The 72089-nt window shown below is 46.9% G+C and overlaps 1 long non-coding RNA gene across 1 annotated transcript; it reads left to right on the top strand.

Moving 5' to 3' along the window:
- The first annotated feature begins 12679 nt into the window (after positions 1 to 12679).
- Positions 12680 to 65519, top strand: LOC144805456 (uncharacterized). Its single transcript, XR_013605522.1, has 3 exons — positions 12680 to 12769; positions 47100 to 47278; positions 64802 to 65519. It is a non-coding gene; the product is annotated as an uncharacterized LOC144805456 (long non-coding RNA).
- Positions 65520 to 72089: the final 6570 nt, after the last annotated feature.

The following is a 72089-nucleotide window of genomic DNA, read 5'->3' as shown; positions in this document are numbered from 1 at the left end:
AATGTCTCTTCCCACAGTTGGCCCGCCCCACCCCCCTCCCCGTGTGACGTCCTGATGAAGACCCCGTGAAAGGACTACATTCAGCCTGTTAATAGGGGTCGAAACGTCGACTGTTCTATTTCTGATATACCGGACATTATCCTTATCAATCTGATTTATCAGACATGCCGGATATATTTTGGATTATTTGTTAATTGGTTGTAATTGGTCGTAGCTAGGCCTTTATATTGTTAATTTTTTGTATTGTGTCACGCAACCTTGTAATAATCAGGTCATTTATACTGTGTCTATTATCTTTACTACCTTCCTCCCTAGTACTTTCTTCCTTCCCTTCCCCCCTCGGGGCTTTGACAATATTGAATTTTGTAGTATTATTGAATTTGTGTTTTGCTTTTTTGGTAATAAAACTTTATTACCATTTGAAATGTCACTGTTTATTGTTTGAATATTCAGTTATTGTATTTTAGTGTGGTCCTGTGGCACACACTCTCTTCACGGGGACACTCCCCTTTATATGTGTCGTATCTGGATAGACAGAGGATACAGATCGCATTACTTCAGGAGACTCACTTAACTAAATACACTGACTCCAAGGTTGCAAGCAGGTGGTCGGGGTTCAGATTGGCCTCTTCCTACTCGTCCTACGCACGTGGTGTGCTCATCCTGGTTCAGAAGGGTGTTAACTTCCGCCCCACGCGTATGCATACAGATGCTGAGGGGCGATGTGCGATGGTGCAGCGCAAACTGGGGATGACGGACCTCACCATTATTAATATGTACAGTCCGGTAGTGGATGATCCTACTCCCTTTATTCAGATGCTTACTGTTCTGCGCTCGTGGCCTGAGACAGCGGTGGTCTGGGGAGGGGACCTAAACACACACCTCAACCCATTGGTAGACAAGTCGAACCCGGCAGGGGCCTGCACACTTAAGGTCGCCCAATGTATACGTGACGCCATGTCAGAAATGGGGCTGGTTGATGTCTGGAGACTGCGAAATGAGTATGCTTTGGAGGGTACGCATATCACACCTGCCCACAATAGTTGGTCCAGATTGGACTATTGGCTACTAGATGAAGGTGCACACAACTGGGTCATGCACATACATATACTGCCCCGCACGCTGTCGGATCACAACCCTGTAATGGTACGGCTGCGCATTCCCACTAACCCCCCCGTCCATTCACGTGGCGCTTCCGGGCAGAGGCACTTCTGGATCCCATCTTTGCAGACACAATTAGGACTGCCATTGTGTGTTATTTTGCTGAGAACACTGGGTCAGTTGATAGTCATCACTATGGGATGCATTTAAAGTGCCAATCAGGGGGGTCTGCATGGGCACCTCAGCGGGCATACTGAAGGACATAAGGGGGCAAATTGACAAAAAGAAAGCAGAACTAGGGAAGCTTGAAAAAGAGTATTGTGCAGCGCCATCTAACACGCTTCTGGCCAGCATCAGGGAAGGGCTCAAGGAATACGATGAATTAGCGGAGACGGAGGCATGCTACAGGGGTGGGAGGCATGTGGCTAGGGCATATGGGGAGGATTGCAGACCAGGGAAAGTCCATGCTACCAAGCTGCTGTTTCGGGAGCGACACCAGCATGTAGAAAAAATTGTAGATAGCGGCGGCACGGAGCACTTCTCCCCACAGGCAATGACTGAGTAGTTCAGGAAATACTATGAGGCATTATACACCACGCGGGGTGGCACAGAGGAAGATGTCATGACGGAGTATCTGTCGGACATTGCTTGTGCGTGGCTGTCAGATGTACACAGAAAGTACCTGTCCCTTCCCATTGATGAAACCGATGTTAAAGATGCCATTCTTTCTCTCCCAAACAGTAAGGCCCCTGGACCGGATGGTCTAACAGCAGAATTTTACAAGGCATACGCGGACATTCTGGTGCCCCATCTTCTAGAAATGAATGCTGAAGCACACAACACTGGGTGCTTCCCCCCTCCTTGAGGCAGGCTCTTATCGTCACACTCCTCAAAAAGGACAAACCTTCCGCCTCAGTCGACTCGTATCGCCCCCTCTCGCTAATTAATATAGATGCAAAAATACTGCCGAAAATATTAGCTACCAAAATACAGCCTCTGATGCCCGTCCTTGTGCTCCCGGATCAGTCCGGTTTTATACCAGATAGATCTACCCCCCACAATCTGCACACCATCTTCTCCATGTTCCATGTCCTCAATCCTGACTTGCCGGCCGCCGCTGTCCTCTTGGACGCGGCCAAGTCTTTCGACTCCATAGAGTGGTGATATATGTTCCACGTACTCCGAAGGATGGGGTTTCCCAGTGTCATCCTGCAGTGGATTAAGATTATATATACGGACACAACTGCTAGGGTGCGTGTCGGCGGCCACACCTCTGAGCCACTACAGATCCAAAGGGGCACTCGGCAGGGCTTTCCCCTTTCCCCCCTTCTCTTTGCTCTCGTCCTCGAACCGTTAGCATGTAAAATCTGCCAGACCCATAGAGCAGCAGCACTTAATTTGAAACATCGGCTGGTTGGCATATCGATGTACGCCGACGACATGGTCCCGTTTGTAAGAGAACCCCAACAATACTTGTCCCCTGTCCTTTGTGAATATGTAAAGTTTGGCCTATTCTCCAGCCTCACGATTAACTGGGATAAGTCGGTTATCATACCGCTTACGGTGGTCACGTCCCGTCCATCCTTGGAGTAACCGCTAGAGTGGACGACTGAGCCGGTCAAGTATTTGGGGGTGTGGGTACTCCAGGACCCTGAGATTGTGGTCAGGGAAAACTACGGCCGCGCACACGATACTTTGGAACAACAAGTGGATAGGTGGACACGCCTGCCCCTCTCCCTGACTGATCGGGTCGCCTTGATCAAGATGGTGGTGCTCCCCCGCTTCCTCTATTTTGTTTGCCAATATACCCATCAAACTGACTCAACAATACTTCAAAACACTGAGATCGTTGCTGTTGCGTCTGGTCTGGGGCCGAGGGTTAGCTGGCTAACAATGACTCTGCCATATGATAAGGGTGGTTTCGCGGCACCAGATTTCTATGTATACTACCTCTGTGCCCAAGAGCAGTATGCGTATTACAGGGTCAGACTGCACGCCTTTACACCTCATGTAGCAGTGGAAGACGAGAGATGCCTATCCCACCCCCCCTAGGGAGCGTACTAACATATGCAAACAGGCACACTCCCAAAGCAGAAATTAACACGATCGACACCACAATAGCAGCGTGGCAGGCGATTGGCCCAATGGCTTCTCATGCAGCATTGTCAGTTACGCAGGAGGCGGGTCCTTTACGGTCCCTCTGGGAAGTAGGCATCACTCATATGGGGGATCTATATCCGGAAGGCCACTACATGGCTGATAGCGACTTATATTACATACAGAACCCATCTCCTCTCTTTCAATTCACTTGTTTCCGCCTTAAGCGGGCCATACGAGACCACTACCCTGATTTCCCTGTGGAGCCACCGGCACTAAAGGCCCTGCAGCTGATCCTAGTACTACCTACGAGAAAGAAATTAGTAACTAAACTCTACAGGGCGGTGCAGGAGGAGACGTGCAGGGGGGCGGACAAAAGCGTACACAAATGGAATACGGTCCTGGATTCTCATATCTCTGGGAAGGAGTGGGAGAAAATATGCCAACTGAAGGGCCGACTTACCCCCAACGGTAACTTGCGGATCATCCACTTTAAATTTATACACCAGACATACCACACTCCCGCAAAGTTATATAAAATCGGCCTCAGGGACACAGATGGCTGCAAGCGCTGTAAACTTCCTGGTGCAGATTTCATGCATTTGGCCTAGAGTTGCAATCTGGTCAATCAATACTGGCAGGACGTGCTGAGTCATTTGCGCACCATGATGGGTCTGCGGTTACCTTGCACACCCCTGCTCTGTCTGTTGCACTACATTCCTCACATCAGGGGGGTTTGTAGGCAGATTTGTCAGAATTGCTCTATTGTTGGCAAAACGCTGTGTGCTTTTCACGTGGGACAGAGGGGCTCCACCGAAAATAGACTGCTGGGTGAAATACTTAGCTTACTGTAAAGAAACCTTGGCAATGTATGCTGAAGAATTGCCTGTAATGTCTAAACCCAGGGACATTTGGGGTCCACTCGTGCGATTTCTTGCTCTCCCACCACCTGAAAGTGATCTTGAACATTCTTCTGTGAGTGAGTAACTCGTATCTGCTAATGTATGGTCGTCCCTGACGCGACACCTCTGTCAAATTATTAGATAAAATGTGTGGTATAGCCTGTTCATTATACATGTATGTGTTGTAATTCCTGCTGAAGTCTCTGGTACTCTGGGTGTACTGCTGTTGTTCACAGTATTGCTGTGTTATGTTCTTTACAATAAAAAGAATTTTTAAAAAAAACAGAGAACATACGGTGCTAAAATTCGAGCAAAATCAATCTATGGAGCCCTCCGCTGGAGTTACTGAGCAGCACCTGCTTGAGCTGTTGTCGTAAGTAACTTGTAAAAGAAAATTCTGTTGGTTCCTCTGGGGAATAATAATTCCATAGTCCTATGGAAGCTTAACTTTAAATGTATAATTGACTGGAATGGAACTTAAATCCCTCGTGGACTGAGCCAAGATAGGGATAAGTAATTAGTCTGTGCTGACGATTGTCTTTGTTACCAGATGACCTCGAGTGTGGATGATTGGCCCAAGGATCACTGTCATCACACAGTTAACCAGCTCAAATCTGTGTATGGAATTGTGTTAAAATGTCCTCATTTTGGGCACATATTCACTCCAGTACTTCTAAAGCCAGGACACCATATCTAAAAATTCATACAATTGAATATAATTACTAGAGTGAGGCCGAGTCATTTGGAAATTTTAGAGAACCAAAGCATTTTACACAGAGAATTGTGATATGAAAATGATTGTATTTGGTTCTTTTGATTGCGTAAACCTTTTTCTGCCCATGGTTCTCTTTAAAACAGGTGCTAGCTGATATACCTATAAAGCTAACACACTAGGTCAATGTCCGGTAGACTAGGACGAGGTCACTTTCAGAACTTGGAAATGAAACCTTTAGTTACAGTAAAATGCCTGAAAGAGAATAGCACATCCACAGAGCCAGAGTTCCGTCCACCATGGCTCTTTTGGTATGGAAGGCTTTGTGAACCAGTGATATTCAAGTAAAGAAAGATGACTCCCTATCGACTTGGCTACCTGTCCTGTATGACATGGTGGGTGTTCACCGAGAACTGGTTTCTCAAACTAGGCGGAGGGCACTGGGGATGCTCAAACTAATTTAAAAGGTAGTTTGGTTGATGAACAAGACAGCTGTCCCTAGCTTTCACTGCAGTGTACAGAATAAAAAGGTCATACATTTCTGAAACACCTAGTTACTGACTCCAGAGGGGTGGATAAAATTATAGCAAAGCGGCAATTTGCCAACAGTTATGTATTGAGATACATGTTCACTGTATTAAAGCCCTTAAATGGCTTGTAATGGCTGGTATAAGTCCGGAGCTCCAACATTCCAATGTTTGTCTTCATGTTTTTTCTCTTTTTAATTTAGAATATTCTACACTTAGTGGGTGGAATCTTCTAATTGCCTTATAGCCCTTCTGCCTCTGGATATACCGGTCGTTAAAGGCCCTGAACTCGTTACAGGCCCAAGACGCAGGCCCTCGTCAGCGGGCCATAAGGCTATATTAAAGCCTGCCTGACCAGAATAGTATGTTTGCCAATCACGTATTTGATTGCATTCTTAAAACAGTACTTAACTGCAATGTTTAAATAAGTCTACACATATTTAAACATTGTCAATTGAATAGAATAATTGTGAAAAATTCTGAGGGGTGCCCGACGATCGCTGTGGGGTTGGGGGCGTGGCATTAAAAGGTTTTAAGACCACTGGTCTAGGGTGTTCCTCATCGGAGAGGTGTGAGGGGCCTGATGTAACACTGTTGATTAGTGAAATCTTAAAGGGAAGGACACAGAGACTCAAAGCCGATGGATTTCAATGTCGAACCTGTTTATCACCACTTAATCATCCTCACAATCGAAATAAGTGACTGGATCAGGCCCCCTCCAACCATGTCCAGATGGGCTGCTGGCTGAGTATATTCAGCACAGGTTTGGAAATCAAGGTTTGAGATGTACAACATGAAAGTAATAGATACATGTACGCTTTACAAAGGAACGATGATGGTGATGCCAAGCCCTGTGTGCCACTGTTAGTACTGCCAGCAAGAGTGTGTACATTTATCTGCTAACAGCGCCGCTCCATGGGAAAGGTCAGCGGTCCCTCATCATACCTGCAAACCCAACCTATTCTAGACCCTCTCCAGCAGCACCTGTAGGCGGCTGGCCAGTGAACAGTAAACTCTCTCTCATAAACCCACCTTTAGCAGACATGGGGTGAGCACTTCAGGCAAAAACAACAAAACTAGGGCTGCTGATCGACCCAATCACAGGACCAGAGTGTTAGGTCCTAGAGATCCACGAAGACTAGTTTGGTCCTGTGTGGGGCTGAAACGTAACTGGTTCCTTACAGAAATGCTGAGTGTTGACAGGGGACAGACAGCCCTTGTTCTGGAGGAGCATGGGTATTCACTGCTTATGACCAGGGGTTGCTTAGCCCCTTAAAATAATTAGACAGTACATAAACCACTAGGACAGCGGCTGATGTCAAACTCTTGAAGGGGGAAGAGTTGCGTTCCCTAAACCGCTGCAGTTTGAGCTGACCCTAGGAAACCACCCAAACTTCACGCAACTTGGCCTCCACTGGTTCTTTCGGTATGGCACCGCCAGAACCTCCTTTAGGCTTACTTCAGGAAGTAGTGGGTTTGAAACTCTGTGACTTGGATTACAGTCCGTCTTTGTGTAAGTAGCCCTAAAGTTGTAGGGTGCTTCATAGGGTTAGCATTAGAGTCGGAATAGGAATGTCCGCTGCATTTTTTTCGGAGTTTCATTAAGCTCGCACTTGACCCAGAGGTATCGGGGATCATAGTGCTTTATATGAGCCCCAGTTGCTTTACAGATGGACACATTCATTTTTGTTAGGCACGGAGATATTGAATGATTTGCCCAGAATCACAGGATGACTCACGTGACGGATCTGAGTGCCATGCATGAAAGTATAGAACTGGGAATTTTCAAGATTATTATGTCACCAACAGATAGTTGGAACAGTGCACCAATATACCGTCCCCCAGGAACTAAGACCAATTTCACGGACCAACTGATAGATCTAATTGCTATGCATGTTCTCTCCTCAAATAAATTTCTTTTGTTGGGGATTTTAATTTTCATGGTGAAAATGATACGAACCCTGAGGTTAATAAACTCCTCTCTACTCTTGACATGATTGTACTCACCCAAAGAGTTACAGGGCCAACTCATCCAGCTGGCCACTCGCGAGACCTAATCTTTTCTAATATTGATCATCTAACCTGTAACCTCCCAGACTCTCTCACTTGGACAGATCATTCAATGATTAAGTTCTCTATCCAACAGTCATGCCCTAAGAGCTCAGACTTAAGTGCAGGGAAAAAACAAGTGGCGCAAGACCGTGGCGAAATCTTTCTGTAGAAGCCTTTAATGAGGATTTTTACCTGGAATCATTAAAGAAGGCGAAGGATGCTCCTACGACGTTGGAAGAATTTAATACCGCCTTTGTGACAGTTTTGGATTCTCCCCAATGTCCACCATCAGCCCCCTGGTGCACTTCAGAGCTAAAGATTGAAAATTCCAAATGCAAGAGATTGGAGAGACTTTGGCGAGTTAGTAAAGACCCGCAGAAACAAACTACGGTTTAAACAATCCTTTTCTAGCTGTAATCTGAATTTAAAATCAGCCAGACGTTTATTTATTATTAACCAAATTGAACGTGCCACTAACGTCCCAAAGGCCCTTTTTAATATAGTAAAAGACTTTGTATCTCTTCATGTCTGTTGACAATTGCCTATGGAAACACAAGATTTTTGTAATTAGTTAGCAATCTATTTTCAAGAAAAGATAATTGATATTTATGCTAACTTTTCATCGATCACCTCTCAAGACCTTGAAGCCACTACTAGAACAGAGGGCTTATAAAAAATGGCAGCTAGCACCTTAGATTGTTTCGAGTTAACCACGCTTGAGGAAGTTTCCAATGCTCTCTCCTTCTCAAAATCTGGCTCACCCCAAGATCTTTGTCCTCCAAAGACAGTGGCCCTATTAGCCACTCGCTGCGTGTCAGCAATTCTAAATATCAATAATTATTCAATACAATCAGGTACCATTCCAATAACATGGAAGGAAGCATTCGTACGTCCAATATTGAAGAAACCAACTGCGGATCCCCGAGAACTAAGCAACTACCGCCCTATTCCTTTGGTACCCTTATTGGGCAAGCTGCTGGAAAGTATAATTAACAAGCAACTAAGTCTATGCCTGGAGTCCAAGGAAATTCTGGATCAATCACAATCCGGGTTTCAACCGGGCTTCAGTACCGAGACTGCCATGCTCGCTGTAACTGACTCGCTCAGACAGAAAATAGACATTGGAGGATCGGTAGTACTGATCCTTCTAGATCTCTCGGCGGCTTTTGATACCATCTCACATTTAGTGCTCGCGGAGAGACTAGCTTCCTGTGGCATTCAAGGGGCAGCCTTAAAGTGGTTGCAGAACTTTGTCAGACAGAACACAAACTATCATGCTAGGGCCATATCTGTTAGACAAATTTGTAGAACAGCTAGGTTTTGAGATAATTTCATATGCTGATGATACTCAGCTTATATTTACTATTGGCCCAAAGATAGAAGCAGAGAAATTGCGGTTCTCCAGCTGAATGCTTGTAATCTCTAGCTGGATGACACAGAACTGGCTCCAGTTAAATACTGGAAAAACCGAGGTCATGCTAACGGGGAAAGCCTCAGCTAGCTGGTCTGATGAATGGTGGCCCTCACAATTGGGACCAGCTCCTGTTCCTAAAATATGCGTTAAAAATCTAGGCCTAAAATTAGATCAGTCATTAAATTAACCATGAAAGACCCCATTGCTGCCACTACTAGCTCCTGCTACTATAGTATGCGTTTACTCTGCAAAATTCTTCCCTACTTGCCTACTAATCACCGCAGAACCTTAGTTCAAGCCGTGGTCATCAGCCAATTAGACTATGGTAATGCTCTGTTGGCGGAAGTGGGAGAGACCCTGCTTACTAAATTACAAGTGATTCAGAACACGGCGGCCAGAATGTTACTGAACGCCCCTGCTGGCTCCCCTTCTGCTCCCTTGCTGAGAGAGCTGCATTGGTTACCTGTAAGGAAGAGATCCTTTTTCAAAATCTGTTGTCTCACTTACAATGCGCTGAATGGAAGAGGCCCTTACTATCTACAAAAGAAACTCACCTTTCATACACCGAACAGAAATCTCAGATCCAGTACTCTAGGCCTTCTACAGGTTCCTCGTATACGTTTGAGTCAGACTGGTGGAAATCTTTTTCGTATCTGGCCCCAAGATACTGGAATAAACTACTGCTGTCCCTAAACAAAATTTCCCTATACAGCACCTTTAGGAAACAACTAAAAGCATTCCTGTTCTAACTCTGTTCTGACCTTCAGTCCTCGGGCCAAATTTCTAGGTGAGCGCTGAGGTGTCCCCGGGTGAGTCATGCGCTATAGAAATTAACTTAACATAATAACATACATAACATGCCTCAATGTAGCTAAACCAGAACCCCTAAATGTGCGCTGCCAGCTTTGCTCAGTTTGACTTCTAATTATTAGAGCAGCGCTCCAGCACTTGACAGCTCAGAAAGCCATAAAAATGTGTGTCTTTGCATTTCAATACGGTGATGCGGACCACCACATTGAAATGTGTTAGTCTAACCCCTGATGCGTGGTTCTTGTCAGGCCTGCTCCCCTCAACGCAGGCCCCCTTGCAGTATGGTGCAAGGCTGCCTACATTGGCGCTAGGCAGCTAAATTCAGCACCAGCACAGGGAGAAATGCAAGGCTGCACTGTATTCTTGTAAATACGGTGTAGTCCTGCATTTCAGAAGTGGAGAGTGTGGCGTTAAGCCAAGGAGGCCAACGCCGTGCTCCAACTCTTCCTGGTAAATATGCCCCTTAATGACAACAGCCTGACCTATTTTATTTTATGGGAGCCTATGTTCCTACCTCATCTTAATCGGGCCCGAGGTGGGAATGATTTCCTAATCGCATCGTAATAGGGCCCTCAATTGGTAAGACACGTTCCCGATCCGATTTGGACATAGCAAATGCCGTTATGAGGCCTTCCTAACCACATCAGAATCAGGCCCTAAGGAGGGATTGTATGTTACAGCTGTGGACAGCCTTTTTTAAAGCACTGCTGCCTACAATATATGCTGTTTGCTGGAGCAGAGGGTGGGCCTCTCACTCTCTGAGCAGGACTCCCATGACCTTTGGAAAGATCATGGCAGTATACCTCAGGAGGTCAGGTTGAAATCAGTTATTTCAAGTTCCTACACCACTGGCACTGGACGCTGGAGTGGATCTATAAAGCACATATGGCAGACAATTCCAAGTGCTGGAGGTGCTGATGGTGTAGCGCACTCGCCTGTGACATTTTGCATTTCCTGTGGACTGTACAGTACTTTGTGCTACGGGGCTCCGTTTGGGATAACTTAATGACCAACCAAGGGGTGGCACCGCAATTCATGGCCCCTCAGACCTTGCTTCACAAAATGTCAATATTCCTGGATTTAACACCCCATGGTAAGAGTAAGCTGGCTACGGCCTTCATATTGTGAGTTGGTTTTTTGGGGGGCGACCATGGGGCCTGGCACCCTGACTTTTCTCTCCTGTTTCCATGTCCCTTCCCCTCCTGTTCCCCCTCGTCCTCCTTCCCTGATCTTCTGCGGGATCTTCTAGGACACATCACCTCTATCTGGAGATGGTATTTCATTTATCGTTTTTCCTGTTATCAATGTCGTCTCACCAGTTCTAGTTTACACAGTATCTTGGACTCTGCTGAAATGATAAACTTCAATCCCTGTTATATGCTCATTGTTTATGAAAAGTCAATAAAAAAATTAGATATTTAAAAAAGACACAGGGAGTGGTGTCACTTAACATTTGACTTTGACAATTCCAAAGGAAGAGACATTACTGAATTTATAGACATGATCAGAACAAATGTAAAGTGATAAAATTAACAACCAAGTCTCACTAAAATTGACATTCAATTTAACATTCCACTGAACTGTGTGCAATACTCATGGTGAAATATAAGAAAAGTTTTGCCACTAAAATGTGGGACAGAGAGTCTGCTCTGTGCCGAATAGTCACTTGTGAAGTTCTAGTTAATCCCCATATTTTTGAAGAATGAGCCAGGTTTGAGGGACACTTCAGACCGACCTCCAAATGTTTGAGTCACTCGTGATGAGTGAGGTTTGAGGGCTCTGATGTATGCACGTCCGAACTAATGTTGCTGTCGAGGCATTCAAGACTGCTTGCATGACAATGCTACAAAGAGTTGACACACTCACTAATCAACGGTGTACTGATGACGAGTGTACTATGATATAGGGGCCTATGGGAAGGAGTAGAATATTTTAGAGTCGTGAAATGCCCCTCCCCTGTTCCTCAGACCAGTAACACCCACTCATTGTTATGATACAATGCAAACTGTGTGAGACATTTCTGGTTCATACTTGATATCTCTATCTTAGGAATTAGTTGTTTCAAAGATAAATAGTTTTTTTTTTGTCAGTGAATCTTTGTTTAAAGACTGTAAACAAAACGACAAAGCCTGGAAGAGACCGCTATCTTAATATTTTAGGAGACAGTTGTGCTCTTAAACCAGAAACTCAAAACCTAATTAGAACCTACAATTTAGTCTTGTTTGAGGATATAAAACCGTATCAAATATAAGGAATAAGCCACAGACACAGGAAAATTAGAAATAAGCTGTTCCTTCAATTGTCGCTTTGACACATGACCTATTGATTTGATCTGGTGTTTAAAACTCCATGGTATTTACCTCTGTTTTCTTTGCTATCTAGCACGTTGTGGATTTGATAAACTGCAAATAAATGCATAGGCTGCCCAGTTTAATTGCAAAACTGACTGAAATACTCATATATTCTTTAAAATACCGATATATTCATTGAAATGCAGATATATATTCATTAAAATACAGACATATATTCATTAAAATACCGATATATTCATTGAAATACAGATATATATTCATTGAAATACAGACTTTCGCTTCCAGTTGTCACCTTTCTGTAAATACTGTTAAGTCCTTTACATCAGTGATTGGAAGATGCTCATCTGAAGTGAAGCTATAAATACTTTTTTACAGCAGCAACCAAGTGTGAGGCCCTGTACTTGAACTGTCTGACCCTTAAAAACATTCACGTCTGTGACATCTGAAATCCCAGGTCTTTACTGGTATAAATGCTTGTTTGTGTGAAATGTAGTCACTCTTAAAGACTGGAGGCGGCGGTTCCGTCAGCGGTCACCAGAGGGCGCTCCACGCCTGCTGATGAAACCCACTGATTTGCACACCTTATGAAAGGGAGAAGGGTTTCCTCTTCCGGGTCAGTGGTGGCAGAGACAGCACCAGCAGCAGCGGTGACATCACTTCCTGCCTCCCCTGGCGTGTCCAGCCTGCTGCAGAGGAGGAAGGAGCCCTGTCTATCTGTGCAGTTACCTCCATCTACAGACCCCCCCTCAGACCCCAGGTCTGCCCCCCTCAGACCCAGACCTGCCCCTCCCCCCCCTCAGGCCCCCAGGAGGAGGAGAGAGCCTGGACAGTTTTCTGCTCAGGTAGGAGAGCTGCCAACTCACTTGGCTGCAATTTATGAATCCAAGGATCAGACACCAGCCCCCCCCCCCCGCTGGCATTCATGGTGAGGTCAGGAGAGCTCAGCACCCCTGAGTGGGGTGCAGAGGAGGCGAGGCCTGTTCAAGGGAGAGGCAGAAGAGGTGAGGCCTGTCCAGGGGTGCAGAGGAGGAGAGGCCTGTCCAGGGGTGCAGAGGAGGAGAGGCCTGTCCAGGGGTGCAGAGGAGGAGAGGCCTGTCCAAGGGAGAGGCAGAAGAAGTGAGGCCTGTCCAGGGGTGCAGAGCAGGAGAGGCCTGTCCAGGGGCAGAAGAGGTGAGGCCTGTCCAGGGGTGCAGAGGAGGAGAGGCCTGTCCAGGGGTCCGAGGAGGTGAGGCCTGTCCAAGGGAGAGGCAGAAGAGGTGAGGCCTGTCCAGGGGTGCAGAGGAGGAGAGGCCTGTCCAGGGGTCCGAGGAGGTGAGGCCTGTCCAAGGGAGAGGCAGAAGAGGTGAGGCCTGTCCAGGGGTGCAGAAGAGGAGAGGCCTGTCCAGGGGTGCAGAGGAGGTGAGGCCTGTCCAAAGGAGAGGCAGAGGAGGAGAGGCCTGTCCAGGGGTGCAGAGGAGGAGAGGCCTGTCCAGGGGTGCAGAGGAGGAGAGGTCTGTCCAGGGGTGCAGAGGAGGTGAGGCCTGTCCAGGGGTGCAGAGGAGGAGAGGCCTGTCCAGGGGTGCAGAGGAGGTGAGACCTGTCCAGGGGTATAGAGGAGGGGAGGCCTGACCAGGGGTGCAGAGGAGGAGAGGTCTGTCCAGGGATGCAGAGGAGGTGAGACCTGTCCAGGGGTATAGAGGAGGTGAGGCCTGACCAGGGGTGCAGAGGAGGAGAGGTCTGTCCAGGGGTGCAGAGGAGGAGAGGCCTGTCCAGGGGTGCAGAGGAGGTGAGGCCTGTCCAGGGGTGCAGAGGAGAAGAGGCCTGTCCAGGGGTGCAGAGGAGGTGAGGCCTGTCCAGAGGTGCAGAGGAGGAGAGACCTGTCCAGGGGTGCAGAGGAGGTGAGGCCCGTCCAGTGGTGCAGAGGAGGAGAGGCCTGTCCAGGGGTGCAGAGGAGGAGAGGTCTTTCCAGGGGTGCAGGGGAAGTGAAGCCTGTCCAGGGGTGCAGAGGAGGTGAGGCCCGTCCTGAGGGGTGCAGGGGAGATGTCTGTCCAGAGGGAGCAGAGGAGGCTAGGCCTGTCCGGGGTGCAGAGGAAGTGAAGCATGGCCTGTCCATGAGGTTAAGTGCAGGTGAGGCCTGTCCAGGAGTGCAGAGGAGGTGGTACCTGTCCTGAGCTGGGGGTGCAGAGGAGGTGAGGCGTATCCGGGAGGGGTGCAGAGTGGTTGAGGCGTGTCCAGGAGGATGCAGAGGAGTGGAGGCGTGTCGTATGCTGGGATGAAACCTGCCCTGTAGGGGTAGGAGGTGAGGCCAGTCCTGTTCTCTTGGTATGAAGAATGTGGACCGCCTCAGCCACTGCTCTCACCGCCCAGAGATGCTCCTTTCCAGACATATCATTTTATTTTAAGAGCTCATAATTCGAGTTTTCGAAAAGTATCTGGAGTTACCATTGAGCCGCAGATGGCTCCTGACAAAGGCATACATCTCCTCCAAGCATGGAGTTTATTTTTAGGTTTCGATTGGCTGAAAGCTGCGCACTGCGCAGCTTTTCGGTGCACTGCGCAGCTTTTCGGCGCAGCCGAAATCTTATGTCTACAGTATGTGGCTTGGGAATCCGCCCTCTGTTCCATTGGCTAGCTCCATAAAAGGAGGCTAGCCATTGGAACAGAGATCTGTCCATCAATTGCGGAGCAGATTCGGGGGCGTTCCCGAGAATTTTAGGCTTTTGCCACGTCATGCGCCTGTGAGCGGGTTTATTTTTTTTTTTTGTCGAGGTTTTTTTTGCTCATTCCGCCAGGCCGACCGCCGCCGGAGGAAGTCCAGGTGAGTTGCTTTGATTTTTCTTCCCTTCTGCCTTTTGATGATTGTGCCCTTTCCTGCCCCCCCTCCCGCTGTCCGTGTGCCTGTTCCCGCACCCCCCTCCCGCTGTCCGTGCCTCCGGCCCCTGCTGCCTCACGAGCGCTTGTTTTTTATTAATGCACACGCTGTCCGTGTCTCCAGCCCCTGCTGCCTCACGAGCGCTTGTTTTTTATTAATGCACACGTTTTTTATTAATGCACACAGCTGCGTGGCAGTAAAGCCGTGCAGCCAATGCTTGTTTATTATATATTTTTCTCTTTTTAACCCATCAGTCGACTCCATTTACACACTTGGGGGACAAATGTGATTCATGTTTCTCACGCAGTCAAACTTTGCACACTTGGGGAGAGTTATTCGTGGGCAGACAGTTTCTACACTTGGGGAGAGCTGTGCTTCACATTTCTCTAAGAGACACAATTTCTACACTTGGGGAGATAGGAGCTTCATATTTCAAAAGCAGACACGGTTTCCACACTTGTGGGAGAGCTGTGTTTCACGTTCCACTATCAGACACAATTTCCGCACATGGGGAGAATTGTGCTTCATGTTTGACATGCAGACACAATCTCCACACTCAGGAAGAGATAAGGTTTATGCTTCTCAGGCAAACACAATTTCCACACCGGGGAAGGGCTGTGGTTCACACTTCTCCACCAAGTACAACTGTCTCAATTGGGAAGAGTCTAACCTAATTCTTCGCCAGCAGGCACTTTTCACACTTGGGAGAGTTGGACGTCATACTTCAAGTGACACACTTTCCACACTTGGGGAGAGCTGAGCATTAACCATATTCAAGGTGCAAGCACAATCTGTGCAAAGAGATAGATACAATCTGTGCATGTTAGCGATCACCTTCACAACTGACCAGCAGGTTTAACTCATGTGTTTGGGTTACACTCCTGTTTCCTAACTCACCTCCCTCCCCAGCCTGTTTGAATACAGTTTGCATTTGCTGTGGCATCTGCTTCCACACACTTTGTATACACAGCGAGGGTTTCCGTTCTCACAGACTGGCTGCACGTTCAGCGTTCATCGTTCACGCGCATGACCGCTCCCTCCGTCATACAGCGGCGCGTGCAGCCTGACCACCAGGCCCATGCTCACGTCCTGCTCCTCACAAGGCCCAGCTCACATCCTGGTCCACCAGGCCCCAGCTCACCTCCTGGTCCACCAGGCCTCGGCTCACGTCCTGGTCCTCAAAAGGCCCTGGCTCACATCCCGGTCCACCAGGCCCCAGCTCACGTCCTGGTTTACCAGGCTGTCTTGCCACTGGCCTGACAAGTAACACAAGAGCTCAGAAACTCTTTTACTTTTTGATTCATCTGGGGCCAGTAGAAATGACTAACTAGCCTTTCCCAAATTTTGGTCTGCCCCAGATGTCCAGCTAGGGGGATGTCATGAGCTAAAGTTAGGAGTAACTCCCTGAACTTCTGTGGCACTACCACCCTCCTGGTAGCTCCAGGCTTGGGGTCTCTTGCCTCATCATACAGTATTCCCTCCTCCCAATAGGCTCTGTGGGTACCACTGACATCTCCCTTGGCTTCTGAACAGCTTGCTCTCAAGAGTAGGGAATTCTCGTGGCCCTGGCACAGCTCTTCCCTAGTGGGTCCCCCTGGGCCCAGGAGTCCAGCCTGGTAAGGATCAAGGCTCAGGTCCCTCTAGGGTTTTCAAGTCCTCTCCCTGAGAGGAGAGGGGTCTTGAGAGGTTTGCTGTGTAGAAGCTGGCTCCCCAGTCTTCTTGTCTTTTCTCTTGGTTGGTTGGGCCATAGTTTCAGGCTCCAAACCTAGTTGTTCACTGTGCTTTTTGCTCTGTGCTCTGGTTTGCACACACACACCAGTCTAGGAATACCCAGCATGGCTGCATGGGTTACTCACTCCACCTCAGGCCAGACTGAGGTTTCTAGATCATTTCCAAGCAGTGGAGAGACCACTACTAGTTTTAGGCCAGAAACCTCCCCCCAATTCAATGTCACCATAGCCATAGGGCGTTGAGTGCTAATGCTGTCAGCATTGGTGACTGGGTAGGTTTTCCCAATCCGGTATTGATCTGGGGAAACCAGCATTTCGTTCACCATCGTGATGCTGGCACCTGTATCCCTCAGGGCTTCTATTTTTGTTCCATTAATGGAGGGGTATTGTAAATACATTTTACAAGTGGGTGGCCACCCAGCTACACTGGCAAACTCCATATCCCCCAAGGAGACTAGACTAGCTTGAGTGTACTCCCAGATTTACTCTGGACACTCCTCTGATCCCATCCGTAGATTCACTGTCCCTGGAGTAGCTCGAATGGGTACCTTAGGGGTTTTGTTGTAGAGGCAGTTCTTATCTACAGTTAAATGTCCCAACTTCTTACAGTTGTTACAATAGGCCTTGTTAGGATCAAAGTTACTTCCCCTACAGGGGTGAGGCACATAGTGAGTAGTTTGGGACCCACCCACCTGCACAGGTGTTTGGGGCCTTTTAGAAGACTCAGACTTTTTATCTGGGGGATTCTCACCACCTTTCCCCTGGGGAGGTTTTGTGACCACTTTCTTTTGGTCACCCCCAGTGGCTGTCCTTGTCACTCTAGTCTTGACCCAGTGGTCTGCCTTCTTTCCGAATTCTGTTTATTTTTTTATTTAGCAACACTTGAAAATTGTACAAAAGAGAGAGCATATTACAAATATCACATGAATCAGCATAAATATTTCATAAAATAATTACAAATCGGATGGATAATACCTCACATTATTAGGGAATATAAAAGTACATCGAATAAAGATTTTTAACAGTGCTAATAATTTTAAAATCTTTAAGATCTTTAAAGTTTTAGACACATTATAAGATACAGGTATTAAAAGGCTAAACAAAGAAATGGTAGTTCATTATGCAGATCTATTACCATTATTCCAAGCATAAATGGGCTCCCAAATTTTATATCCTTGCACTCTAGCGTTTTTCCCTCTACACGCGTATATTGCCTTTTCTTGATTGAAGATCCCCAGAAACCGTGCCAACCATATTTGAAAATTAAGGGGATCTGCCTCCTTCCATCGAGCTGCAAGGATTATTCTGTATAATGCAGTACCCATGAAGAGGCATGTTTCCTCTTCCTTAGTGTGCCTTAGAGTATTATCATATCCCAGAAGATATAGAGTGGATGATTCAGCTACTGTGTGACCGAACACTTCTTGCCAAAAACCAGCTAACATTTTTCTAAAAGATGTTAGTTTATCACATTCATAAAACATGTGAATCAAATGTGCAGGGCTTATTCCACATCTAGGACATTCTGCATTCGCTCTTTTCCCCGAAGAGTGCAGGTTGGCTGGTGTATAATACAAGTTATATATCGTTTTATACAACTGTGCTTTTAAGTTGGAGGAAACAAATAGCTTAGATAAGAGCCGCAATGACATATCGATGTCGACATTGGGATTATTGAGTTTACTTGCCCAGACAGCTTCAACATTCTCCAAGTCATCCTTCTGGCTTTCTATTAATATGTCATAGAGGGTACCTATCCTAGTTGAGGATTTTGCTCTACAATCCATTAAGGGAATGTTAGCGAGGGAAATATTTGGAGTTTTCAAGTTAAGGATCGTATTGACTTGGATACATTTAAAAACATCTGTATTCGGGATTGAGATATTGTTTTGAAGATACAGAAACCTAGTAGCTGGAACTGGATAAAGGAAGTCCCCTACAGTTAGAACCCCCAGATTTTCCCATCTACTCGAAATGTTATCATTGACTTGTACTGGCAACAAGGAAGAATGCCATAATGGTGTATATTTATTACATTTTAAAATATTGAGATGTCTCGCAGTTTTTTTCCAGATTCTCCAGGCACTATTTATAATCTTAAACTTGACCTTCTTAAAGTATAATGGTTCTACCTGTTTTACCAAGAGGCCTTTTGCCTTATTACCTAACGCTAGATTGACGGTATGGGATTCACTTCTATGGTTGACTCTGTTGTTTTTATATTAAATAGCGGTGACATTTGCTGGAGTAAAGTAGCCCACAGGTAGAGCATTATATTAGGGATGGCTAAGCCCCCTCTGTGTCAGGGAAGGGACAGATAGTTCAGAGCTCTCCTTACTTTCCCATAGTTCCAAATAAACTTACTCATTTGGGATTCAAATGTTTTGATGACTTTGTCTTCCACTATTAATGGGATAGCACGAAACAAATACAACACCCTAGGAAGAATGTTCATTTTGAGAAAGTTACCTCTCCCAATTATTGAGAGGTGCAGACTGTCAACCCTCTTTAGGTCTTTCTTAATGGTTTTGAGGAGGGACTCATAGTTTAATTCAATGATCTTCCCTATCTTAGGGGATATACATATTCCTAGATACACTGCGTTATCTACCTTCTTAGGGTCTTCGAACCGTATATTTTCAGTACAAATAACCGCTGTTTTATCACGGTTGAGAGAGTACCCAGAGATCTGACCAAAAGCTTGAGTGATTAGCTCTATTTCCGGTATTGCCTCGGTGGGGTTAGGTGTTACTACCGCCACGTCATCGGCGTACGCCAGTATCTTAGTATAATGGGGGCCAACCGTGATTGGTTTAATTACATAACTTGCGATTAGTTTCAAGATCAAGGGATTTATATAAATGGCAAATAAAATCGGGGAACAGGGACATCCCTGCCTTGTTCCTCTTAATATATCAAATAGCCTACATTCCTGGCCCATCACTAGTACCCTGGCCTTTGGATAATGGTACATTGCCCTAATTGACTTCATAAGACATGGCCCAAAGTTATTTTTATCAAGCACTGCCCATAGGAATTCCCAAGAAACTCGGTCGAAAGCCTTCTCGTCATCAACAAGAATCATCGACATCTGGCCCCCCGTCGCATTCATGATATTAAATAGCGTTATGGCCCTACGTGTATGATCTGTGGTAGACTTGGCGGGGATAAAGCCATGTTGCCATGGGGAGACCAGATGTTCGACGATCCTCCTGAGCCGATTAGCCAAGATCTTTGAGTATAGCTTCGAGTCTGAGTTTATTAAAGAAATTGGGCGGTATGATGAAGGTAGTTTAGGGGGCTTTCCCTTTTTTGGGAAAATGACTATATTCGTCTCCTTCCCTGAATCCGGAATGATGCTGCTCCCTTGAATCCCTACAAATAGATCTAACAGATAGGGTGTTATAAATCTCCCAAAACTTTATACAATTCTAGAGGCAGTTCGTCACGGCCCGCGGCTTTACCCGAGGCCAATTCTGATAGGGCGAGTTGTACTTCAATATGCGTAATATTCTTTTCCAGGTCTTCCCTAGTAATATCGTCTATGACCTTATTTGATCCAGACTCGGTTAGCCATCTAGTCAGGGCCTCTTTGATTACTTCATAATCGAGCGTAGTCTCATTTTGATATGGTTTTTGGTAGTATTTTCTAAAAGTTTCTAATATATCTTCCGGCGATGTATATTCCTGACCCTCTACCTCAAAGATGGTGATTGTATTAAGAGGCTGCTTCTGGCGGGTATGTAAAGCAAGCTGCTTCCCAACTTTCTCCCCATCTTCGTAGAACTTATTACGATTTGACTGGAAGGTCTCAGCCGCCTTCTTGGTGAGCCTACTATTTAGCTCAGTTTTAAGAATAAGCATTTTTCTTAGAGTCGATCCCCCATCCTCGCCTCGCATTATTAGAGTGGTGTGCTTTTCCTCTATTTTAGCTAACACTTACATCTGTAGCTTATTAGCCTTATCTGCATCTTTCCTGCGCTTAGCTACAAAACTAATTGTCTCCCCCTAAGTGCGGCCTTGAAGCAATCCCAGACTGTGCCCCGGGATGCACTATATCAGTTACAGTCAAAGAAACCCTGAGTCCATATCTTAATGTATTCAATATAGTCTTTATTTAGAAGCAATTTTCTATCAAAAGCCCATACTGACCGAGGCCTGTTAAGATTGGTGATATCGAGTGTAAGGGTTAAAAGATTGTGATCCGAGATGATCTTTAAGAATTTACTAATTAGTGCCTTGTCTGAGCAATCTCTGGTTACCCATATGTAGTCGATCCGGACATATTTGTTGTGAGGATGTGAGAAATAAGTATAACCGGGGTCAGAGTGTCATTTTATGTCCCATATGTCTATTAAATCGAAACTCTCTTTAAGCTGGGAAATGGCTCTAAACACTTTTGGTTTACGTCCAGCGTATGTATATTTGTCTTGGTTTTGTCTTGCCCCATTTTGCCTCAGAGAAATATTAAAATCCCCACAAAATATCAATGTTCTGGGCTAAGAGGCTAACTCCAATTTAAGTTCCCTAAATGTAGAGGGATAGTCCTGGTTAGAGGCATATATTGAACAAATTGTAATATCAATTTTGAGCTCAACGATAACCCACCTTCCCAGGGGATCAGCTGCCTTACGTATGGCCTGTCCCAAAAAGGGTCTAGCTAATATGGCAACACCTCGGGTTCTAGATGTGTGTGTTGTAGTTACCACCAAGTTAAATCCAGGGACCTTCAATGAATCTCTTTCTTCCCATGGGATATGGGTCTCTTTTAGACATAGTACATCAAATGGATTTTGACTAAATATCCCACACAGCCGAGCCCTTTTTTCCCTATCATTGAGTCCCGCCACATTCCAGGAACATATTTTCAGCTTATCCATAATATTTTATTTTTTGTGGCTTAGATGTAGTAGACTTGTTATAGATTCTGGTTTTACCATGTGAAAAATGTATGCTTAACCTATACATTTTATTTGTACAATTTTGGATGCTTTTTTTTTTAACATCTCTTTTTATTGAAAGATCACAATATCACCGCAGTACCCCGAACCCCCGGAGGGATTGCAATCAAATTCTTCCATCAGCAATTACGATCTGTACAATATATAGCTATATCCCCCCATCCCCCAACAACCCTCCACCCAACAGGCCCTCCCCCACCGTAACGCCCACCCTGACCCCGGTCTTCCCCCCGCACAGTGTTGCCAAGTCCCTACGTAACACAGAAGTGAAATACACATACAACAACCTTGTGTACTATATCGCCCCCTGGAACCCTCCCGCTGGCCCCTCATCGTCTCTAGGTAATGCCGGCGGCCCCAGCCATATCCCCCTGTAATCTGCCCACCGTTTCCATATTTTGTAGTGTTTCTTAGGGCTGTCTCTGGCTTCATAAACAGGTTGTTCCAATCCCATACAAAAGTCATGGCCCTTTTTCCATACCGTCACTCTAGGAGCCCGAGGGTCTTTCCAGGCTTTAGCTATATCCCTCTTTGCGATCGTGAGGCCCAGTAGCAACAAATGTCTCTTGTAAACATTGCCCCCCACTCCCTCAAGGACATGAAGGAGCCCCAATTTGGGGGTGTGTGGGAGTTCCCAGCCCAGTACCTCCGACAGGCAGTCCCACACTCCCCTCCACCATTGCGTCAACCTGTCACAGCTCCATACTGTATGCAGGAAGGTCCCAACTGCTTGACCACATCTCAGGCATTCGGGGGACGCAATCAAACCTGCCTTCCACAATCTCTCCCGGGTGTAATAGGCCCTGTGCAAATATTTGAATTGAATAAAGCGCACAGCGATAGCCGCTCCCCTTGGGGCCTCAAGTGCTTCCCGCCAATCCTCTTCCTCCAATTCACCCACATCCCCTGTCCAGACCTCCCGCAGGTGTTGTCGGGACGATGAACAGTGTACCACTAGGGTCTGGTAAATATGGGAAATCTTCTTGTCTTCTAGATCTCCCATGAACACATTTGCTAAATTCAGGCAGAGAGTCTAGGCCCTCCAATGCGGGCGTGATAGTGTGGCGAAACTGTAAATACCTAAAAAACTGCGTCCGAGGCATGCCATATTCACGATTGAGTTCCTGAAACGATTTAAGGGATACGCCCCGCATAACATGGCCCAAGGTCGAGATTCCAATAGAATACCACCCCCAGAAACCTTGCAAGGATGCCAGCATTGGGAGTCAGCCATTGCGCCAAAGTGGGGTGTCTGCGGTAAGTTTGCCCCACCATCCCATCCTGCGTAACGCCTGCCCCCAAATCTGAAAGACCACCTGTGTGGCATTAGGTAGCCTTTTCCTCTGCTGTGCCGAGTACAGAATAGTGTGAAGCGAGTACGGCTCCATCAAGTAACGCTCACGGGCATAAGCCGGATCCCCTCTGTCCCCGTACCACCACTCATTTAGGACGAGGAGGTGGGATGCCTGGTAATACAATAGAATATCCGACGTAGCCAAACCCCCACAGTATGTAGACGAGAAACAGGTGCGAAGAGCCACTCCTGCCCCTAAAAACTGGCCCAACGTTAAGTTCACTTGCCGAAACCAACGCGGCTAAATGGGGAATGGGTGATTCTGTAGCTGGTATAAGATTCTCGGGAGGGCAACCATATTAAAGATCACCGACCTACCAAATAAATTAAGAGGCATTCGGGCCCAGGATTTCATTTCGGACTGAACCCGGTCCCACACCGGCACCACGTTGCGTTCCCCGGAAACGTCGGGCGAAGTCGTCAGAAACACCCCAAGGTATTTAAGGCCACCAACAGCTATTTGTGATGGGGATGCCCACTGGCCCAGTTGCAGCCGATCTCCTAGCGTCCAGATAGTAGATTTCCGCGGGTTTAAAAATAGTCCTGACACCTCCCCGAAGACCACCATAATTTCCAGGACTCTAGGTCCCGACCTATTCACATCTGTAAGGAAGAATAGGACATCATCTGCATAGAGGGCAATTCTGTCCGACGGTCCCGCCTCCCACTCAATTCCACGTATTTGAGCGTCCATCCTGACCCACGCCGCCAACGGCTCCATGGCAAGCGCAAAGAGATAAGGCGAGAGGGGGCACCCCTGCCTAGTGCCCCTCCCGATAGGGAAGGCCCCAGACGTGGCGACAGCCACCCTCACCGAAGCCGTCAGGTTCGTGTACAGGAGCCTCACATATGACAGTAAGTGTGGCCCAAAGTTAAGCCGTGGGACCAGGGCAAACAGGTAGGACCAGCTGAGGGAGTCGAAAGCCCTATCAATATCCGCCAAAAGCAGCGCTGTGGGGGTTCTAGTGCCACCGATCTCTGCCACCGCCATAAGTGCCCGTCTGATGTTGTGCCTTGTTGCCCTATGGGGCATAAACCCCGCCTGATCTGGGTGCACTAACTCTGTTATGTAAGGGAGGAGCCGGTTCGTAAGGGCCTTAGCCAGTATCTTGGCCTCGGTATTCAACAGAGAGATCGGGCGGTACGACTCGTGCTTGTCCGGCGGCCGACCCGGCTTACAGAACACCTCGATCTCTGCATGTCTCCAATCTACTGGCAGGAGCCCGTGCTCCCTCGCCGGCTCGAGGGCTCTCTTGTAGTGCGGTCCCAACTGGAAATGGAATTTCTTAAAGAACTCGCTCGGGAACCCATCTGGTCCCGGGGCTTGCCCGTGTTAAGTTCCCCCAGAGCCGTACCCAGTTCCTCCGCTGACAGCGGCAGTTCCAGGCAGTCCCTCGCGGCCTCCGACAGCGCACGTGGTGGGAGATCTGCAAGGAATTTATCGATTTCTAGTGGGGAAAGACATTCTCGCGGGGCATATTGATTCGCATAGTATCTGGCAAAGCTGTCAGCTAGAGACTTGGGGGCCGAAATCGTGTCCCCAGTGTCGTCTTTGAGGCCCGGCAGCACCTGTGGGTAATACGTGTTTTGGCAGAGTCTGTGCAGCATCGTACATGACTTATCTCCCCACTGATAGATCCTGCTCCTAGTCGCCAGCCAGACCTGGCGCGCCTCATCCAGTAGCATAGAAGCATAGGACTGTTGTGTTAGAAGCAGCTGTTGCACTCCACCATCGTCACATGCCATGCCGCATCGAGGTTCTAGTTCCCCTACTTTCGTCGCAGCCTGTACCAACCCCTCCCTGCGTTTCATACGGGCCGCCGAGCACCAGGCTATGTCCACTCCACGCAATGTGGGCTTGAGGGTTTCCCACACTATCCGTGCATCAGCTACCGAGTCTAAATTCTCTTCCCAGTAGTGGGCTATGGCCACCCCCATATGTTCCTGGTAGTCTTCCTGCTGTAGGGTCCAAGCGGAGAGACGCCATCGAAACGACTGTCTCTCCCTTCCCAATGTTAAGGTCACTGCCACTGGTGAGTGATCGGACAATCCACGGGGCAAAATGGAAGCTGAGTCAACCCTCTCCACCACAGCTGCCGGAACGAACACATAGTCTAGCCTGGAGTAGATTTATGTACTGCCAAGACATAAGTGTATTCCCGACTATGTGTGTGTAGATATCGCCACACATCCACCCATCCCATTCCTCGAGTCACTTCGCTCAGTTTGGTGGGTGCGTCGACCACTTGTCCTCCTCCAGGCTTACATCTGTCCATTCTGCACTGCATGATGTTATTCCAGTCACCCCCTATGACTGCCAAGCACTCAGGGATTTCAGACCATACCTTATAAAGCTTCTCAATCAATGCCCATTGTAGCGGAGGGGAGCATACACACTTCCAATCACCCATGATTCAGCGCCAATGGTACCCTTAATAAATAAGTATCTACCCTGTGGATCAACCCACTGTGACTCATGAACATAGGACAGCCTTCGATGCACTAGGATGGCCACTCCCCGGGAGCCTAGCGCAAACCCAGCGTGGTAGACCTGGTCATATCCATATCGCCTCAAACTAAGCACTTTGGTGCCCAACAGGTGGGTCTCTTGCAGCAGTAAGATGTCAGCTCCTTCCCTTTTCCCAAAACACAGCACTGCTCCTCTCTTGATTTTGTCCAGCATGCCTCGTACATTCCAACTCACCACACGCATACAGGCCATAGACATCCTCGATTCCGAACCCTCAACCGCCATCGAGCCGCAAACACACATTTTGGCCCAGGGCTGTGCTCAGCAGGTAAGTACACACTCGAGTAAACAAGGACATAAACACTGTGCATAGCAATTGCCCCCCCTCCTCTCCCCAACCCCAGGATTCTGTGCCCCATTTCCACCAAACCCTCCCCCCAAACTCCCAACTCCAAACCCCCAACACCCCCGACCACCCCCCACCCCGTGCCTCCAACGGGAGAACCCAAGCCACGTCCTCCAATAAATCCCTTCGTGGCAACCCATAGGAACCAGGCTGTCACTCCCTCCCACCCATTCTGTCCAGGGCAAGGTCCCAGCCCATCATATCAGAGCACCTGGGCATCAGTACACTGCCTCCGCACTGAATCATGGTCCAAGTCCCATTGTATTCAGGGGGCATCAGTCTGCTGTTCCTGCCCACAAGCCCTTGTTCGAATGCGATCCTCTGTGGCATCTGCATTGACTTCTGAGACCCCCCCCCCCGGGCGGCACCACTGGTGGAGGAGTCCGATTCCCCTTCTCTAGCTGTGTTTACCCGAATTTTAACTGTTTCATCTGTCCAGTGGAAGACCTCCTCAGGAGTGTCGAAGAACAGAGTGCGGGACTGGAAGACGACCCGCAGCCGCGCTGGGTAGAGCAGGGCATACTGGAGCTTGAGGCCCCGGAGTCGGGCTTTGGCCACCTGAAACGACTGGCGCTGCACCATCCTCGTGTAGTCCGGGAACACAAGAATATTAGAATTGTCATAGGTGAGCGTGCCCTTGAGTCGTGCTTGTCCAGAAGGGTGCCACGGTCAGCAGAATTCAAGAATTTTGCTATGATCGGCCTCGGGCACGCTCCCACCGGGGGTTTCTGCACGAGCGCCCTGCGGGCCCTTTCCACCACAAAGCAACGGGACAGTACGTCCGCCGGGATCCAGTCCTCCAGCCATTTGGATAGGAAGGCTTCCGTGTTGTCCCCCTCGCAGCCCTCCGGAAATCCCACAAAACGAAGGTTGTTCCTTCGAGCGCGCCCTTCGGCATCTTCCACCCTCATAGCCAGGCCCTTCTGAATCTTTTCCATGGCTGCGACTTTGTTTTTTAAGACCGCCACATCATCCTCTACCTCAGAGATGCGGGTCTCCGCTCCCGTGATGCGTTCAACGGCGTTCCGCAGATCCTGTCTGAGAAGGGTAACATCAGCTCCTACCGTGCCAATTTTTGCGTCCAACATGTCCCTGGACTGCGTGATCGCAGTCAGTAGTGCCGCGTTGTCGGGCATCGATGATTGGGAGCCTCCAGCGCCCGCCGATTCTGTATATTTGTCCATTGGCCCCTGCTTGCCCTGGCCCCCTCCAGCTCCACCCCGCGCCATGGCCCCCCGGGATGTTTTAAGAGGCAGGATCCCCGTAGGCAGGTGTGCGATCCACTCCCCAGTCAGGCTAATGATACAGGCTCGGGAGACAATAGGTAAGTCCGCACAGTGGGTCTACAATGGCAGGAGTCACGCACCCAGTTGCCTACACTCTCTCCTCACTGTGCCAGGCAGCGGACCGTCGGGCAGTATCACACCCTCCGGGCTTACAGCAATCAATGTCTCCTCAAGGGCCCCACAAGCCGCTCCGGGCTCTCCGCACTGGCACCAGGGCAGCTACCGGGATGTATTCTCCAACGATCGTAGCCCAAGGTTACAGCCGCCGATTCCACATGCAGGGAGCCCCCTCAGATGCCCAGGGCCAGGATGATTGGAAAGCATGATTTCAGGCTGGCCGGAGCTCACGTAGACGACCGCCATGATCGCCGGCTAAGCCATGCCCCTTGGATGCTTTTTTTTACAGTTTTTTCCCCCTTGCCCTGCCCCCCAACCCTCTCCACCCAAATCCCCCCTCCCCATCCCTGAAAGTGAGGCGTGCAGACTCCATTAGAGTCTGTTTGATGAAAGTGCGTCTCCTAACCAGTGCTTAAATTAAATCTTTTTTTTTTTTTTCCTTCCCCCTCCCCTATTCCACTGAGTCTGTCTCACCGTGGTCCCTCCCCTACACATCTACTAGGAAAACTCATCTGGCTGAAGAGCTATGATTATAATTATCAACCTGTCTTCCCCACGCCCCGACTCGTGCCGGGCACCTCCAGTCCACCCCACCGGGGCCCGATCTAGCCTCCGAGCATTCACCACTATTGCTAGGATCTGTACAGCTCACCTCGTGCTTCACAGGGGACTTTGGAGCACCACAATTGGGATCACCACGGCAGCGGCACCGGCCGGGGCCACCCGCTCCGAATGGTCTGGACGGGCCAGCAGCTCACTCCAAATCAAGCAGTGTCCCTCTCTGCCCACAGCTAGCGTCTGGCCGTCCGGCTAAGCGCCACTTCCCCAGGCGCCGGGGGACGCAAAATGATGGCCCTCCCCCGCCTCGGCCGCCTCCGATAAGTGTCCACGGATCACGCAGCAGGGTGCCGCTTCTGCTGCCAAGGGCAGGGGTGTAATGAGGCGCGGGAGGATCACCAACCACTCAATTTCCCCCGGAGGGCACTGGCTCCACGCCCCTTCCGTGGCCAGCGTCGGCAGGTTCACCTGGTCTGGGCAGCGCCAAACTCGATGTCCCGGCTTCGTAGGCCTCAACGAAGCCTACCGGACCAATCGCGTCGCCCAGCAAAGTCGCCTCCACCAGATCTGTCCTCCGGGCTCCGCCGCCGCAAGTCATAGCCCGTCCAAGGACACGGGCGCAGTGTTCTATTCCCCGCTGGCACCTGCAGGCACGCCCGGACCGGGTCGTCCCAGAAATTGAGGTCCCGGCTGACTAGGCCCCGCCGGACCCTCAGGGATCTGCAGCGTCCGCGACTCTCCGCACCGGCATCAGGGCAGCTACCGGGATGTATTCTCCAACGATCGTAGCCCAAGGTTACAGCCGCCGATTCCACCTGCAGGGAGCCCCCTCAGATGCCCAGGGCCAGGATGATTGGAAAGGATGATTTCAGGCTGGCCGGAGCTCACGTAGACGACCACCATGATCGCCGGCTAAGCCATGCCCCTTGGATGCTTTTTTTACTGTTTTTCCCCTCTTGCCCCACCCCCAACCCTATCCCCCCTCCCCATCCCTGAAAGTGAGGCGTGCAGACTCCATTAGAGTCTGTTTGAGGAAAGTGCGTCTCCTAACCAGTGCTTAAATTAGATAAAGTTTTCATCCTACAGATTATGCAAATTTGAAACCGTATAACCCATATATTTTTGACCACTCTTTTTTTTTTTTTTTTTCCTTCCCCCTCCCCTCTTCCACTCAGTCTGTCTCACCGTGGTCCCTCCCCCCTACACATCTACTAGGAAAACTCATCTGGCTGAAGAGCTATGATTATAATTATTAACCAAGTTAACGAGATATCCTTAAAACTCAAGAAAGAGAAGAGAAAAAAAAAGCGAAAAATGTACATCAAATCTCATTTGAGACCATCTAGATATTCTTTTGCTCTGATCTCGGAGGTGAAAAATTTCATTTGTCCCCCTTTATAACCGCCGAGCGGGGTTGTTCAAATATGCCTGCGCCTTCTTTTCTTGGAAGGGTTTAATGAGTTGGCGAAGCTGCCACTTCCTCTCCACAGTTGCGTGGCAGAAGTCCGGGCATACGAAGTATGGTATTGACCCCCTGGATCTTTTTGCTTCTGGCCTGGCCTTCTCAGCAATTGCCTGTCTTAAGAGGAAGTTGCCGAAATAGACTAAAATAGCCCTTGGATACCCCCCAGGTTTGACCGGGTGTCTTAGAGTAAGAGGGACACGGTGGGCTCGTTGAACTTCTAAGTCCCAGTTCTAGCTAGACGATTCAGGGAGAGAGTCATGAAAAAGTTGTATTACGAAGGAGCGGGCGTCTCCCTCTTCAATTTCCTCAAGGATACCTAGCACGCGTAGATTATTCCTACGTAATCAATTTCCATGTCCTCCAGCTTCCACCTCACATCTGATAGTTCAGCCTGATGTGTGTCAATGTGTTCATGCTTTTCAGCCGTCTCAGACTCATTAGAGACAATTCTAGACTCTAAATCTGTCATTCGATCACTAAATGTCCCAACTTTTCTTGAGAGTTTGAGCACCACCCCTTGAGCCTTACGGAGAGCAGCTTGGGCCTTGCACCCATCATGAGATGTCTCCTCTCTGTGCGCCGCTATAGCTTGAAGTACAGTTTCAATTGTAGGTGAGGTTGAGCTTTGGTATGTTGGGGAATCCGAATGTTGTGTTATATTTACAAAGCCTGGCGGTTTTAATGATGCTGTGAGGTGATTTAATGGCGTGTAGTCCCAAGCTAGCTCTGCTGTATCCTGATGACTCTTTCTGCGTTTTAGGACAGTTTTTTGGCCTGCTCTATGCCCTTTTGCACTCATTTTGTCATCACTTAAATCACTCAGAGGAGATCCTGTGTCATCAGACCACCCAAGTTCATCCGAGAATGAGAAAAGATCGCTTGGATCTTTATCTCTGTCCGGGTCGAAATCGATACATTTTTTGTTAATTTTAGCTGCCATAGAACTCATTGGCTCCGTCGGGGGCACTTCTATTTGAATTGTGCTGTCAGGCATTTTGCGATCATCTGTATGCACCTGAGTATCTATAGGGATAATGTAATCGATGGCTATGTGGAGGGGAGTAGTAATTTGTTCAGCCAAGTCCGTGGGAGTTCCACCCCCTTGTACCTCCACACCCCCTATCACAGTCATGCTTGCTTCAACCCCAGCTGCTGTATCATTATGTGTAGGGCTTACTGTGTTAGCGTCAGTTGTCTCCGTTATCACAGTTATCCCAGGGACGTCCGCGTCGCTGCTTTGCTGGTTACTCTGCTAATCCACCGCCTTCGCCCCCTTTGCGGCTGCTGGTGTCTGTTGAGTTCCCGGCTGACTCCTCCTGCCTCCACCCGGAAGGAGTTTCGCCGTCGTCTTGCGGAGGAGGTCAACGACAGAGGGGGCAGTCAGACTTCCCTTCCGCGTAGAAGTTACACCCTGCTTCGGTGTCTTAGCTGGAATGTTCTCGGTACCGCCTGGAGCAGGCTCTGGAACACTACCCGCTTGCCTCACAGGCTCCGCACCGTCCCGGACTGCCAGTCTTGCCGCCCTTGCTTTAGCAGCCGCCGCCGCATTCTTTGGTGCCATGACGCTTTCACTGACAGCCACGGCACCCCTCCGCTCCGGAGCTCCGACAAGGTACGTCTGACCAGCGGTTCTCTGAGACTTGTGGCTGCCTCTGCACAGGTATCGGATCACTACGAGACCAATTAGGGATCCCAGCGTTGCAACTTGACTCCTGATTGGCACTTTTGTGTCGTCTATAATCACGTTCTCCAGAATCTCCATTGCTCTGTTATGGGGTTATTGCATTAGTGTATACTCAAAAGTTCGGATACCCAGTGATCACTCTCCTCCAGTTCTTAGGAATTCCCACCACACAATTCTTGGGGAGAAATTAGACCTAGGTCTACCAAATGCTGATGCAACTTTTCATTTGTGCAATTACTCAAAATGTGTTCCTTCATAAACAAATTATAAAGTCCAGTAAAATCATGCACATTGTGTCCAGTTAACCAACCATCCAGTGTCTTTACTGAGTAGTCTACGAAATCTATCCAGGATTGGGTCTGGGTTTTGTGAGCCCCCCTGAACCTAATTCTACACTCCTCAGTAGTGAGTCCAAAGCCCTCAATCAGAGTTTTCTTCATGAGGTCATAGGACCCTGCATTTGGCCCAGAAAGGGCCAGAAGTCTGTCTCTGCAATTACCAGAGAACAGTTCCCAGAGACCTCGCCACTGGTTTTGGGTTTGGCAAACATACCAATCTTGAGAGAGATCGCTATGCAGTGACTATAAGTCGGTTCGAAGGAACAGAGAGAGGGATATGAGGGTGGAGGCCTGGGAAGGCCTCGATCAGGCGGCTAGGACATGCAATAGCAGAGATTTTTAGAAAGTAATAAACACTCCCTATTTCAAAAATACTAAGGATCCGACACTGTAGGTGAGGAAGCATGGGTGGCACACTGTGAATTTATATTCACCTCAAACACTGCTCCTGTGGTGCCCTCTAGTGACACAGATACTAAATTGCAGGTTTCTTTTTCACTCTCAGAATTCAGAAGAGGGTTGGCGGCCTGTGGTTGCTGGGAAAACCCCAGGACCTGATGGGGTGCCGATAGATCTTTTTCAGGAAAACCAAGATTTGTGGGCTCTGCTGCTAACAAATGTTTTTAACAGCATAGTTATAGATGGGCCTCCACCTTCCTGGAAGCATAGTGGAATTATTCTGATATACAAAAAAGGGGACTGGGGAAGCCCAAAGAACTATAGGCCTATCTCCTTATTGGACACAACTGCCAAACTTATGGGTTGGTTCCTTTTATTCAGGCTGGAAGAGTGGACCCAAGAAACATCTTAATGCAGGTGCAGTATGGCTTCCAGAGGGTAAAAGCCACTACAGACCAATGTCTAAACCTATCACTATGTATAGACAAATATACCAGAGCGAAAGACGGGAAAATCTACATGGCTTTTATAGACTTGTCAGCTGCATTTGACTGCTTGAGCCATCAGAAACTTTGGTATTTAATGGAGAAGATGGGGATTGATCCACTTATAATAAACTTTATCCGCCAACTATATGTAAATGCCACTGCATGTGTCCTGTATGGCAAAAATGGGGAATGAACCCGCCCCTTTAAGATCGCTAGGGGAGTTAAGCTGGGATGTGTCCTCGTGCGTTTCTTTTTTTTCCAGCTATACAAACAGGGTTGAGGCAGCCCTCTCGGGCTCATAACACGGACGTGCCCGTGTTTTACACCAACCCCCTACCAATGTTAGCTTATGCCGAGGATGTAGTGTTAATTGCAAGAACGGGGGTAGCTCTCCAATGGCTCATAACAACATATGCATAATTCATGGCTTCGTTGGACCTTAAAGTAAATGATACAAAATCATCTGTCATTATAGCAGGATCTGGCAAAGCTGATTAATCCACACACTTCCATATGGATTGGCAGAAAACAGAAGTGGTAGAGTCCTTCCCATACCTGGGACTCTTATTTGATAAAAATCAAACTTGGGAGAACCTGGTATCGGAAAGAGCACTAGGAATGGAAAGGAGTCTGAAAGCTATCAAGGCCTTCTCCAAAAGGTAGGTGCTAGCCCCATTGACCCAATTAAAAACATTTCTCAGGCCAAGATAGAGGCAATGGCCACATAAGGGGCAGGAGTCTGGGGTATGGCGCCTACCGACTGTCTCCAAAAACTTGAAGATCATTTTTAAGTCCCTAGTGTCCGTACCATCCACTTATTCAAATGATATCTTACCTATAGAATTGGGGTTACCTTATATGTTACATACCATTAGACTAGCGCCAATTTAATACAAAACATATTTAAAGATGATTTAAAATGGACCATTACAATAAGATCAGATGGCTGAGTTATGTGGAATCAGAATTAATGTCAATTTGGTTGGGAGAATTATTTAAGGATTAAACGGCATGCAGGAAGATTTCAAAACGGAAATTAATTGAGATTTTTATGCGGAGGGCTCATTATCTTTGCAGGGAAAGGAATTACAGAAAAAGACAGTCCTTGCATATCATTTGATTCCCCCGGGCCAGAGGGAGGATATTCCTATCTAGATCTAGATAGGAACTATTGAGATTTTGTCGGACTCTTCTCCCCTTGATGTTAGGTTATACGGAGAGAAGAGTCAAACACTCAGATTTGATCCTGTGCCCCTGCGACAACCATTCCCCCCCAATGCGACCTGCACCTAGTCTTGTTTTGTGGGTTTTATAAGACAGAAAGAGGAGACTTTATCCTTTCGATTTTAAAGCGCCACAATTTTAAACAATGCCAGGTGGCACGTTACTTCTTTAAATCTCTGCCTGATCCCTTTGTCTGTGGTAGCCACCTTTTTGTGGGCCTGTATGAAAAGTAGAAAGGCGCGAGGTTGGTTTTAACTAATAATTATATGCAGAAATGAGTAATTTGATGTAAACTAACTGGATTCGGTGTATGAGGCACATGATGCACTTTATGGGATAAAATGTCCTGTAAAAATTATCTGATGTTCTTTTTAGATAATTCTACTTGCTCTAGGATTTTAACTTGTTATGAACTGGGGCTGGTTGTTGATCACTGATTTAAATTGTGCTTTTATGATCTGTATTTAAGAGATCGAATACAGATTTTATTGATTGATTGTTTGCATGTGTGTCTCAGAGTCTCACCCCTCTGTGCTCCCTCTCCCTGCTGCTTGGAGCTGCTGCTGCAGTGTCCCTGGCATGGCAGTGAGGAGCTCATGGTAATCCAAGGCCCGGAAGCGGTGTCTGTCCTCAGCGCATGCGCAGCTGTTAATACAAGGCCCTCTTGAAGGTGTCTGTCCTCCTCGCATGCGCAGTTGTTAATACAAGGCCCTCTTGAAGGTGTCTGTTCTCAGCGCATGCGCAGTTGTTAATCCAAGGCCCTTCTTAGCTCGTGCTCCGCTGCGGGACGCAGTGTCTGTCACCAGCGCATGCGCAGTTGTTAACCCATCGAGACCTCTTTAACCCGCGCTCTTAGTTAAGTCCTGGGGTTTTCAGTTTTTCTGAATGGAAGACAGTGTGGACGTTCCCAGTTGCGTCCCCTCTCGGTTGGACTCTCCAGGCCGTGCTTCCCTGCGGGCTGCTCAATTACACACTCTTTATGTTTCATGGCCTCCGCTATTCTCAGCGCATGCGCGGCCACAACAAGCAGACATCCCGCGCATGCGCACTTGTGACAAACTGATTGTCCTGCGCATGCGCAGCTACAGATCAGGGCGGCCCTTGTCCAGCGCGCGCTTTGTTGTCACGTGGGGCCCTCGGTGTGTCCCCTCCACCAGGCCGACACTGCCCCCTCGAAACCACAAGAGAGGTAAGGGGAGACAAGGACTCGAGGCAGTGGTGGAAGAGCATTATCGTACGATTCCTGAGAGGGGGCGGGGCCTGTGGGTGTCAAGGCAGGGCCTGTGGGGGCGGGGCCTGTGGGTGTGGATGCTCCTCCTCTGCCGGGGGCGGGGTCAGTGAATGTGGGGGTGGGGCCTGTGGGTGTGAATGCTCCTACTCGGGCGGGGTCAGTGAATGTGGGGGTGGGGCCTGTGGGTGTGAATGCTCCTACTCGGGCGGGGTCAGTGAATGTGGGGGCGGGGCCTGTGGGTGTGAATGCTCCTACTCGGGTGGGGGCAGTGAATGTGGGGGCGGGGCTTGTGGGTGTGGTGTGTGTGGGGGCGGGGCCTGTGGCAGTGGGGGCAGGGGTCTGTGCGTTGGGGGCGGGGCACGTGGGCGTGGTCAGTGGCTGGGGGGCGGGGTCAAAACAATACACCTACACAGCCTGGGGGCATTGACTGTTTCGTGTTCCTCACTGGAGACTAGTTTGTCCTTACGCTTCAACTCTGGAATGTGTTTTTTTGGAACCCTAATCGCTCCAACTTTAGTTTGTATCGTGTAATTTTTGGTGGATTTATACTCTGTAAATATGTTACCATAATATCTAATCCTATATACTTTGCTCTATTGTAAAGCGCTCTGACTCCGCTGGGTAAAGTATGCGCTATAAAAAATGCCTAAATAAATCCAATGCCCTGCGACCAGGCTGTTGGAGGCTCGTCGTGGCCTTGGGGCTCCCAGTCACACGTCCTCAGGTCTGTAGACTAAAGACTGTTGCAGCTTGCAACTCGGAACAGTTAAATTCCTTAGGCTCCGACTTGCTGCTTTTGGAGGCTTCAGGCATGATTCTGAATGCCGCCGTAGTCCGCGAATCTCAAGTTGCACATTCTTACCTTTCTCCTGAGCCACCGCAACCACAGACTTTACCCACTGCTGTCCGCATCTATAAAATAAGTTTTTGACACAAGTGTGTCCACATGAGCATCTTTTAATTTGGCTGATCTGGGGTTTGCAGCAAATATTTTTTTTAACCCTTGCGTGCGTGCGTTGGCCAACAACCGTCGCAAGCACTATCTCAGTAGTGCTGCGCACGTCAGTTAGCCGACACGGCCCCGCCTGCGCATTCGAACGCCCACACCGCAGAGGAATTGCCACCGCAGTAAACGGGTTAAAGCCATGCTCTTGTATTTACAATCAACAGAAGCTTGTGCAGTGAGGGCTGGTGCTGTTCCTGACCTCACATTCATTTTGTGGAAGTGCCTGGACCAGTCTTCAGCGCGTTCCTTGCTCCCAAAAGGTTCTTCTCAGGCCCTGGACCCTTGCTGTGGTTCGGTGGGCTCCTAAATCAAGCTTTTGAACTCTTCATGAGTGGAAATTAGCCCATTCGCACCCGAATACCACTGCTCGCACGGAACTTCAGCACGAGCCCCTGCCGCCTATCCCCTTGGACGGAAAGCATCAATCGATCTGGAAGTCCAACAGCGTAAAGCTCCAGCCCGACCTTCTGCGACACCTGGCCTGCTCTTTGTGCCATGTCCACCACCGCTATCAACTCTCTCCTTACTCCCTGCGACCCTCTCCAATGCGAACGGGGCTCTTGGCTCAAAACTTGAGAGGGTAAAACCGTCATCTGAACTAATCTGGGGCTCTATCTAATTTGCGCTCCATCGTGATTAGCTTGAACTTTTTACTTTAACCTGATCCAGCATGACCAGATTGCCTCGGTTGACGCTTTATGTTTTTAGGTGCTGTATAGAAGTTTATACTTTAAAAATTCATATCTCCGGTTATACTGATTGGATTTTTGTCTTTGGGTTCGATTTGTTGATTAAATTGAGCTCTATTTTTCTAACTTGGTGTTGATTTTGTGTGCTGTTTACGCTGTTTTACTGTTTGAAGTGTTGCACAAATATTTACACATTGCCTCTAAATTAAGCCTGACTGCTCTGTGCCAAGCTACCAGGGGGTTGACCACAGTTTAAATATGGGGTTTGCTTGTGCCTTATACTGACTAGGATTGTCAAATTCTGAAAAGGAGCATACAGTTAATACTAGATTCCTAAATCAATTATGCTCAAGCATGTAATTAAACCTCATTTCCTTTGCAAACTATACAAAATATTATAAGTTCCACCAAATCAGAAAATACAGCGCAGAGTCTTGAGATTTCTTTTTTTCAATGTATTCTTTATTTGTACTCAAATGCATCAGCTCAGCCAACGTGTTTCGTCCAACATGGACTTCATCAGGGTTGGAATAGTCTTTTATAGAAGCTCACCAAGGTGCTATTTCTGTAATCAGATGTAGTATAGATATATAGAAAATCACCGTATCATTCATGATTGATTTAATTCCTTCGATCCATATTGAAATAGTTTTATTGAAGAACACCAAGTCGCTTATTCTTATTAAGAGATGCAATATCAATAAGCTGGTAATCACCATCGCATCCAGTCAGATAAAATCATGAAAGAATTATTGCCTTTGATAAGTCCTAGCATGTAGTCTCGTCGGGTATGCAAAGCCATCTATCCGATCTGATAGACAGACGGTCTTGCATGCAGCGGTGATTGGCTATATATCTATCCTACATCTGATTACAGAAATTGCACCTTGGTGAGCTTCCTTGCACCTGCTTCACTAATGATTGCTGCTCCTGTGTGGGCGTAGGGTAGGCTTCAGTGAGCTCTTACCCCTTATTTTTTTTTAAACTTTATTTTGCGTTTAGGTATGAGTAAAGAAGTACACTAGGACAAGCAAAATCCTTTGGCAAGTACAGGTAGATCTAATACACACTGTCAAGGGTTCAATCAATGCCGCAGAGTGATCACATGTTACATAAAGCAAGTCCCTCGGCTGCTAACATATTTTCTGTTACAATCGTTCTTGACTCTAATTCACATAAACGGTGTTTACAATCATGGCATGGGAATACATCAACTGTACCGACATCAAAAAAGGAGTTTAGCATCCGGTGTAGTTGATTATTGACATGTATCTCGGGACAGTCTAACCCACCCCTGTTGGGACTATGCCCTGTTCTTTCTGGGTAGGGGGTCTTGTCGCTGCGCCTCTAGGTATGTTCTGAAAGGTCCCCAGATATCTTTGGGCCTGGAGGTGGGGGGGGGGGGCGTTATTGCGTATAGGTCGCTGTTTGTGGAACAGGACGCCATGCTCTTCAGCCATCCCTTCATCGATGGTGCTGTTCTGCCACCCCAATGAATGGATACCTCCCTTTTGGCCAGTAGTAAGCTTATGGCAACAAACCTGCGAATTGCCGGTGGGAACTGCTTTACATATCCCAACAGAGCAATCTCGGGCAAGGGGGTCATCGGTACCTTAACCATGCCACTCACTATCTTATGTATTCCTACCCAGTATGAGTGTTTGCGTGGACAGGTCCAGGCGAGGTGGGCGAAGTCTGCATTTGGAGCGTTGCATCTTGCACAATGGTGCCGTCCGGCAGGGTCTATCCCGTGGAGTCTGGAGGGGGTAATGTATATCCTACAAAGAAACTTAAAGTGTATTAGTTTGTGTCAGCTACTAAGGGAGACATTTTTCGTAACTGCACAGCAGGCAGCCCACTATTTGTCTCTGATCGGAATACCCAAGTCGGTCTCCCAGGCAGTGCGTACTCTGTCATCATTGAACGGTACGATGGCAGCGCATGCCTTATAGAGCTGGGATATTAGATGTACCCCTCTCTCGCTGCCTAGCACTGTCGTGAGTGGGGGGAAGGAAGGAGGTTCCAGAGGGTAGTCCGAGAAAGTAGCTTGCAGGGTAGAACAGATTCGTAGAAGGAAGAATCTGTCCATGAATGTGGCGCCAGGAAACAAGGACTCATCATCGGGATCAAAAATATGTCCATCTGGAAATAGATAGCCTATCTTAGCAATGTCAAATTTAGCGCATGTCTTCTGTATGAGCTTTTTGCTAGTTATAGGTATGTATCCATTTAGGGTTGGGGAGTGGGAGATCAGAAGAATAAAGCAATGGTGTGTGTATTATGCAACACAATTTCTCCCATGCCCAACTAGTGGGTGATGCGCTTTGGATATCTTTGGGGTCTTTGGGGAAACCCTTCGTTAATATCGTCGCTAAAATGTCCGGGAGGACTAAGTCAGACTCTGGTCGGAGGTATGGAATTCTGGCGTCAGGGTGGTACCATGTCTGTGAAAAACTGCACTGTGCAGCTAAATAGTACAGTTGTAAATCAGGGACCCCGAACCCACCTCTATCGCAGGGGACTTCCATAATCCGCCAGTTTAACCTGGCGTTTCCGCCACCCCATACTAATCTTATTAAGTGTGATCGAAGGGTCGAAAATAATTTATTCGTGAGAGGGATACAGATGTTTTGAAATAGATATCAAAATTTAGGAAGCACGACCATCTTAATGAGGGAAACTCGTCCAGCCATAGATAGTGGGAGCTTTAGCCATTTCTCTATTTGAGTCTCTAATTTGGAAATAGCTGTCCCGTAATTGCGGCGGATGATCTGCTCTGTTTCTAAGTGTATATATATGCCCAGGTATTTAACCGAGTCAGTATTCCATTCCAGGGGGAACTCCAAGTCCCACATGTCTGTGCTGGCAGTGAGTGGAAAACTGACAGATTTGTTCCAATTGATGCCCAGTCCGGAATGTCTGCCAAAGCGCAGAACCTTCCGGATAAGGGGATCCAAATTAGTCTGGGGGTTGCGTACAAATAAAATCGTGTCATCCGCATACAATGATACTAACAATGGGCCGGTGGTGAACTGTAAACACCTATGAAGGTGTTTCTCTTGGGAGTGCCGTATTAGTGGGGCCATGGCTAAAATGAACAACAGAGGCGACAACAGGCAGCCCTATCTCATTCCGCGTGAAAGTGAGAAGGGAGCCGTCAATGTACCATTTAGTCAGTCGGGCCAGCGCTTGCCTATATAGCAGGGCAGTCGTGGCTACAAAACCAAACGGCATCCCCATGCGCTCCATGATGGATAAAATAAAAGGCCATTCAAGAAAGTCAAATGCCTTGTCTGTATCCAATAGGATTGCCGCAGCAGGGATTTCCGGGTTAATTCTATGCAGAGGGTTAAATAATGTGCGTAGATTGAAGGCTGTCGAGCGATAGGGTATGATACCAGACTGGGCCGGGGTAATTATAGATTCTATTAAGAGAGACAGGCGACATGCCAGAGCCTTTGCCAGTATTTTGTAGTCTAGGTTTAAGAGTGATAACGGTCTATAGGAACCGCACAGCAGGAGGTCTTTGCCATTTGGGGAGAAGAATGATGACTGCCTCACGCAGGGGGGGAGGTAATATCTGCCTCTCCAGGGCTTCTGCATATACTTTAAGGAGATGGGGAATCAATAAATCTTTATAGGCCTTATAAAAATCTGCTGTGAAACTGTTGAGCCCTGGGGCAGAGGAACATGCTCTCCTCGGAGATAGGCTCAGCGAGGAAGTCCTGCATAAACTTTTCGAGATACACTAAAGCGAACTCAGACAAATAACTCTCCTGCTCCGACCTGTCTCAACCCAATCTAGTGGTGTATAATGTTTTAAAATAGGACATAAATTCCCCCTGGATATCCAGTGGGTCAGTGATCTGCTGTCCCGACGAAGTTCTCAACTCTGGGATGTATGCCTTACAATAGGGAGGTCTAATCATCTGTGCTAGGACTCGTCCCAGCCGCTTGCCTTCGCCGTATTTCCGGGCGTTGTAGTATTTCTCCAGCGGTATCTTTGAATTCTGTGAGCAGGGACAACCGTTGCTTGTCTAATTCAGGACCTGTCGCCTGGCGTTGTTCAGAGTCTAACGGCCCTCGGTCCTTTTCCAGGAGGGCTAACGTACTGCCAAATCCCGCAATACACCGGCATGTATGCTTTAAAACCCTCCCATAACATTGCCACGGTGTCTACTGAACCAGTGTTAATGATGAAGTAGTCCTCTATCGCTTCTTGTAATTCCTGTCTAAAAATGTCATCATCTAATGTGCGGCTGGGGAATCGCCACTGCCGTTCAAAACCGTCGGGTCGTGGGACCTTCAATGTTAATAATACCGGGGAGTGAGCAGAATATGTGCAAGGAAGCCTCCGGATCACATGACACCAGCTGATAAATTCTGGGGATGCCAGCCAATAGTCGAGCCTCGTCCATGTGTTATGACTGCCAGTGTAGTGAGTATAGTCAGTGCTATGCGGGTTTTGCGTATGGCCTATGTCAATTAAGGAGAATTGATCGCAAAGCGAGCTCAATGCCTTTCGTGCTCACGGTTTAGGATCTGGTGCTCTCGAAGTGGTGTCAAGTGACTGGTCCTGGACTATATTAAAATCACCCCCCAGTAAAAGAGGAACCGGGCCTAGCTGCACCAGTTTAGAGAGTAGGGTATAATAAAAGTCTGGGGAGTCGCTATTGGGGTCATACACACAGACCAATGCCACCCTGTGACCCATTAACGTACCCAGGACAGTGATATACCTGCCTTCACTGTCACCTATTACAGAATGCAAATGGAAGGGGAGTCGTTTATGTATAAGAATGGCAGTGCCCCTTGCGAAGTTGCTGAAGTTGGCAAAATAGCGATGTGTTCCCCAATTTGCGGCAAAGTGGGCCTGATCACTAGGAGGCAGATGAGTTTCCTGTAACAAAGCTACATCTACCCTGTGACGTAGTAAATACTGTGTTATCTTCCTTTTCTTGCGAGTGTTGTTCAGGCCGCGGACGTTCCTTGTCACCAAAACCCCCTCTGAGTCTACAGAATTACGCCCTAACTGAGCCATGGTGGTGGTAAAAATGAGTGCTTAATGAAAATCAACCGTGCGTACTTGCCAGTTACATCCATGTGTGTATCTAAGAACATCTCAGTGTAGCTAAACAATGTCCCACCCTCACCCCGCACCCAGCCTCCCCACCCTACCAGAGAGGCAAAACCATTACTATCCAAAAACAGTGCAGTACTAATAGTTCCTCTGCATCGCTGAAAAACAACCATAAATAGTACTTACTAAATTCACACAACAATTATAAGGTGAACACCATTAGGGGTGGTGGCAACGCCCCTACGGCTACCTGGCAATAAAAAATTATACTATAAAGTGATTGAATGAAATCCCAACTTATTAAAGTCTCCATGTAAAGGAAGGACATATTAACAGTTCAGCTGTGCCCAGATCCCGAGAATAGTTCCATGCTGACGTCTGAACCACTCTGCGGAGGGGGAAGTCTGTTGTCCTCAGCTGGGCGTTTGGTGTTAAGTTTGTAAGTGTGACAGAACTCCTGCACCTCCGTAGGATTGTCAAAGACACGGGCTCTCCCATTGATCTCAACACGTAACCGAGCTGGATAGAGCATACCATATTTCAGTCCTAGATTTCTGAGTGTTGCCTTAACTCCAGTGTATTTCCGCCTGGCCTCCTACACCATGATTGTAAAGTCTGGGTATAGGGACAGCTTGGAGCCCTGCCATACCGTTTCACCCCGTTCTCGTGCCAGACGCAGGGCCGTGTCTCGATCCCTAAAGTTCATGACACGGGCAGTGATGGGTCTGGGCGGGCATCCAGGATTGGGCCTTGGACCTAGTGATCTATTAGCGCGTCCTATCACAAAGCCCATAGTGAAGACTTCACTACCAAGCAAGTCTATCAGGATTGTTTCTACCAAGGTGTCCATGCGACCAGCGGCTGTCGATTCGGGAACGCCCAAAATGCGCACGTTATTTCGGCGACTGGTCCAGGCACAGTACTTCCACGGACCAGGTTGTTAAGAGACAAGGCAATGTGCAGTGGGCAGTTAATGATTCAAGTTTGCTGCAGCATATATTGGTGGCTGGGGCGGAGACACTGCTGAGGTTTGGATTCTGTTTTTCGCTCCGGGAGCAGCACAGCCATGCCAGGCAGCGTTACAACAATGGAGCCTTGCGGGGGAAGTGTTGGCGAGAACAGCGTGGGCCGCAGCCGAGCGAGTGCATATGCGGGGGGGGGGGGGAGATCCCCGAGGGCGCTTTGGAAATGATGTACCAGGTGTCGACGGAGAAGCGATCACAGGCACCATCCCTGTGCGCCCCCGCGATCAGCGCAGACATAAGAGTGCCTCGCTCGGACCGCCGGAGGTCAAACGGACCTCCCGCCAGTACTGAGCATCGCTTTGCCCAGAATGTTGCCGCTCAAAGCTCTGGCCCACGGCCCAGTGACTCACAGCTCCCGAGCTGCTGGTTCAGTCCCTCCGCCGCGGCACCCGGAGTCTCCTCATATCGTCGATGCCGCCATCTTGAAAATCTTCCATCCGCCTGGAGTCGCCGATTTCTGCCGTTGCGGTGGTTTTCTCATGGCGCCGCAGGGAGACTTTTTATCAGGATCCCTTCCGCTGCATTTAGGCGTCTTTACCCTGCCCGGTAGCCTCGCTGGATAGCAGGAAATCACGTTGTTGCAACGACTGCCGGCGGAGCTTCAAAGCCGAGCGACCATCTTGGTCTCCGGCTTGGCCACAGCCCCAGCTCTTACCCCTTCTTCAGACCTTGTGCCACAATAGATGTGCCCATGTGCTCTGTCCTAGGAGTATTTTGCACTTCGGTGCCCTGGGAGTTGGTTGCACTGGGCTGTGTACAGTCATGTGCCCTGATGTGACTCCATCTGCTGGACGGCACCCCTCGTATGAACCATACATTAGATAAGACCCTTTCAACTCTGCGATCCGGAAGGGCCTCTCTGAAACCTGATATGCAGAGAATATATATAAGAAACCAAAGCAAGAGAGAAAATGGGGATATAAAAAAGAGTGAATGTTGTAGAAAAACAGAACGATAAACAGCAAAGGAGAAACAAAGGTTATGAAGTGTGTGTGTGTGAGATTAGGGTGACCAGGTGCCCCGGATTTACCAGGACAACCCCAGTTTTTTCAAATTTCCACAAATGTGTCTTGTGTCCCTGTTTTCATAGAGGGCTAGCTGAAAGAGGCACATTTTTATGTATTTCAAAGGAGGACTGGCTAGTTTCTGTTATCAGAAAGCAATTTAATTAGTAGGTTTGAAACGGTCTTTAAAATGGCATTTTATTTACTTCCTTGGCATTTCGATGTTGATAAGCACTGTTATCCCGTACCCCTCAGTTGATGTAAAATAGTCATCCTTCTTTTAGTTTTTGAAATGTACAGTTTATTTGTTTTTTTCAAAATCTGGTAGTCTTATGTGTGACCAAAATAGCAAAAGAGACCGAAAGATAGACTAAGAGAATGTGAAAACTAAGTGAGAAATAGCATGAGAGAATGAAATAGGGTAAGAACCAGAGCAAAAGAGAAACAAATTAACATGAAAGTGACTGCAAAATCAAAGGAATTATAGAATAGAGTGAAAAAGTCAAAGGTTAGCATTTAGAATTTGTGAGATGATGGATATCAGCCAGAGATTGTCAGATATGATGTCCCCCTTAATCAGAGTGCTTAAAGGTGCACACTCTGCAAGAAGGGTGGAGAGTGAGAAAGATGAGAATGGAGAGCTAGAGGAAACCCAAAGGTATCAGAGAACAGAGTGAAAAAGAAGAAAGAAAGACGGTGATGCAGACAATGGTTGAGAAGAAGAGCAAATAAGGCAAAAATAAAGAGAGAGTTAAAAGGAGACAAAAATGAGGATGAGAGAAGAACAGAGGGAGAAAAAGAGCAGCAGAGCTAGAAGAGAACAAAATCAAGAGAGCGAAAATACAACAGACAGTGAAACATAAAAAGTAAAAGCAAGAAGAAAAAGAGTGAGAAAAAAACAACATTGAAAGAAAAAAAGGCTTTGAAAAAGATGAAGAGAGTTAAAAGAAAATAGTAAGCCAATACGGGAGAAAGAAAGTGAGAAGCTAGAAAGAGAAAGTAAGAGATAAAGACAATGAAGGTCCACTTTAGTGAGGGAATGAGAGGCTGAAAAGGATAGAAGAGGGAACACATTTGTGAGAGACATGTAAAGAGAGAAAGTAAAGTGGACTGAGAAGGAAGGCAGCAGAGAAGGAATTTGTGATGTTAAAGATTTTTTTCTCATAAATACTATACCCAGGCGCAGGTAACAATATCTTTTGCACGGGGATTTTCTAATGAAAATCAAAACAATGACACCATTTGTAGGTTGTGGGAATAAAGAAAAATCTGCAATATTGATCCATTTTAAAAATTCAGGATAAACAGTTTTGAAGTTAACTCACAATAGAATGGTACATCGACTTTCAGTGCCAACTAGTTCTCACAAGGAAATACTGTCTGTAGACTGCTGTTTTAGGGAAAAAGTATGCCACGGAGTAATTGCATGCACATCTGTGAAGTATAAATTGTCCAGTAATCATGATCTATACAAGACTTTGATTGCCAACTTGCTGCACTCCAAGGAGTAGGCAGTCGAAGCAGCTACAAATGGAGAATGCAAAGATTGAGAGAGAGAGAATTGACTAACTAGCCTATGGCTTAACTGGAAGATCCTATTATAAATTGATATCTTTGAGCGTAGAGGTAAGGGCTGAGGAGCACATTGGAGTCAGTGAGTAACGGAAAGTGGATAGGATCACTCATCCGTGAGGCAGTAAAGCCAGAGTCTCAGAAAATGCAGACCACTGCCAATGATCACATGTTGTGAGTTTGAATTCGACAGTGCCCTGTCCCTCGGGGCCAACTAGCCCTCATGTTTCCTCCAGTAAGTACCATACAGCTGGATTTGCTGAGAGTGTTCAAAGACCACAGCACCTTTTTACGCCATTCTGCAAACTCGATTCCTGGTGCACTGCTGCTCAGGGGATGAAGTTCACTTTAGTCCTGAGGGCCTCAGGGCACAACAGGACCTCATTGCCCCATCAGCAATGCGCCACAAGGTGCGTTTGCAAAGTGGTTTAAAAAAGGGCGTGGCCTCGGACAACCTCTCAGCAATCCCACTGTGTGCTGCTTGCTGGAGGTACCTGGTGGGCTAGTTGGCCCCTAAGGACCCGTAAGATGCGAGGGGACTTCATCCCCAACCCAAAACGCGCCAGAAGGCGTGTTTTCAAGTGATGCATGGAGGGGGCGGGCCTCCAGCGAGCTCCAGCTTCGGTTTTCTTTTTCGTTTTTTAGGAGGGGGCTGTGTGGCCCGCCTTCTCTTAACATTTTTTGGGCCCTGGGGATTCCACCTCCCAGGGCCTGAGCATTTAAAAAAAACAGGAAGGAGGCCGTGTGGCCCCACTTCCCTGGGTCACTATTGGCCCTGGGGACCCCATCCCCTAGGGCCTGGCCTTGTTTTATTATTTTTTGTTTCAGGGAGGGAGTCCCCATGCCCCTGGGTCACTTCTGACCCCGGGGATGCAATACCCCAGGACCTGGCCTTGTGTTAAAAAAATTTGCCAAGAGGGGGGCAGCGTGGCCTCACTCCCCTGGGCCACCTCTAGCCCCGGGGACCACATCCCCCAGGGCTGCCCTTCCATAAAAAAAATCAATAAACTAAAGGGGAGGGGGCTTTGTTGCCCCCCTCCCGTGCCATTTCTGGCCCCAGGGACCCCATTCCCGGGGGCCGACCCTCAATTAAGGGGGAGCCCCAATCCCACCACGGTCCCTGCCGGCTTCTCGCCTCCTGCGGGAGCCAGAATTGCTTTTGGGCAAGGGGAGCTCCTAACATTCAGCTCCCCTTGCCCAAAAGCAATTCTGCTTTGCTTCTTGGAAGCGAGAGCAGGTTTCCTGCTGCTTCCAAGAAGCAAAGCAGAGTTTGCTATGGCATGGCAGGAGACATTGCAGCTGGCCCGAGGGTGTGATGGTCCCCAGGCCATCAAGGGCTCTAGAATGGGGGCTGCGCGGCCCCCCTCCGAACGAGTACAAAGCCCCAGGGAGGTGGTGGTCCACGGGGCCCAGGGTGTCACAAATTCACCCACCTGGACTCCGGTTTGTTCCTTCCTTGATGCTGCTATTACCAAACTCCCTCTGAACTCCACCAGTGAGGCAAGGATAGGATTCACTTGCCGCCCTGATCGAACCCTGGGGGAGGGGGGGAATAGGGATGAGAGAAAAGAGAAGACACTCTGGATTCTTGTAGACCGACTTGACAATTCAGTCGTGTAGAATGTCTCTCGAGAAAGGCAAAGTGTTACTGGGCTTCAGTTTTCAGCTCGTGTATAATCTGATAAATGTACCCGATTAATCTGAATACCCTAAATCACTTTTTTAGGTCAAACATCTGCTTTGGAACTATTAATTAGGTATACCTGAATTACCCTTGACCTTTTCTCAAAAGGATTCTTGAAACTAAAAGAAAGAATAAACAAAAAAAACACTACAGGTGCACTAATAATCTGTGATTGCTCAAATTATCTCAAGAGTTACTGATTTCCTTTACAATATTTGCTCCGTAATTTCACATTAAATATATATAAATAATAACAACAATCGAGCTCTCTGTTTCCTTTCAGTCTTCTAATCAGACTCAAGGTATTTACACAAATGTCTGTTTTACTTTAACATTCTTCACTTACTCAATGTCCTTAAAGTCCTTGGATTGTTTCAGGAAGAGTTTCAAAACGTTCTCTTGATTTATAGAAGGTCAAGAGGTCTGCCACAGTTTTCATAAAGTTTAAATTCTTACTGGTATGTGTTCAAGCATGCTAACGCTTTACCATTCAGAGCGAGGTGTTGCTTGGCATCCCTTTGTTGATTCTCTTTTCTTTTCTCTTTTGCAGGAAATCGGAAACAGTGCCGGGAGAGGATCTGGAGCCGGAAATTCAGAAACAGGAAGGAATGTCTGAAATGTGCTCCGGGGAGCAAGAACACAGCCGAAGACACTGAGTGAAGACAGGGAAGGAAGCAGGGTGGAGCGCTAAAGAGCTTCGGATGATCTGCCACCAAGGTCCGGAGGCAGGTGAGTGTTTAGGCACGAAGCGAAGCATCGGGAACCAAGTGGGTGGGGTTTAAATTGCTTTGGGTCTCAGGTTTTCTCACGTGTGCATGTGAAGGTGATTTGGGCCTTAGATCTTTCCCAAGTAATTCACGTGTACATGCCAAGAACGTTTACACATGCAGGAAATGCCTCCTGCCCCCCCAAAGGTCTTCGTATGTGACAGGGTTTTTCCGGATGCAAGGCATGGAAAGATCTGACCAATCTTGTAGTATGTACATGTGTTCCTGTTTCCAGGATCTTTCTGACGCATCATAACCCTTCCAGTTAATTAAATACTGTAATCGACCATGTTTACGTTTTGCATCTATAATCCGATTTTCTTCATATGCAATATTCTCTCCAACTACAACAGGTGGAGGAGGGTTGTCTTTTCATGTGGACTGATGTAATGACTGATATTTTCCTACTTTTCTGGTGTTTCAGCTAGTTAGCTATAAAGTAATTACTCATCACAGTCCCTTCCCAGAATGCCTAACAACAAAACACCACATTCAGACTACCTATCTGAGAAAGGAGTAACATAAATAACTAAAGATACTATAGATCAAAGCTCAGAGGGTATGTATAGCAACGTCCTCCGACGAATCAGAATCAAATATCAAATCAGGTCAGCAACGTCTTCCGACGATCAACGCGCACTTACGCGAGCAACGCACCCTGGTGTGAATCGATATCAAATCAGCAACGTCTTCCGACGAATCAATATCAAATCAGCAACGTCCTCCGACGAATCAATATCAAATCAGCAACGTCTTCCGACGAATCAAATATCAAATCAAGTCAGCAACGTCTTCCGACGTTCAACGCGCACTTATACGAGCAACGCACCCTGGTGCGAATCAGCAACACCTTCCGGTGAAAATCAGTACATACCTCTTACGCTATGTTGGGTTGGTCTACCAGCAATTTAGGTATTCCTGCTTAGGAGCCGATTTCCCTTCCGTATCTACAAGTACTCATTAGAGGGGAACTAGCACATCCCTCTGTAAGCACTTGGTAAAAAAGGGGCCCAACCTTCCTCCACAGAGAATAAGGACAAATGATATATTCTCCCATGTAGTCATCCCTAATCATGAGCAGCACACCTTCCCATCATCAGTTACCTGTAAGAAGGGAATCACCCCTCCTTCTATACTACAGCACCTGGTTAAGAAGAACCCACACTCTCTCTTAGTGACAACAAACAAATGGAATTAATGCAAATTGGGGTCTTTTATCACACAATGATGAAAGGACATAGAAAGAAATGACTTATTAATATACATACACACATATAGAACCTGAAAATAAAGGAATAATTAGATAAAATGAGTCATACATGGAACACCTCACCATATTATTAGACATCTGCAATCTGAAGACAGGTCCGTCTCTCTTTCCCTCTTCGGTTGGGTCAGGACTCTCTGTTCCACAAACACGAATGCACGTCTGCACTGTGATGCTTCACCAGACCGCCAAAACCACCAGACAATCCTCTCACCCTCACTTGGACCCGCTTTCACTAATATAGAATGTAGCTCTCTCTCGAAGCTTCTAGAAAAACCCGCCTACCGTTCTCATGAGATTCCTGTACCTTTCCGTACCTGGCACACAACAGCAGCTGGCCAAGCTTTTGTTATGGCTCCAGCGCGAAGAGAGTACATTTCTCTGACAAGAACCGGTGCTTGCTGGTTCACTACTAGCGAACAACACATTGAAACTAAAACATTGCCTTTCACCTAAAGAGGCTTAGCAGGATGGTGTCAGAAAAGAACATAGCATCGCTCGAGCATAGGACTTTAGGCCCGAAAAAGAGCAAAAAGCAGCATATAAGGGGACATAAAGCTGTCAAAGTCTATAGGCAAGCCATACCAACTAGGTGAAATAAAGGTCGGGAATGGACAAAACACCATACATGTTCGATTGACAGCAGCATATATTGAGATGGTGGTGGGCAACGGTCATAACCGAGCCAAAAAAGCACCAATACCTCAGTCACTACACCGGATCATGTGGTTTGAGCAAAGATACACGAAAAACTGGGTGATTGGCATATTCCGAGGGCAAAGTTAATCTCATTGAAACTGGATTCAAAATGTTATTTATGGGAAAGGGGCCAATGAACCTAGGTTTTAGTTTCTTGGGGCCTTCAATCTGGATATTTCTGGTTGATAACCAGACGAGATCCCCTACTTTATAGGGTGATGCTGGTGTTTTGTGTTTATCGACTGATAATTTGACCTTTTTGTTTATTGTTGGCTAAACTACGCTTGGCTTGTTCTTCAAATTCCCGCAATTCTGTTAATCTTTTGGTCACAGCAGGCATAAATCTGGAAGGATGGCAGGAATAGATCGTGGATGTAAGCCAGTTATAAAAAAAGAAAGGGGAACAGCCTAAAGCTGCATGATAGCTATTGTTGTATGAAAACTCTGCCAATGGTAGGACCTCATCCCAATGAGCCGATATAATGGAGGTTAGGCACGGTAGACTTTGTTCAAGGTATTGATTAACTTTTTCTGTCTGGCCGTCAGTCTGTGGGTGAAAAGCGGAGGATAATGCTATTTCAATTCCTAAATGTGTGCACAACTGACTCCAGAATTTTGAAACAAATTGAGGGCCCCTGTCGGAAATTATTTTACTGGGAAGGCCATGTAGTTTTCCAATATGGTTTCAGAACACTTCACTAAATTCTGTAGCTGTTGGTAGTTTTTGTAAGGGAATAAAGTGCCCCATTTTAGACAAAAGATCCACAACTACTAAAATTGCAGTGAAGTTGTGGGATTTAGGCAAATCTGTGATGAAGTCCAAATTGATAGTATGCCAGGGAAGCAGAGGTATGGGCAATGGTTGTAGAAGACCTTAAGGGGATGAATGGGAGGACTTTTGTCGTGCGCACACTGGGCAGGCTTTTATATATTTTTGGACGTCCTTGGTGTTTATTCCCTGTGTGTTAGCTTCTTTATTTGTCTGAATGCAGAGAACTGTTGTCTGAAGGCCAGTATTAAGGGCTACATAAAATAACTGGACCCTGCTGTAGCGCCTGGAAGCACCTAGATATGGGTGTGTAGGTGTGACCAGAATCACCTAATCCTCTGAAACTTTGTCTCTTTTAAATACCCAAGAAATTATTGGCATACCTTCCTGTACCATGTAGAAGCGATACAAAGCTTACCTTCGAGGGCCCCTTGGAATGACTGAAGGCATGTGTGACATAAGTGTACATTGAATGTGTGAATGAGTGTGCCTTACGGCTGAAAAGAACTGACTATAGTATCAAGCCTCTTGGGAGGACTTTCGATTTGCTTTTATCACAGTTTATCCCTTAAGCCTTATCGCCTGCTTCTGAGGGCACTAACAAACAAGATTAACGCCCTGCAAAGGATGTTAACTGCTGTTAAGTGAAAGAGCCAAAGGCGAGGGAATGCAATGAGGGGACAGACAATTAACAACTGTTAATGCCAGACGGCATGTTAAAAACAAGTTTATATCCTTTCTCCCTCATCATACCACACCCAGATAGGCACACTCTTACTTTCCGGTCGATGTCCATACTTCTCACTCTCACAGGGCCTATAATGCAGACAAATGACAGTATTAGTGGCAGCATTCTAAGCATGCTGATTGGTTGAGCCGATCTCTTCACAGTGATGGCTGAAGAGCACGTGCTGATTGGTTGAGCCGATCTCTTCACAGTGATGACTGAAGAGCACGTGCTGATTGGTTGAGCCGATCTCTTCACAGTGATGACTGAAGAGCACGTGCTGATTGGTTGAGCCGATCTATTCACAGTGATGACTGAAGAGCACGTGCTGATTGGTTGAGCCGATCTCTTCCCAGTGATGGTGATTGCTGAAGAGTGCGTGCACTGTGATCATGCTTCTAAGTGCAGGAGAATCGGGGATAAGTTATCAAGTGAAGTACAGGTGTTATTTCAGCTACGTTTTCATTATATAAAATGAAAATATAATTATGTAAAAAGAAGTTTTTCAGTAGGCTAGTTTTAGGGACCCCAAAGTTTTTTATTCTTCCCCAGAATCAGGACCTTAGTTTTCTCTCCACTGAGTTTGAGAAAATTGGCCTGCATCCAGTATGCAATTTTACTCAACCCCACCTGGAGAGCAGATGTCTCAGACACCCTCTCCATAGAGAGAGAGAAGACTATCTGGGTGTCGTCAGCATAGGAGAACAGGGTCAGCCCGCCTCCTCTGCAATGTCAGCCAGAGGTCTGACACTCATGTTAAATAACAAAGGGCTAAGAATGGAGCCATAGGGTTCCCCGCAGGGAGAGGAATGAGTAACAGAACTGGCCGTTGGGGCGAAGACCTGGAACGTTCAGTCGGTGAGAAAAGAGATAAGCCAGTTGAGTGCCGGCCTGGTAACACCCAAAGATCTTAAGGCTTTCACTAACACGGTGTCAGACACTGTGCCGAAAGCTGCTCTCAAATCAAGTAATATGAGGGCCATCGTGTCTCCAGAATATAAACGATGTTGCAGCCTTTCCGTAACTCCAAGAAGGGTAGTTTCAGTTGAAAAGCTGGCTCTAAAGCCCGACTGAGATGAGTGTACAAAATGTTGTGACTCGACAAACTGAGATAGCTGTGAATTAATGTATCTTTCTGGGATTTTCAAGAAGGCCAGGAGCAATGAAATAAAAAACAAAGACACACAATTGATGGACGGAATGCAGAACAAATCAAAACGTTCACCCCCAGTCAAGAGATCTGGGTTAAATCCATCATTCTTTTGCTCACCATGCCACCCCAGTTTAGACCTGGCCATATGCAAATCAGTCTTGACCCTGTGCATCATGGGAACAGTCCAGTCTGAACTGCCAAGCCAGGTCCTCCCTGGACCGGAAACAAGCATCCTAGGACCGGTTTTGGACTTTCAACCCCCATCAGCCAGGATAGCTTGATTCCACTGCCACATTGAGCCTGGGACCCATGTCTAGGCATAGGCATACTACCAGCGCACTTAGGGCGAAAAAGCAAAAGACACACAATTGATGGATGGAATGCAGAACAAATCAAAACATTCACCCCCCAGTCAAGAGTTCTGGGTTAAATCCATCATTCTTTTGCTCACCATGCCACCCCAGTTTAGACCTGGCCATATGCAAATCAGTCTTGACTCTGTGCCTCATGGGAGGCCAAGTCATGTCCTCCCTGGACCAGAAACAAGTATCCTAGGACCGGTTTTGGGCTTTCAACCCCCATCAGCCAGGATAGCTTGATTCCAGTGGCACAGTGAGCCTGGAACCGCTTCTGGGCATACCCGGCGCACTTAGGGCGAGAAAGCAAAAGACACACAATTGATGGACGGAATTCAGAACGGGACTGTTCCCATTGTGTGCAGGGTCAAGACTGATTTGCATATGGCTGGATCTAAACTGGAATGGGATGGTGAGCAAAAAAACGATGGATTTAGGCACAGATCGCTGTACTGGGGTGAATGTAAGACATTGTTATGCATTCTGTCCATCAATTGTTCTTTTTGCATTTGTCACCCCAAGTGGGACGGGTATGCCCAAACATTGGTCACTGCTCTCCATGCCACTGGAGTCAAGCTATCCTGGCTGATGGATGCTTGTTTCCAGTACAGGGAGGACCGGCCTGGCAGTTCGGGCTGGACTGTTCCCATTGGTTGCAGGGTCAGACAAATTTACATATGGCTGGGTCCAAACTGGAATGGCATGGTGAGCAAAAAAACTATGGATTTAGGCCCAGATCGCTGTACTGGGGTGAATGTATGACATTGTTGTGCGTTCTGTCCATTAATTGTTCTTTTTGCATTTGTCACCCCGAGTGTGACAGGTATACCGAGACGTTGGTCCCGTTGCTCTCCATGCCACTGGAGTCAAGCTATCCTGGCTGATGGGGGCTGAAAGCTGGACACCGGTCCTAGGATGCTTGTTTCCATTCCAGGGAGGACCTGTCCTGGCAGTTCGGGCTCGACTTTTCCCATTGGGTGCAGGTTCAAGACTGATTTCCATACGGCTGGGTCCAAACTAGAATGGGATAGTGAGGAATAAAACGATGGATTTAAGGCCAGATCGCTGTACTGGGGTGAATATATTGTTTGAAAGAAAGAAATTAGGAACTAGTGTTTGAAAACCATGGACATAGACGGACTAGTGACAGCACAGACTATAGTGAGACAGGAAGCATGATACAAAATTATTTTATTATTATTATTTCATTGTGATAAAAAGCACAGTTGTCATTTGGATATACATAGTTATTGTGTGCATGCCTTCATTAGATATGTGACTTATTGTCTACATATATAGGCTACTATTGTCAGATCCTATACAGTTTTTATAATGATGTAACTAGAATTGGGATCTATATAAGGCTGATTTTAGAGATATTTATACATTAAAACATGGCTGAATATATGACATTGTTCTGCATTCTGTCCATCCATTGTTCTTTTTGCAGGGAGCAATGAAATAGGCCGGTAGTTAGCCTTCTTCAGAAGAGGAAGCACCATTGCATGTTTCCACTCTCGGGGAACCATTGCCTCCTGTAAGGTGGCATTCAAGAGTTCCATGATTATTGTGAGTGAAAGCGACTCAATCTGCTGGAGCACCGAGATCGGAAGAGGGTCACAGGGTGAGCCAGATTTAATATTGGCTATGAGTCGTATAAGGGAGTTCATATCTAATGGAGCCCACATTTCCAGTTTATTAGTGGATTCAGCGATCCTGTTGTCTCTGTGAGAGATGGTTCTGGCTGCTTGTGGGGATGTAGGTGCTTGCTGAAGGGGGGTACCTGGTTTTATGCCCTTCATTTCAGAGTATATTTTCTCCACTTTATGGAGGAAGAATTTCTCTACGTCTTCACATTGTAAACCATTCAGGTAAGGGGGAGTAGATTAAGTTTCAGATCCAGAAAGTTCTTTGACCATTTTAAATAATGTCTTGGAACAATTCAGCGCACTAGAGATGGTCGAAGAGACATATTCAGCACGAGCTGACTTACAGAGAGTGTGGTATTCTCTTTTTTCCCTTTTATATGCAAGTTTGTTGTCAGGCGCATAGTTCCTCCATCAGCGTCCTTCCAAAGCTTTGCATTTGATTTTCTCTGTTTTTAAATTCTCAGTGAACCAAGGGGCAGGGGGCGGTGGTTGTTCACCTTCTTAATAGAGGGTGGAAGACAGGGATCAATGGCATGTAAAAGCCACTTTTGGACGACACCCGAAAGAGTGACAGACATTTGTTTTGTGATAGGACATTGGAAGACAGAATCTTATTGAGAGCTTCAATGTTCAGTTTTCCCCAGTTCATAGTTGGTTTCCTGATGCTAGGTGCGGCTACAGGTGAGTTCACTGAGATCTCGAAACCAAGCCGATCGCAAAGTGATCAGACCAACATTAGGGAAGAGCTGGTGGGCTTTGAATGTTGGATAAACTGGAGAAAATAGGGTCGAGTAGGTGGTCGGCCACATGAATGGGACCGGAGTTGCAAAGTGCACTATTCAATGCTGCCAGATAAAAGTAGCGCTATTAGTACATGCAGAGTCATCCAAACGTAAGTTAAGGTCGCCAAGATGGAGAAGTTGGTGGCATTTAAGAGAAAAGGGGTTATTAGGTCAGGAAAGGATGAAGCCCATGGACCGGATGGCCCAGGGGGACGATAAACTAGTATGCCTGAGAAGGTGAACTTAGGGGTCAGGGCAAGCTTAAATAAAGCTGCCTCACAGCTCGTAAATGGCAGGTCTTTAAATTTGCACATGTAGGACATTTTATAAATTATAGCAATGCCACCATCTGTCTTGGAGTCCCTGCCTTTCCTGACTATAGCATAGTTAAACAGTAAAGCTGCAGCTACATCAGGGCCAGAGCTCATGTGCAGCCATGTTTCAGTAAGAAACATTGCGTAAAATAAATAGTAACTTGTAAATCCAGTATTTGTAAAGCGCACAGCTACCTGGAGGCATCCCGGCGCTGGGGGCCATTGGGAAGATTAAGCGAGCTGCACGCGTCCGATCTAGGGCCTTGAGTAGGGGTTAGGCAGGACGCTTGCAGCAACTAGAGCACTGCCCGGAGGGAGAATGTGGCCGAACAAAATGGCCACCCGGGCAGGAACATCCCCTCAAAGTACAAGTGCAGAAAAAAAATTTGTATAACACACTCAGTAAAGCAGAAAAATAATGCAACAGCAAGCAACAAAACTATAAGCATCCCTAAACCTAGAAAGGTAGAAAATGGTTTTGGCAGCCACTGAACATGACTACCCCGTCTCCATCTAGGATTTGTGGTAACAAATCTATAGCCCTTTTGCACAGTCACTCATGCTTTCTCTCAGAGAAATATATAAGGAATACACAGCGGACCTTGCAGGCAAGTGAAAACAGAGCATTAGTACTTCTTAATACTTTTAAATTTAAAGACAAAAACTTGGCTGCTTCTGTTTTTATTGTATATACCATCTTTATGTTTTTTATAGACTGTGCTGTATCTTTTTGATATCCCGGTCTGCAGGAGGACTTCCCCGATTGAGCAGAGTAAGTCTTTCAAGCCCCACATCCAGAGCTGTAGGGGCAAATTAGCAGACTAGTTGTTTGGAACCTGACTATTTTATTTAGCGACTTATGTGTAGTCATCACAAACATTTCTCCTGCTTGGGGATTTTAATTATGGTGTAGAAGATTTTTTAGATATGGAAGTAGCAAAACTATTATCAGACTTAAAGACTTGAGGACTGCAACAAAAGATTACAGGCTCCACTCACTCGGCGCGCCACAATCTTGGACTTAATCTTCACCACGTCTACTGCACTGACTTGTGAAGCCCATGCCTTTGACGTGGACTGACCACTCAGTACTCTTCTTTCAAATACCTAAAGCTGGGTTGCCTGAGAAACAAGACCTGAGCAAAAGAGTCTCTTGAAAATGTCAGCGCATTACTCCTATCGCTGAAAAATTGGATTTCTATGTAACCTCAAAGGAACACAACATAAACCACACCTTAGCGGACTGGTTTAAGGCTTTAAATTTTGCCTTTGATAACATTGCTCCTTTTAGAACGCATTCTAATAATAAACAAAGGACTGGCGCCCTTTGCTATCCTACAGAGCTGAGCCCGGAAAAGTCACTATGTAAAAATCTAGAGTGGCATTTAATTACCAACCCTTGTGACAGAGACCAGACACCTTTATTGCGCTCTTTTTTTAGGTGCTAGATTGTTGGCTACTGTGAGGCATTTCTGTTCCTTAACGCTGAGTCCTATAACTAATGTCAATCGACTGGGAGATGCGTCTGGTTAACTGAATAAAGTCCAGAAGGTCTTGGGTTCTTTTTGTTAAAAGGTAAGGATGTTTTATGGGATACAGCCATGGATTGTTGTATGCAGGCTGCATTTTATGTACTGCCTTGGTATGCAGAGTATAAAGCTGACAATTCTAAAACTAATCCCCATCCTGGAATAAAAGAAGACACGCCTAAAAATAGCTTATCCTAAAAACCCACCTTCCAAAAACAAGATACCAAACAAAAGGAGAATCTTAGGAGCTTCAGGTGATGTCCCTAGTGTCTGATTACTGGTGTTTGTTTAGGTTTACAGGAGTCCAGAGGTTGCATAGCAAACCTTGTCTATGCATGCCGTGTGTTTTTCATTCATTATTGTAGTATTTATGTAATCCACTCATCGCGTGCCAGAAGGGAGATGTATTTGGCTACAGTTGTTTATATAGCCCATACTAGATCTGGTCTGTGTCTCCTGCTCCACAGCTTGTACCCGTAAAAGTGCATCAATGTCTCCTTCCCTTGGAAGCAAATCCACCTGTATTCCAGTTTAAGCATATTTATTCTCATAGAATCAGTTTCAAAATCCACTGATCCTCAAGTAAATTCAAATTTAGTCTTCCCAATTCATTTTGGGGGTTCTCCCTTCATCAGGGGGCGCTTGTGAGGAATGTATGTTGTATGTTGTGTGCGGAAAATAGTGAAATAAGAATTAACCTGCAATGCAATCTAATCCTACATATACATAAATGAATAGTTTACTACAGATCCTAACCGCATGTCTGTGTTTGTGTTATACCAGGGTCTTACCCTTTTCAATAGTGAGAGCTACTTCTGATCGAGGAGAATCATCCTGATCTACTGCATTTATCACGTGGCTTAGCTAAGGGTAGATAAATGCCAAGCAACTTAATTGCGCCCCTAGAACGCCCAGTCCTGCTGCAGTGAGCACATAGCATTTGTAGCCTGGGTTAGGAAAGGTTTACCTGTAGGACCCCTAAGCCTTTGTAGCACTGTTAGGTTTACCTGCGGGACCCCAAGCATTTATGGTACTTGTAGGAACGGTGTATCTGTGTGGTCCCCAGGGACGCATTATGTTAATTTTATTCTTATTAACGAATCACATCTGAGCAGTGAGTGTTTCACTGAGGGTTGTGGCCTCTTTCTCCTGCAATATATGGGATGACATTGTTCTCTCTGAGTACGTGTGAAGACAAAAGACTTCTGTTATCTGGTGAGTTGCCAACCTGTTCATTGGCTCCTGTACAGATCCTGGCCCTGCTTTAACAGTTCAAGATTAATGTCCAGTAGTGGCAGTCACAGTATAAGGACTGTGAGCAAGACCTGCTGTAGAGTTTCGGCTGTCCTAGGAAATATGTCTCAATGTAGGAAAGGGCCTGTTTTGGACATGGTTAGCCTTCCCTTTTTACCTGGAAAATGATATAGTATTTACTGGAAGTGCACAGGGTCCCTGCCAACCAGGTCCCCTGAGCCCGATCTCCTTCCCTTAAGTGTACCTGTCGTTTCCACGGTTGTCACCCCATTAGCTCACTTATAAGTCCCTTGTAAAAGATACCTCTGGTACCAAGGGCCTTGTTGTTTAAGAGGGTCTCTAAAGACTGCAGCACAAATTATGCCACCCTAAGGGACCCCTCACCAAGCACATACATACATACATTCATACACACTGCCACTGCAGCTGCGTGTCTTGGTGCAGACAAAACTGAAGAGTCGACATGCCACACATCCCTGTATGCGATGCCCATAGGGACTGTCTGAGATATAGGTAGACACCCCTCTAGCAGGCCTTATAGTGCATGCTGCTTTAGGGATACCTCCTTCAATGTCCTTGTTGATTCCTGGATATTGCAAGTGACCAGGCAAGCTCTATAGTAAGCACATTGGCTGGACACTTGTCATTACGAGTTCACCAGCCTCATGAAGGTTTCTCTGAAATATGGGATATTTGATACCAAACATCTCAGCATATTAAAATTGCATTGATTGCAGTGTCCGATTTATTAAAAATTACACACAGAGTGCCCCTTAGATGGGTCCCCTAAGATCTACCAATCCTTAGTGTGATCATCGACTGGCCTGAGCCAGCCTGCTACCACCAGACAGTATCCTGTCCTCATGGGGAGAGTGCCTGCACACTTTGAGGTCGAGAACAATGCCTTTCCTGGGTGGAGGTGTTCAACCCCAGCCTCTTCTGTTAGAGGGAGCAAGCTATCTTCCTGGCCTCACCCCCTTTTAGGTGCAAGGACAGGTGGGAAATCTTAGATAGAGCAGGAGGTGCGGCCCCCCTCTGCCAACTCCGCCCCTCAGGTGCTGGAGGCGAGGTGAGGCACACTTTGTAGTGCCCACCATCTTGAAGATGATGGGACTTATTCAATCAGGGCTAGGACTGTGTCCCCTTTCCACAGGAGGTGGGCATGATAGAGGGTATAGACACCCCAGGAAAGGGGCCCATTAGCCTCTACCTGTCACTCCCTTGTAACACCCTTAAATCAAGATTTTAGGTGGCATCCCCAGACCCTGAATTTCAGTTCTTGGCGACCTAAGAAGAGCCGGGCTCTGCGGCCTTCTCTGCTGGTGAGGCTCTGTAGAGAACTATGGACTTGGTCCCAGTCCTACTGGCCTGTCTGCATCCCTGGATGATCCTGAACCAAAAGGCAAGTCGTCTTGCAGCCCAGCGACCTCCAGAACCTTGGGAGGACTACCTGCCTTCGATAAAGGGCAATCTAGTTTTATGTAGTGGGATTTGGCCAGGGAGTGTCAAGACAAGCCAAGCTATGTTACTCACTCTATATTTGCAGACGTTTTGTTTTTGGTCTAATAACTTTCACTAATGTGCACCGTATTTTCGGTGTCAACACCATCGATTGAGGACTAGTTCAACAAAAAGAATTAAAAAAAGTACCTGTGTCTTGGCAAGATAAACAGTGTGCTGGTCATTTTTTCAATCAAGTCTATTATTGAGCTCTGAATTCAAGCTGCCATTTAATGTAAACAGGGTCATTGATTTGGCAGTATCAGTATCTGTAGTTAAATTAGACAAAAATAAATTCTAATTGCCACCTCCCTGGCACCCTGAATGGCCGTAACCCAATCACCATCGCCAAGCGTGCCTAGATCCCTCTCCCGCACAGCTCTCCGTGTCCCCAAGGCATCCAGAGAATTGTAGATCAACTTCTTAAAGATGGGTGAGATTGCTTTTTCAGTCGGGGGATGCATCAAGCAACTGCTCCCCTACACAGATGTGACCTTGCAGAGCGTGACTCATCCGAAATGTCAGAACCGTTTTTATTCACCTAATTTATACTTTTGTTGTAGGGTCGTGAAGGACACAAGCGCCTGTCCCCCCACACATCGCCCGGCCGTTCTAAGCTAATCAATCCCCATTTTGTGAAGCCCTGCCATCCTCCCACTGCACTTAAGAGATCACCATCATACAGTGGAGTAATTTCAGTCAGCTTACCTTCTCAGCCTAAATACTTGGTAGCCTCTCTCCACACCTTTACCAATGTTTGGGTGTGAGTAGGTAGGGTGCACTCATACTTTCTTCGATACAGCACCAGGGTGGGGTAACCTCTCTTGCCCATGGCCAATCTATCTACCCAGTAAGCAGGATCCTCACGGTCCATAAAAACCCAGTTGCTGACTGCCACCAGCTGCGTGGCCCAGTAATACTTAAGAATGCTCCGGACCGCCAGTCCACCCTAATAAACTCCCCTCTGCAACTTACTCAGTGTGAAGTGCCACCATCCCACAACAGGAGCCGAAGTTCTCAGTCTACCTTTTGAAAAAATAGTCTGGTGGGAACTTAAAGGAAGTTTTTTACACGATGTGCAGGAGACCCTGGAGGGTCATCACTTTAATTAGGGCCAACCGGCCCAGTAAGGAAAGCGGGAGCGCCCGCAAGTGTGGGGCATCCCTGCGAAGCCGGTCTAATTTTGGGACTACGTTCCTGCCTGTGGCGCTCTTCTAATAAACATGCTCAAATATTTGAAGCCATGTAGTGCCACCCTAACTGTGCACCTAGAGTGCAGCCGCAGGGTCCCTGCCACCAGCAGGAATATTAAGGACTTCTTTCAATTGATCTCCTGAATGATCTCCAAATATGTGAAAAATTTGTAGAATTTGTTTACTCAAGAAGACTTGTTACGTGTCATATAGCAAAAGGTCAGCGTAGAGGGAGATTCTCTCATCCCACTCCTGATCAACTGGAATACCTCATATGAGAGGTCCTGGCGAACCCATGCATGTGTGAAGAGCATAGGAGACAAGGAGCATGCCTGTCGGAGGGCAAAGACTCAGGAGACTGTATTATTGACGCGCATGCAAGCTAGAGGGGCCACATACAAGAGCTTGACAGCAGCGGCACTGGTTCAGCAAAGGAATCCCCTGTTGCATGAGATACTCCATTAAGGTGTCGGAGATTTAAGCGTGTTCCCTGGTGTGGCATAAAGCCTGATTGATCAGGATCAATCAATCAATCACAGCATTTATATAGCGCACTACTCACCCGGAGGGTCTCAAGGCGCTAGGGGGGGGGGGGTCCGCTACTGCTCGAACAGCCAGGTCTTGAGCTGCTTCCTGAAGGCGAGGTGGTCCTGGGTTAGGCGGAGGTGGGTCGGGAGGGAATTCCAAGTCTTGGCGGCCAGGTAGGAGAAGGACCTTCCCCCTCTGGTGGCTCTTCGGACGCGGGGGACGGCGGCGAGGGCGTGGCCGGCCGATCGAAGCTGGCGTGTGGGAGCGTAGAAGTTGAGGCGGCTGTTGAGGTATCCGGGGCCTTGGTCGTGTAGGGCTTTGTGTGCGTGGGTGAGGAGACGGAAGGTGATTCTCTTGTTGACCGGGAGCCAGTGCAGGTCTCTCAGGTGTCCGGAGATGTGGCTGCGACGGGGGATGTCCAGGATGAGTCGTGCTGATGCAATTACTGTCTGCAGGCAGATCGCCAGGGCCAATGCAAGGACCTTAGTCTCAAAATTAGGCAGGGAGATAGGTATATAAGACCCCCACTCAGTTGCTGGTTCGTCCTTTTTTGGGATGACCACCACCTCAGACGTTCTTTGGTCCTCTGGGAGACACCCTTATTTTCAGGCAGTCTTAAACCTCCTCCAAAGGCATTCCCTGATTTTATCCATCAGGAATTTATATAATTCTAAGGGGAGCTCATTAGGCCCCGTCGCTTGCCCTGTTTGCAAGGTTCTTATTGTCTTATTTATTTAGTCTACTGTCTGTTCTTGGTCTAGTGCGTCTCGGTCCTCATTCGTTGGCATTGGCGAGGTCAGGTCTTTCAGGAAGTATTTCCGTCCCCTTGTTGTCAGTGTCCTCAAGGATCCAGTACCGTCCTTTGTCTTGTCTCTCTAACCATGCAAGCAACTCATTGGCTTTATCACCGACATCATAGAGACAATGCTGGGTAGCCAGCGTATGAGTGCACGCTATTTTTCATTAGTGCGTAATGTGTGCTGCTTCAGTAGACGGTGTAATGGGGTAGAAACTGATTCCCCACATGCCAAGCACATTCCCTGTCCTGAGCCTCGCCATTCAATTTACGTTCCTTCTGCATTCCCCCAATCAAGGCTTGTGTCTGGCCTCGAATCACTGCCTTGAATTCATCCTGTAGCACGCAAGCTGATTCAACAGGCCTCCTTTTGTCCTTAAAATAGAAGTCTGCTCCATCTCTCATATGAGCTTTGAACGTCTTGTCTTTTAAATATCACGTATCAACCCTTGGGGGTAGCATGAAGGCCACAACCGGACCATCGAGTTGCAACTCCACCAGCGAATAGTCTGAGATCGACCCTGCTATGTGTGTAGCGGCGCTAAAATCATCTTTATGGACAGTCTGGGTGAAAAGATAGTCAGACTACCAGACATGCCAGACTACCATGTGCGGCAGACAGGTGCATCCGGTTCTGATATCCTCTTCCCCTCTAGGGGCATTTAGGAGTATCATGAATATAGTATAGGTGCAGTTCTGGCACTCCAGTCACCCCAATGCGTGTATGCTCTGTCGTAAGCGTCTTACCCTTTCACAGGATGAGTCAATCATGTCTGGGTCTCTTTCCTGTTTCCTGACACTTGAATGGACTCGAGAGAGCAGTGACCCACCAGCAAGCTTTTGTCCTGGATGTAGTACTGCATACAGTAGGGCACCCACTCTGTCTTTTCTTTGCCTTTGCCTGAAGATCAGCAGTCCCAAGGTAGCAGTCACACCTGGCCTGTTGGTAAGTGCAGCCCCTCTGGAGGCCCAACCGTCAGCAATTGAGCCCACACTGTGGCCGGCGTGTTCGACACTGGAGTAGTTGTTGTCCCTCATGGGCCTTTGACACAGAGTAGTCAGAAATTCAGCAGCTAAAAGCCCAACACAGGCTCTCCTGGAAGTCAGTAAATTCAGACCCCGTTGTGTTAGGAATTTGGCTAATGCAACCATGAATGGCCAGTTGGCAGCACACAAATGTCCAACTGGCCCTCAACAATCATGTTGTCGTAGAGTTTTATTTTCTGCCTTGAACTGTTGGGAGAGTCTTGGGGCGGGGGGTTGTCCCTCAGATTAGCTGGCCCTGCTGGATGGCTTTCCGGCCCGCCCTACAGATACCGGGGATGTGTCAGACCTTGCTTCTTCCAGGACAGCCTTGTACTCCGGATGGATAGTCACCCTCCCTTCCCTTTCTTACCAGACAGGCAGGCTTCTAGGCAGACTTCTAGGCTCTTTAGGACAGGTACACAGCTTCTCCATTAAGTAATTCAGCCTGCAGGTGATGTCCCTTCAACTTAGATAGACTGTCAGGCTGACACCATCCCTGGTGGCACAGCAGGCACCTGAGTACTTTGTAGAGCACATTATTCCTTGGTTACAGAGGACTTTGAATGAGGATATAAGAGAGGGATAGATGGTCCCACTTGTATACACAACTGGCAGGCAGGAGATGCAGTTTACTCTGTCGCACTCGCACATTACATTTATGTTACGCACACCAACACCTTAAATACGCACTTGATGTTAACGAAAAGTCTGGGCACAGGCATAGAAATGGAGCATTGCATGGGTGTGTCAGTAGAAAGCCACTCCACTGACCATGATGCAAAGATCTCATCAGGCTATTGATTCTTACAACAGGGTGCATTGCCACCACCGCTCTAGCTGTTAAACCCATGACAGTCCTCTGCCATAAATGAGGGCACACTTAGTGTGACCCTCCAGGTCACAGGACGGGTCCAAGATCTCTCATAGTCACTTGTTAGAAGTTGCACAGTACTGGGGTGGCAGAAAAATTACACGTATTTTTTTTTACTTTGTGGTAGATTTACCCCAGTAACGTGCAGTCACAAGTTTGATGCTATGAACTGGGTAGTTGCCACGAGGAACAGATTCTTCTGCCTGTCAAACCACATGCCATTCACTATTTCATAGTGTGTTTCTGCTTTTATTAACAAAGTGTTTTAAGCAGGTGGTATATATATGCATGTGGTTGGTTGGGGGGAGAATGGTGAAGCAAGGGAGGGAAGAGGAAAGCATTTTCTAACAGAGGGAAGAATTGTGTGTTTCCCCCAGTTAGTAAAAAAAACTGCATACGTCTTGGCTGCTTCTGCTGCACCCAGAGTCTTGTGCGTCTTTTCAGTCTAATTTTCCTGTCTGGAAAACAATGGTGTCCTGTTTTTCTGCACCCAGTAAATCCAGGAGCAGAAAAACCTAACAACTGATAATCAGGTGGAATAAAGTGAACACATGAAAGTACGCCTTAATTTCCTTTCCCTTGATTCATACTCTGGACCATAGTTGAGGGAATGGTCTAGGCATAGTCCTCGCAGCACACAACAGATTGTCCTCTGCCGCACGCAAAAACTCAAAAGTCAGGCTACCAGATACAAGTAGGTGGTAACTCAGGACAGGGGAAAATGACTGTTGTCCGTGGAGGGGAAATTCCCGTACCAGAAATCTACATTAAAAATGAATTAATAGTATTCTTTTTTAAATATCTGTTTGGTACCAGTCCATATGACTTTAATTTCTGCCTTTGGGATTCTATGTTACAAGTCCATAGGGTACATGTATCCTTTGTGAACTTAATAAAATGTTGAAAATTCTACAAATCCTCACTCCTACATCCACGTACTTTCAGGCTACCATTCTACACTCTGCTCTGTCTGAAAAACAGCTCAACATTTTCAAAATTCTGCATTGATTTGGCTTGTAAATATTATTTTTGGAAATTTACATGTATTAACTATTTAATTTTATTACTATAGGTGATTGAAATTATGGACGAAGAAAGCAGGATTTAGCACCGGGCAACTGAATGTCAGTGCCATAAGAAGGGTTATTTTGAAAAACTGAAGGACATCCATCATTCTACGTTTAAACAATTTCCAAAATCTAGGTGTGGTGAGGAAGAGGGAGCTGAGGAAAGTACTATACCTGTAAGCCAAGTCTCTCATTTTGCATTTCATTAACCCAGAGCAAAGTCATATCTGTGCACAGAATAACGTTCATCTAAAGCGTCGTGTAATTCCAGAGAGGAAGCACACACTGCATAAAAGAAAGTTATAAGAAAAGGTTTCTTCTGCATACCATCAAAGAAAAGACACTGAAAGAAGACTCCGAAGCTGAAAATCACCTTTGTTCGACAACCGTTTTTAACCAGTTACGCAAGTTTGAGACTATCTGCCTCTGGATAGAACACCACGACCCACTCTGCTCACTCTTGCAAAAACCTTAAAAATTCACCACTTTATTGTGTCTATGACCATCTCAGATTGTTTCCTTTTTATTGTGTACTGTTCTGTAATTCTATGTAAATTGCCTCAACATTATCTGTTGTGCAGGATGATATGTTAAACTGTTAAATATAAAAATGGATTAAATGAGCACCATTGTGCTATATCTGATGTAAATAAAACCTCGTCTTCATAACTACAAACCTTAACCTTACACCAAACATAGAAAGGGTAAAAGGAAATGATGTTCTGTGACTGATGATCCACAAAAGTACTGTGCACGTTCTAACACCCTCAGTTACTGCCATTATGTCAGTGCAAAAAGGTGCTTATCAGTTTAATCATTAAATATCAGACTAACACCTTATCACTTCATTGCTAAGAACCTATACAAATAGATTTGAGAAAAACTTCAGTCACAAAATAAGTTGCTGCCGGAGAGACTATAACCTAAAGACTATTATCTGCTAGAAACATTTCAACAGGTGTTATAGGGCTGCTTCCCCACATTTCTTGCTCAATTTAAGTGTTGAGAAGATTACACACAATTTCTTTTAGAGATAAATGCTGAACATTATCTAAACAAGCCTGACTGTAAAATCGGGTTAACTTTTACCGTGGCATATAAGCAAGAGAAAACTAAACATAGAGATATTAACTCTAGGAATACACCTTATAAAAACACGGGCTGTGAGAACAAATTCAGTGTTCAAGCCCGCCTCAATCAAGGCAAAATAACCGAAGTTGGGGAATAAAGATACCTGTGCCAAAAAAGATACAGGCATAAATCTCATCTCACAGAATTTGACAGAATGCACCCTGGGAAAAAACTCTCTCAGTGCTTTGTATGCCAAAAAAGTTTCAGCCGTAAATCTTATCTCACTGAGCATATGAGGATCCACACTGGGGAAAAACCTTATGAGTGCTCTGAATGCCAGAAAAGGTTTAGTATCAAACCGAGTTTATATCGACATGCATTAACCCACTCTGTGGAAAAACCTTACCTGTGCTCTGAATGCCCAAAAAGTTTCTGCCGTAAATCTTATTTCGCTGAACATATGAGAGTCCACTCTGGGGAAAAACCTTATCAGTGCTCTGAATGCCAGGAAAGTTTTTGTAACAAACAAAGTCTTTCTCGACATGTAATAACCCACGCTGTGGAAAAACCTTATCAGTGCTCTGAATGCCAGAAATGTTTCAGTGATCAAAGCACTCTCGCACGGCATACAAGAACCCACACTGGGGAAAAACCTTATCAGTGCTCTGAATGCCAGATATGTTTCAGTGTAAAAAGTAGTCTCACACGGCATACAAAGATCCACGCTGGGGAAAAACGTTATCAGTGCACTGAATGCCACAAATGTTTCAGTGAAAAAAGCTGTCTCAATCGGCATACAAGAACCCACACTGGGGAAAAACCTTATCAGTGCTCTGAATGTCAGAAATGTTTCAGTGAAAAAAGCCATCTCATGCTGCATATGAAAACCCACACTGGGGAAAAACCTTATCAGTGTACGGATTGCCAGAAATGTTTCATTGACAAAAACAGTCTCACTCGGCATAGAAGAACCCACACTGGGGATAAACCTTTTCAGTGCTCTGAATGCCAGAAATGTTTCAGTTACAAAATCAGACTCACTGAACATACAAGAATTCACTCTGGGGAAAACCCTTATCAGTGCTCTGAATGCCCAAAACATTTCAAACTTAAATCACTTCTAACTGCACATTTGAGATTCCACACTGGAGAAAAACCTTATCAGTGCTCTAAATGCCAGGAAAGGTTTTATAACACACAAAGTCTTTCTCGACATGCAATAACCCATTCTGTGGAACAACCTTATCAGTGCTCTGAATGCCAGATATGTTTCAGTGTAAAAAGTAGTCTCACACGGCATACAAAGATCCACGCTGGGGAAAAACGTTATCAGTGCACTGAATGCCACAAATGTTTCAGTGAAAAAAGCTGTCTCAATCGGCATACAAGAACCCACACTGGGGAAAAACCTTATCAGTGCTCTGAATGCCAGAAAAATTTCAGAGACAAAAGAAGTCTTTCTCAACATACATTAACCCACACTGGGGAAAAACCTTATCCATGCTCTGAATGTCAGAAATGTTTCAGAAACAAACTCAGTCTCACTCAGCATATAAGAACCCACACTGGGGAAAAACCTTATCAGTGCTCCGAATGCCCAAAAGATTTCAGACTTAAATCACTTCTAACTGCACATTTGAGATTCCACACTGGGGAAAAACCTTATCAGTGCTCTGAATGCCAGAAATGTTTCAGTGACAAAAGAAGACTCACTAAACATACAAGGACCCACACTGGGGTAAAACGTTATCAGTGCATTGAATGCGACAAATGTTTCAGTGAAAAAAGCTGTCTCACTCAGCATATAAGAACCCACACTGGGGAAAAACCTTATCAGTGCTTTGAATGCCAGAAATGTTTCAGTGAAAAAAGCATTCTCACTCAGCACATAAGAATCCACACTGGGGAAAAGCCTTATCAGTGCTCCGAATGCCAAAAGTGTTTCAGCCGTAAATCTAATCTCACCGAACATGTGAGAATCCACACTGGGGAAAAAAATGATTAGTGCTTTAAATGTCAGAAAAGATTCAGAGGTAGAGATGGTTGCAAGTGCAGCACTGAGGTCCCTCCTGAAAACAGGTGAGTAAATTGAAATTCGTTGTTCGGCTGATTTTAGGTGAATATTTTAAAGTTCCTAAACTCCACACTTAGAAGTGTGGGTTTATTGTGCTGAGAAGTTTGATATCAAACTTGTCAGTCTTCCTCCAACCTTCAAAAACATCTCTACAATTGACTATATTTTCCTCTCACCATTTTTAGGAAACAAAATAACTAGGATGGAAGTCCCTTACAGTCACGAGAGTGACCACAACCCCTTAACGGTAACAATTGAATTGTTAGTGCCAGCCGCCGCAGAAATAACAGCTGCGGGGCACACAACGCAAGCTGAATTCCACACTTTAGTCAGGAAAATCAAATGAGATTCATCAGGTTCTACCAAGGTGAGCACTTGGCTTACAGGAGAGACTCCAAATTTTAGGCCTAGCTCTTCAACGGACTTACATCTTCAGTGGGACAGCGCAATTACAAAATTGCAAATTCTCTTAACGGGAACTGAGGCCCAACAAAAGTCTTACGAGCTATGCCCGAAGCGGATCTATGACCCAGAGCTAACCACCAAAAGAAAAGCCCTCAGGAGGGCTGTGCGTCTGCACAAATTGAATGGCACAGCGCGCTCGGCCTACAATATGGCATTACTGCGCAAGTCCTTCAGAAAATCAGTATGGCTGCGAAGAGATTAAAAGAACAAAAAGAGTGGATACAAATATTCGCACTGTTACAGGGCAAGAACCTATCCCAGTTCTGGAATTATATGAACAAGCTCCGCTCGTCGAATCACAACAGAGGGAACGGAAGTCTGTGAAGAAGTCTGGGCCCAGCATGTAATTCAACTATACGGCAGAGACACGTCGGACTTCGTGGCGACCGATTTAATAGATAATGTCGATCCAATTCTGACTGAACCCCATCAGCTAACCTCTGCAGCCGAAGTCTCCAAATTTCTGAAGGCAATGAAAATCAACGGGGCCCCCGGGCCTAATGACCTTCCAGCAGGGGTTTTTAAATGTGCGTTGGCAGAGTGGGCCGAACTTCTTGCCTCATTATTTAACAACGTGTTTATGACCGGCCAGCTACCAGACTCTTGGCTCGGCTCGATTTTATGCCCCATTTTTAAGAAAGAAAACCCTATGCTCCCAGCAAACTACCGACTTATTGCCTTACTAGATTTTGAGGCGAAGGCATATGCCCGGTGTCTTCTCAAGCTCTTAGAAGACTGGGTAGCCGAAAACAATATTCTACCTTACTTTCAAACAGGGTTTCGCTCCTCAGCACCCACCATAGACAACATCACAATTTTGGCTTTCCTGAGTCAGCAGGCGGCACAAAAAAATCATCTTCCACTATATTGCTGCTTTATTGACTACAGCGCAGCCTTCGATAAAGTGGCTCGCGACATTCTATGGAGGAAACTGGACAAATCGGGATTCCACAGAACCTGCTAGGAGCCCTTATCTCCCTGCACAAGAACACCTGGGTGCGAATTAAAATTGGCCCCAAGACAGTCTCCAGAAAAATTGCCATTGGAGACGGTTTGAAGCAGGGCTGTGTTCTCGTCCCGCTTTTCTTCAATCTCTATACTGCCGATCTGGGAACATATGTGAAGAAAAGCAATTTACTCCCGCCAAAACTGGGTCCTGCAAAACGGGATCTGCATATTTTCCAGTATGCTGGCGATATTGTCATAATGGACCAGACAAAAACGGGGCTCCAACGAGCATTAAGTAAGCTTCATACATATAATACGGCCAACGTGCTAAAAATCAACCGAGAAAAGACCAAGGTGATGATATTCGGCCGTTGTAAGAACAAGAGAAGTTTAAGGTGGCATATTGGGCCGGCAACGATCAACTCAACAGCAAAATACAATTACTTAGGAGTATGGTTCTGCGAGACCTCAAGATCTACAGCTCATTTAGCTGCCATGAAAAAAAGAGCATGTAATGTAATGTAATGTATGTATACTTGTAAAGCACACTGTTACCTCGTTACGTGGCGTCCTGGCGCTGTATACCGCTGGGGAACCCGTCCTGGCTTTCCCTGTGAGAGGGCACCCCAAGGTGAAGCCAGGCATCTCTGGCGTTGCTAGGGCCGTTGTGGAGATTAAGCAAGCTATTGCCCAGAGTTGCAGAGTGGGACCCATGGTTAGCGTAGGCACCTAAGTGAGAATTATCGAGTCCGCGGATATTGACCCAAGACCCTGCCGCGTCGGGAATTGAACCCTGGTCCCGGGCCGACCTCTGCTTCAGGGTATGCCACTTCTAACCAGTGAGCCACACTTCTCCACTTCTGCAATAACATACTCCCTGACTCGTTTGAATCAGTCTCTGAGCAGCCCCTCTGCCGAACCTATCTTGAAAGTGATCAAAGCCACACTACTCCCCGCCTTGAACTATGGACATCAGGCCTTTCCCGGTGCATGCTGTGTCTGCCTTGACCATGCCCAAGTTTCCATTTACAAAAAAATCTTTCATCTCACGAAATTCATTCAGAGAACAAGACTACGCCTGGAGCTGGGACTACAAAGGCAGTCCATCTACTGCGAGGCAGATACATTGAAATATTTTATAAGGTCATCAAAAACAGCAGATACCACCCTAAAATTCTGCCTAAAAGAGATCTTTACCAGCCCTGGAAACCCATGGAACCGTCAAACGACAAAGGCCATTAAATCATTAGAGATTGACAGCTCCCTGCTAATCTCAGACACAATTCCATACTCAGTGTGGAAAAAAGTCATAAATAAGCAGGCGAAACTAATTTCCCATCGGATGGACCTTCAGGCTTTAAACACACCAACTGTCTTGCTTCCCTTGAATGTCTCATACCAGCCTGGGGTACCGCAATTCTATCTACTGGAAAACCTGAACGCAGTGGCACCGAAGAACATATTGTCTATGCGGCTTCTAGGCCTGTGCTCTACGGCGTCCTACAGATGGGCTCCTTCAAAGGAGGGGGGGGCCCTGCAGACTGTGCTCATACCACAAAGAATCATGGCCGCACCTACTGTGTTGTTGCCCCGCTATGGATGGCCCCAGAAGGCATTTATTAAAATCTTTATTTTTAAAATGGGGCACTAGGTCATGCTGGGAGGCGACGGCTCTGTGTTTTACCTCCACAGATATTCAAGCGCTTGCCAGGGTTGGAAAGTTTGTGAGACTCTTGGCAAACTTCTTTTCACCTTCCTCGGCTCCTACGCTTCCTGCCCCCCCCTCCACCCCCAAAAACATATTACTGACTTTTTTCGTCCCCTTGTCTAGCACCTCTTGTTCTAATCTTTTCACTTTTTGGACTTCAATAGTAACTTAACACTAGTAGTTTTAAAATTGTTTTTAAATGTATAGATTTTTTGTAAAATGACAGTGTATTTCTTTGGTTTTGTTTCTTGATGTGATAATTGTGCTAATATGGATATTTCACAGCAATGGTTTTAATTAACTGTGCTAAAAAAATAAACTAAACTAAACTAAAACAGTCTTCATTGTAGCCATTATGGTGCTGTGGAGTTCGTAATGACAACCTCCCAGCATCATATACTCTTAATGGCAGCACTGCACTTACAGGTCCCAGGAGTGGACCTGGGCACTGTAGGGGGCACAGGACTCCTGCATCTGTGCCCACACTACTGGCAGAGGGCACCCCGCTAGAGGGGTGACTGATGTATGCCAGGGCAGTGGGTGCGTGGGCATGGCACACAGGAATGTGTACCATGTCGACTCTTTGGTTAGTTCTGCACCAGGCCACTCAGTCTGCAAAGGCAGTGTGTGGGTGTCAGGGCCCCTAAGGGTGGCACAAGAAGTGCTGCAGCCCTTCGGGGTCTTCTCTGGTCACAATGCCTAGGGTACCATTTACCAGGGGCTGACATGTGACCAGAGATGCCAATTGTGTTTCAGCTTCAATACAGTTTTAGGGAAGGAACACAGGCCCGGGACACCTGATTGGCAGGAGCCCAGGGCACACTCAGTCAAAGCACATCAGCAATTCAGCAAAAAGTGGGGGCATACCAATGCAAGAAAGATGGCACTTTCTCACAATAAGCAACTCCATACTGATGAAAAACCTCATGAGTGTTCTATGCCAGAAAAACTGCTGAGAAAAACGCTATCTCACCATGAGAAACTCCACACTAGAGAAAATCCTTATGCCATAAAAAGTTGAATCTGA

Source organism: Lissotriton helveticus (genome assembly GCF_964261635.1).
Source record: "Lissotriton helveticus chromosome 1_1 unlocalized genomic scaffold, aLisHel1.1 SUPER_1_unloc_10, whole genome shotgun sequence".
NCBI lineage: Eukaryota > Metazoa > Chordata > Amphibia > Caudata > Salamandridae > Lissotriton > Lissotriton helveticus.
The sequence above is the reverse complement of the archived record's forward strand: the minus strand, read 5'-3'. Positions and strand labels throughout refer to the sequence as shown.